A 72089-nucleotide genomic window follows, 5' to 3' on the forward strand; every position below is an offset into this window, starting at 1 on the left:
GATAGACATGTATTTTTATAATAAGTGCATTACAATGAAACGAATGTAGAAGGCGTAACATTTGATAAGAAAAATGACGTGACAGTGACATAATCGAAACTAGGCGTAATAAGGAATAAAAGAAACATAATTGGTTAGGATTATCAGACATAGGTGGATCTATAAGATAATACTTGGCATAGATGCGCGCGCAGCAGCATGACGTGTAATTGACGTGCAACTAGGGGGTGAAGGGGACTTGACATTTAGCTCTACATGTGGAGACGAGAAGTCTGGGGGTCAAGTCAACCTAATCCCAAATCATATCTAACATCCTATGTTTAAAGAACTATGTTATCCACAAGGAAGGACACTCGGACAGAATCTATTCTATACTGACTGTGTGTGCGTGTACAAGCGTCTAAGTGTCTACATGAGATGCGAGAGGCAGAAAACCTTCCATGGCAGCAGGGCTATGAATCACTTGCATGAAGACAGAGAAGCCGGGCCTTTTGCTTGGTAACTGGAAGAATGTTTACTTAAACTACTAGGCAGGAATGCATCGGCTGAAGAGTAAAATAGATAATTCGAAGGTGAAATACAGCTTCTTGGCAGGCATGCGAAAACTGGCCGAGGCAGGCACTGTTAGCTGCACAGGGAGTAGGACAAAGTTCATGGATACAGATGCGAGCTCAAGCTGAAGCTGTCAGAGACAGAGAGCAGGGAAAGGCTTTGAGGACAGAATCGGGCCTACTTGCCTGAACTGTAAAAATGGAGTAACTTAGCCATAAAAAGTCGGTGGCCTTTTATACTTAGGAATCGAATATCCAGCCCATTGATGGCGGATCTGACAGAGAACATGTTGACGGTAGACACACATATGTTTGCGTCTTAGAAACTGGAACTGGAGGGAACATACATGTACTTGTAACATGCATATAGAACCGTTGGGGTCCAAGATAGGGGACATAACTGATCAGGAAAATCCACATTTCCACAGGCTCCCCCACCTTAATCCGTAGATCATTAGAAAATATGCCATCTAATATATGCCCTGCCACATGGGTGGGGCTCATAACCAACTGCTGGAATCCGCCGCAGCCCAGGGTTTTCAAAAGAGTATGTGTGTCTTTACATAACGTTTTGTCTAGATGGAAGTTAAAATCACCCAACAGTGTAAAATTTGATCTTTTCAGGGCTCTAAAATATTACTAAAATCCTGGCTAGATTCGGGTTGCCGGGAGGATAAGACACCAGAGAAACTTTCAGTGGGATGGGTATTTATCGAAAAGTATAAAGCCTGGTACTAATCAGAGAGTGAAGTAAGTGGCTCAGTGCGACAAGTACAATCTTCCCTGTAAATAATGCCCAGACCCCACCCAGTCGGCCTACCCTATCCAATCTGGCCAGGCTATATCCGGAAGGGATTGCTTCTACGAGATCAGGACCAGAGCAATCCCTTGCCCAAGTCTCTGTAATGAACATCCAATCTGGCTTGTGAAGCGAGACAAAGTCTCTAAAAGCCACCTTGTTCTTGATCAAGGATCTGGCATTGATTAAATAACCCAGAAATGTGTGCTCATTGGAAGGAGAAATAGTTACACTCTTATCTGTGGAGGTGCTACCAGCTCCTGCCTGTGTCAGGCACAAACTGCAGGAGGGACAGGCAAAAGACTGTTTCCCAACTAGCACCTCAGGGTCCACAGTATGGTGGCAAGAAACTCCTACCTGCCGTAGGTCTAGAAGTTCCTCCCTAGTATAGTTAAACCAATCAGTCAAATCTGACAAAAATGTGCCAGCATCTCTGGCGCATGGAGCGGTCTTGGTGCGGACGGGCGCAGACGGGCTTGCCTTTGGCGCGGCTTCAGCGCGCCCATTGCGTGCCAAGAAAGACATGCTGTTAAAGTAGGCAGTGAGCACTAGAGTGCTGACAGCCCTGCTCCACCCCCCAACCAGCCAGAAATGGTGTTTGAAAGACCACCGGCACCCTCCACAACAATTGGAAAAACCCGTGGTGGACCGGGGTGCAGGCAGGAACACCTTCAAGCGCTACAAGAAGCTTCAAACTACCAAGGAGGTAGGTGAATCCTTTTTAGGTGCAAAGTGGCAAAGAGTTGAGTGCGAAGTGGCAGGCAATCAAAGCGTGCTTTTAAAACATTTAAAATCGCTACACATGTTTAAGAACAGTTAAAAACAGATTAGCACAGATAGAGGATCTCAGCATGTAACCAAGGTCTGCGCGCGTCCACTGCTCAACGAGAAAGACATGCTGTTTAAGTAGCCATAACAGTGATGGTGGCCTGCTGAAATAAGTGACCACCATGTCTCGGATTGCTTTTAAATAACCATTTTTGAATGCAAACTGTGTTTCTTAAAGGAAAATGAGATGCCTGGAAAAAAAAATCTAAATTGTAACCAACAATTTTCAAGACTAGTCAGTCATCCATGGGACCACTGCCTGCTCTGAAAAATATTTTTTCAGCATTCTCAAAGGAGAAGGGGTCGTTTGTGAATGGTTTACTACTACTTTGTGCAGTTGTTATTGCATTAATGTTTTGCAACCGAATTTCGGTCGCAAAACATTTATATATAAATATATATATATATATATATATATATATACACCACGCCAAATGCGTTTTTGTATATGATGCCCTAAACATGCACCACCGAAATACTGATTCGCTATTTAGTCGCAAACCCAATTTGTGGATGAGTAAAGTGTTACCGCATGACCCAATTCCCCAAATAGGACACTTTGTGAACACAAAAAAGTTTTATACATTTAGCCCAAACTCTCTTCCAGTGTTCCTATCTGATGTTGCTGTTCCAGGAACCCCAGCTGCCCATACCCAGCTACTGTTAGCTGTAAACCTGAGTTGTGTGCCAGGCGGCTATGCTTTCATCTCTCACTTTCTAATCAGCCACCCTCCCTCTCTGCAAATATGTGTGCAATTATCTTCTCATCATTTCTCTCTTCATTTAAACCACTCAATGGCGGTCCTGCCTGCCACCCTCCAGCCTCTCCATGCTATAAACTGCCCAGATCCTGTGGGTGGGGCCCTGCTCTCCTGTTGGCCACTACCCAAGGGGCAGAGTAGTATCAGGTTCCAATGAAACCCCCCATTGTCCTCCCTGGAAGTGGTTCCGAGCACCGAAGGGTGGCCTGGGTACTCATATGGCATCTTCTGATAAGCATCTGTTTACCAGGCAGACTTCAAAGCAGGCAGTCTGGATATAAGGAGCGATGGAGGAACAGAGAGAGACAGAAGCAAACCCACCCCTGGCATCTCCACAAGGACTGTGAAGATCCTCTAGCACCAGGTAAGATGGACGCCTCGTTTATCCACTCCAGTATGGCAGGATTATTGTTAGCAGTTTCAGCTGTCCTTAACCGAGCTTATCATACACCCACTGAGATTTCTAAACTCTCGTCCCTACTCGAAGGTCCAGAAAACCCTCTCCCTGTTAGAGGGATGCAGGTGATTTCCGGAGGAGCACGCCAGCATTCCAATGTCGGACTTTGCCAAAGTAGCCCCCTCACTCAGGACAGGGTGCAGTGAAATCAAAGTGATTTATTCGGAAAATGATAGTGATGTTGAGCGTGATACTTTGGCTAAGTTTGGATACATGTTATTATATATGTTAAATTGAAAATTAAATGTTTCTGATTTTTTTAATTATTGATTAGCTTATGTTTAGAAAATAATTAAACTAAACTTTTAATAAAAAATAACATTTATTTGAATTAAACCCCCCCCAAAAAAATCACAATTTCAATTAAATGGACTAAACATTAATCAAATATTAAAATGCTAGGGAGGGTTTTATTTTTAATGAGATTGATAAAATAATATGTATAAATTGCATTAATATGTTTTAAACATTTAATTTGATGGGTTAATGTGCTGCACCATTTTAGTGTATCAGTTGTAGGGTAATAATATCAATCAATCAATCAACAAAGCTTTATTTCGACACGTAATGTCATAAAAGCACAAAGCACATAAAAACAATTACAAATTCATTATTTTTAAAACATGTCGTAAAAAAAAAAAAAAAACAATTTGAAATATACAGTAAATATCTAAAAATGTATTAAATTTTGCAGCTTTGAGAATTAAAAAGCAATATTGTAAAAACTTTTAATTAGAACTGCTGGATTTTTGCCTGATTAGCCATGCCCATCCTAGGAATTTGGCCACTCCACACACTAAGGTGGTATTGGTGGTGGTTTTAAGGATTCGCATAGCAACAATGTGATCCCTTGTTCCTAATAGTAAACAGGCAGGTTTAAGCCATTTCGTCCTAGGTAATAGATAGGCTGGGCATGCAAAGAAAAAATGGGAGACGCTTTCGGTAACACCAGGACAGAATGGGCAGTCAGGGAGGGTCTTGTGGGGGGGTTTCCACTTACTAGTATAGTTGCGAACTGGGAGCGTCCCGAACCTGAACTGGATAAAAAGTGACCGGTCCCTGGGCTTGGTAATGAAGTCAAGGTATGGTTCTAGAAGAATAGTTGACTTATGTTGATAAAAAGCCTCTGTCAGCCTTCCAATGTTGGGGTCTCTTTGTTCCGAGGCATCCACCCAAGCCCAATAGGCTCGCTTAACTTCAATCTTTGATAAAGGTTCCCCCGCTGGCAAGTCAGTTATAAGGCCAGTTGCATTCAGGAGTTTTTTTGTGTTTGCAAGCCACTCAATTTTATGGGCACCTTGTAGGTTCATAACCTCCCTGAGCCCTTCAGCATAATTAGAGAGCTCAGGGGTTCGCCACAGCCGCGCCCAATATAACAGAGGGCGGAGGGTGGCTAAATCCCTAATTGAACGCCTGCCAAAATCACTAAAGAGTGGTTTAGTCGGGGTGCCCCTGGGAAGTGATACGAGTTCCCTAAAGAACTTGTTTTCATTGGTCGTCAGTGAGTCAACACAACTGTAGCCCCATAATTCGGCGCCATAGAGTGCACTACCCACAGCCTTTGCAGCATAGATGTTTAGTACTGGGGTAATAGGTTTAGAAGTGGAGGCCCGAAATTCCTTACCCAAAGCACCAGTTACTCTTTTCAGATTAAGTGCCATTTTGTCTATATGAGGCTGCCATCTGAGCCTGTCAGAGATTCTGATTCCCAGATAGTCAAACTCTCTGACACGCTCCAATGGTTTCCCTTCTAGGGTCAGAGTGGAACCAGAGTATTTTGAGGGGTTAAAATAAAGGAGTTTAGTCTTAGTGGTGTTGATGACGAGGCCTCTGCGCTCACAGAACAAAGAGAAGCGCTGTAACAACTTCTGTAAGCCAGACGGAGTTTTTGATATTAGCAAAGTGTCGTCTGCGAAAAGAAGTGCTGGGACTTTATCGCCCGCCAAAGCGGGAACATCCGCTTCAACTTCAAGCAGAAATGAGACCACGCCATTGACAAATAGCGTAAAAAGCGTTGGCGCCATGACACACCCTTGCCGAACCCCTCTGTTCACTGGGATTTTATTTGTTTTCTGGCCCTGTGATCCCCATCTGATGCAAGCATAGTTCTCTTCGTGCATTCGGATGAGGAGTTTCAGAATGTAGGGAGGGATGCCCAGCTCCTCCAGGATTGACCACAAACGGTCGCGGGGGACCAGGTCAAAGGCGGTTTTAAGGTCAATGAACGCAAGGTATAAAGCACCCTTGCCGATGGAAACCGTCTTCCAGTGAAGAAGCATTAACCTAAAAGCTTGGTCAATGGTGCTGGTGCATGCCCTGAAACCCGCCTGGAACTTGGTTAAAATCCCTTCCTCATCCACCCAGGAATGTATCCTCTCCAAAAGAACCCTGCCGACCAGCTTCTGTCCTGAATCGATTAAGCTGATAGGGCGATAATTCGCCGGGTCTCCCCTTAGGCCCTTCTTGAAAATGGGGATTACTTCTGCACCCTTCCATGACTCCGGCACCGGGGATCCACTCAATAGGCTGTTAATATAAATGGTGAAGAACGCAGCCCAGCCTGTTGGATTTGCTTTAAAAAGGTCTCCCGGAATGCCATCAGGACCTGGTGCCTTGGCAGATACAATCTTATCAATTGCGGTTTGGACCTCTTTCTCCTTGATGCTGGGGAACAGGACATGGTCATGGGATTTTTCTGAAGTCCCAGGGCTGGAGAGCTGGTCTACCACAACCTCAGGATCTGCGTACAAGTTCCTGAAGTGGTTAAACCATTCCCCATCCGTGATGTGATTAGGGATTTGCGCCTGGGCACAGCTGGATGATCTCCTCATAATGGACCAAAAAAGCTCGCCATTTTTTGCTTGGCTCGCTAATTTCAGGGAGACCCAACGCTGTTCTTCCCAGAGTTTCTTAGCAGATACGAGGGCTTGCCTATAAAGCAGCCTCGCTTGCCTAACCTCAGCAGAATTGTTAGATTTGATTGCGGAAATTAGGCAATTTTTCTTGGTTCTGCAGTCTTTATTAAACCAGTCGTTCTCTCTTTCAGCTCTAGGGTTGGGTTTTTTCCTGCGATCAATAAACAGTGCCCCAATTGCATTCATAGAATCCACATAGACTTTAGTGTGGCTAGAGTTGTCCTCAGATAATGAGGAAAGCCTGGTGGTATAGTCAGCAAGAATATTCTCCAACTCAGAAAGTTTAATATCGCTAAGAGCGATTTTAGACCATTTAAGGAATCTTCCACAGTTAGAAGGCTCAAGCTGTTTGGTCAACAGCTGCATGCCTGGTAGAGGGGAAGTAGCCTGTCTATGCCAGATTTCACACATGGTGAGGGACAGGGGGTTATGGTCGCTGGATGTAGATGGAATTACAGCCATGTCGACAACAAATTTCCATCCCCTCTTGTCAATTAAGATGTAATCTATTCTGCTTTGGCTACCTACTCTATTAAAGGTGTTAGCGCCCACTAGATCAGAAGGGGTGCGCCCGTTGGCAGCTCTTAGACCGAATTCCAACGCTAAGGCGTTCATTTGGATTACGGCGGGGGTCCATCTTTGTCCTCATCATGTGCACCCAGTAAATCTTCTGTGGCAAGTGGTTCAAAAGAACAGTTGAAATCACCGGCGACAAGAAGATAGGATTTCGGGGTGCATGCAGAGAGTATCTCTGTAAGTGCTGTGATGGTGAGCGACTTAGCGCCCCCTTGAGTGCCACGGGAATAGACGTTAAGAAGTTCCCAGGGTGGACTATTCTGGGTGTCTTTAATAGTAAGCCTCATTATATCAGGCGTGGAGCGACCGTCAATGGTGACCTTCAGGTTGAGATCCGCCTTGATCCATACCATTAGGCCGCCAGAAGGGCGCCCACGACCTGACGAAATAGCTGGGATAAAAAAGCAACAGAACCCTGGTTTGTATATTGGATCTACGCTCCAGGTTTCCTGGAAGATACATATATCGTATTCTTCTGTGAAGGTGTTCCAGTCAGGGAGATCTAATTTGTTGCGTAGACCAGCAATATTCCAAGAGACAATCTTAAGAAGACGAGGTGTGGATACCCCGGAAGTTGAGGAGTATGTGGAATAAATTTGCGGGGGTTCAGAGCTACTAATGGACCTTGTCAGGCTCGCTGACATGGTAGGTAAGTTCAGCCCCAAGTGATCAGGCACTAAGGTGGGCTCTGGGGGACCAATTGCTGAGAAGAGTGGAGGAGGGGCTAGGGTGACTTTACTGGCCTGCAGTCAATCAACAGCTTCAAGGCTGCTGAAGTGATTTGCTGTAGGCATAAAGTCTAGGGGTGGCAGGTGTATAGGCCGACTCCCCCGTGGGTGGCCTCTCCCTTTTCCTTTTACAACTGTCCAAGATTCTGTAAAATGACCAGGTGGATAAAAATAGGTTAATGGGAGAGTTAAAATACTTGAGCCTGTGGTGGTCGACCTCCAATTACAAATATGCTCAACTGTTCTAGTGTCCTTAAAATTAATTAGGATGCAGTCCCCCTTTATGTTTTTAGCTAAGTGGCCTATCCACGGAACCCGTCGCACCATAAGAATTTTGGCGCTGATGTGTGGGGGTAGTGGTCTATTTGTGTTGAGCCAGTATACAACCCTATTCCTTAAGGTTGATGGTGACTCAGGTACATTACTCTCCAATTCGGGCACTCCTGCCAAGATTACAACATATGGAGCTGTTTCAGGAGGCAAGTTGGGAGTATTAGCCATGGCTATGGACTCTGGAGTTAAAAGCCTAGCAGCCTCTGTTAATTCGGTTTGGCTGGACAAAATAGATTTCCTTGAGTTGCCTGCTCTAGGGGGGGCGTTTGGTGTGGTTAGGGGTTGGCTTTCAGTTGGGGCCGGTGGCAAAAGTTTAGAGGCCAGCGGGACTTTCGTAGCTCTAGAGGTGGCAGGTGGGTTAGGGACCTCTGGCCTAAGAGTGGAGCTTGAGGCAGTGGACAGACCCCCTAGAATGCATTCGATCCTGGCTAGATGTTCTTCAATTTTAAGAAGTCTATCCTGCACAGGACAGAGAGAGGACCTAATTAAATCCCGTATGTCGTGCAAACAAAGAGGGTCAGGGGTCCCTCCCTTGGCCGCTACGCTTTGCCCATCTCCCTCCTCCTGGCTTATTAACCTCAATGATGTAAGAATAGGTTGGGGGGCAGGATCGTCCAGTGAGGCCCCCTGTGGGGATTGCTCGGTGATATCAGGGGTTTTATTCATTTTTCCCTTTTGTCTTGGGACCTTGTGTTTGTTTTTGGGATGTTTGCCCTTTCTGCCAGTGTTAGGCGGGCGCCCTTGCATTGTTTTGGGAATAGCCCCCAAGTTACGCTCCCGAAGCTGCCTAGTGCTAGACTCCGGGGCTGTGCTCTGGGCAGACGGCAGAGAGCAGGGAGACAATAACAAAGAGTCTAGGACCAAAGACTGGTCCTCCACTAAAGTATTAGCAACGGTTCCACTAGCTGGCAGCTCCTGGGCTGATGCATCTGTGTCAGATCTAGCTACACTTGTGGAAGATAAAGATTGACATACTGGAGACCGAACATTAGCAAGGTATCCCAGGGACGACCTTCTGGCGGCTGCCAGATCCTGGGAGACGCGGCGCTCCAGAAGCATTATTTCTTGATCAATGACACAATTAACTTTAGTCACAAATTGGTCCATTGTCCCCGTAAAATGAGCGTTTGCCGCCCTGGCTTTGTTATTCTTTGGTGGCATAATGATGGACAATTGGGCAAACTGCAAGGAGAGGTAGTACAGCAAGTGCAAAAGCAATAATTAATAGATAATCAATTACACAAAACAGTGTTGTGCGCAAGGCGCCCGTGGAAAGAAGTGTGGCAACAGTACCTTAGGTGGAGTGGAGTGCAGGAAACGTTAGAGGGGTTGCCCAGCCCAGACTATTCCAGGCAGTGACGGGCTAGGACGGGCCCGTCCTTGGCCCGGGCTTCGCCCGGGCGCTGCCCGCGCGCGTCCCGCGCTGCGTAGCTGTCAGGTGTTTTAAATATCGCCCCGGCGCTGCCTGATGACACCTACGGCAGGCGCCGGGCGCGAAGAATGCTGGGAAATGTAGGCAGCCCAGCCGTTCCCCTCACGGCAATGGAATCAGCGCGGAGGTTCTAGTTCTGCCGGTTTTGGCCCCACAACAGTTGGCGTTTCCCTTAAGGTGAGTCCAGCTTTCAGCAACAATGTAGCCTGTGTCCTAGAGCGCGTCCCGCGCTGCGTAGCTGTCAGGTGTTTTAAATATCGCCCCGGCGCTGCCTGATGACACCTACGGCAGGCGCCGGGCGCGAAGAATGCTGGGAAATGTAGGCAGCCCAGCCGTTCCCCTCACGGCAATGGAATCAGCGCGGAGGTTCTAGTTCTGCCGGTTTTGGCCCCACAACAGTTGGCGTTTCCCTTAAGGTGAGTCCAGCTTTCAGCAACAATGTAGCCTGTGTCCTAGAGCGCGTCCCGCGCTGCGTAGCTGTCAGGTGTTTTAAATATCGCCCCGGCGCTGCCTGATGACACCTACGGCAGGCGCCGGGCGCGAAGAATGCTGGGAAATGTAGGCAGCCCAGCCGTTCCCCTCACGGCAATGGAATCAGCGCGGAGGTTCTAGTTCTGCCGGTTTTGGCCCCACAACAGTTGGCGTTTCCCTTAAGGTGAGTCCAGCTTTCAGCAACAATGTAGCCTGTGTCCTAGAGCGCATTAATTTACATTTTGATTTTTACATTATAATATTTGTATTATACCCAAGAATAAATAAAATTTATTTTTTCCTGCACTCTCCCTTTGGGAGATCTATGCCCAAGTGGCCGAGAACACTGCATTTGAGTGAAAACTTACTAGTAGAAATTTCACACAAGTAAAAAAAAATTGTCATGTCACCAATCCCTGAACAGTGGGTGTGGAGATATGTAAGTCTACATTCAGAGGTAAATCTACACTTGGAAATGGTGAATAGCAAAAAATGTGTAGACTTACACCTAGGTGTAGTAGAAAATATACACGAGTAAACCTAAACATTTATACTTACTATAGGGAATCAGACCCAAAGCATCTTCCATCACCCACTCTCCTAATTAATGGACAACATCAGGCGAGACAGCACTAATGACCGCACACCCACTATTAAAGTGCAAAAAAAGCAGTAAATTCCAAAACAGTAACAATTACAAACTTGCCTCTCTAATACAGGATCCTATCGTTCCCCCCACTCTTAAGTCTCCCTAAACCCCAAACCCTCGCCCCCAAAAAAACGAATATCATCAACCAGTCACCCTCATTCGTCCACCCACGTGCTCATTCACTCAAACTGCTCACACTTCCCCCAATCCTTAGCCTTTTATCCCTGCCCCCCTTCTTTCATCACAGGTCCTGATGCCTCTCACTTACGCTCCCACCTGCAGCCTCCACCCTGAGCTGGACAGACCGCACCATGCCTACCCAACCCAGCCCAAAGAGCGACTCCTCATCTCCCTCCTACCAGGACAAACTTACTTCCAGGCCTGCTCCTACCATAGTTAACATAAATAACTAAACCCAATGCCTTAAACACAAATATAAAGAAGGTAGGAGGAAAAAGGTATCTAACAAGCCTGCCAAGAAGAGAGCAGGATAAAGCAGGAAAGTGCCAGACACTTCCCCTAATAAGCCCTATAACCTCTTTCAAGCCTGGCCACTATCTAATACCCACCCATCACCAATCCCCCTAACCGGGGCCAGCATCAATCGCCCCAAGAGTCTTGTGGAGGGCGCCATATTTGCTTTCACGTCCCCCCAGGTGCACCATTTTACTTTTACTAGTAATCGGGCACGTATGTTATATTGGCACCATAGGCCAGTTTCTGGAGCAGCTGTGCTGTCGAACTATCCCAGGTCTAACTTCAGGTCCTTCTTGTCTCCACAGAATGTACGCGCTCGTGGCCCTCGCCCTGCTCACGTCTCCAGTGCTATCTTCTGAGAGTAAGTATACAGGTTTCCTCTTTACTGTCTTGTTCTTTGGAGGGCAGGGGTTTAGTCGACAGGCAGCCCAGGATCTTTGAGACTGCCACATACATCACAGAGCCAACAGCGTGGGACAAAGAGCAGTAAAGGGTTTCAAAATGTACATTTCCACTTATTCATACTGCAGTTCATTCTGGTTTTCATCCTGTTTCTTAATGATCCCAGAATTATCAAACAAGGAGCAGAGCCACATCTCAACAACATTAATTGTCCAGGATCATGCAGATTCTTTGTAAACACATAATCACCAATAATGGAAAAGCTATTCCATGAAGTAGCCAGTAGTAAACTAGCTATTGGTTGCCTGTTTACTGTGTCGTTTTTGAGCTAGTTAGTAATAAACACTGTCACATTAGTGTCACTTCCAGACTCTGCTATTGCTCTGGCCCCTTCTTCACATCCTTTGCCCTGATTTATTATTAAGTCAGTCTTATGCTCTCTGTAGTGCACCACCCTGCAGCAGGCAAGCAATAGCAAAGCCAATAGGTCTGGATTTTTCATTGGTTAAGTGCTCAATAGTAACTGGGAAGCATTGTGCGCATTGTCCCTAGATGCCATAGAAGGAAACACACAATACCTAAGCAGCATTTTGGGATAGAACGATTGTACAAGCATGGTTAGGGCTCCTTTCATAAACAGGAGGCATTATCAGAGGTCAGCTACACCCTCAAAGAAGAGTGTCATGAAAAATCGTCAAAAGATGAAGTTGCATTGTGAGTGTGAACTTGAAAGTTGTATCTAGAGCTGGTATTCCTTAGTAGATAGTTTTGGCAAAGGTCAGCATGTGTGCCTGCATGCCTAGACTTTGTGATTAAAAAAATATTTGCGAATTCAACAACATGTTATGTCAACAAAGTTAAACAGATGAAATGAAATGATGATTAATGAGTAGCATTCTATTTTAATGACAGTCTAATTCATCCAAACAGCATTTATTCCCTAATTCTCTAAACCAAAAGTCCATAAAATAGCAATTAAAGTGGCACTGTGTCAAGAATGTAAGTACACCAAAGAACAGACTGGTTCAAATCTACCAAAAGGTCTACATGAGCCACATCACAAAAGCCCACTCAGAGCACAAATGGGAAATGAAGGCATCCATGAAAAGCCACAGACATGACAGAGTGTCCATCCATAAATCGGCAAACCATGAAAGAAACCTGGTAAAAATAAAGGCTGAAGTGGGCTGAACCAAAGCCCAGTCTCTCTCCCTATTTCTTAGAGTGCTTTTTTGAAGGATTGATGACATGAGGGCACCTAAACAGATAAAGCTATCAGACATCAAAAGCCATATGGAAACAAGTACCAAAGCCAGCTGGGAGTGATGTGAAAATAATGAGACAGTAGGGAGAGCAACTGACATTGAAATCAGATTACAAGGAGTTCTTGCTCAATCAGTAATGTATGGTACTAGATATGGAGATCGTGAGTTGACCATCTTGGAAAAGTGCTGTTTCAGATGAACTGAGCAGAACTCTGTCTCCATAGGGGAGGCAGGAGCAGAGAACCAATGGGGATGGTGCCTTGTCTTTTTTTAGAGCAAAATGCATCCTCACATCCAAAAGTAACACGAGAACACATTTCATTAAAATATAGCACAAAATGGCCGACTTACATTTTGGGAAATTTTGCATAATTTTGCCAACATTTTGTGAAATTGTACGAAAGCAAATTACACAAATTTCGCACACCCCTAAATTAAAGCACATTTTTTCAAATAACCTGACAACACAAGTCGTAGGTTGTATGTACAAAAAGGCATTCATGAAATATTCCAGTACTTTTATGGTGTGCTTGACCAGGGAACTCATCCTCAGAGGTTTAAATTCATATATTCTACACACAGTTCACACAGTGTGCCTATGCAGTTTTACTCTGGGCAGTTGACATTATTCAAGCTGCATCTAACATCTTCCTCGTGTCTACTTTCCATCTCTGTTCACTTTCCCATCGTGCTCCTGCCATATAGATTTTCAGGTATATATTATGACTGAGTATTTACTTGGAGGGTTCAGAGTAGGAAAATGAAAGCTTACAAGGAACTCATTCTCTTACGTCAGTAGACACAGGTCTTTCCCTCAAATAAGACTGTGCTTATAGGTTCAGAACTAGAGCTGACACTTATGCTCAGACAACAGATGCATTTTACAGTCACTTGCCTCAGACGGAAAAAATGATGATAAAGTCATAAAAAGCAGTATCAACGTAGAGGTTGAAATGCAAGCAGGTGAATCATGAAATAGCAGTCATAGTAAGAAAATATCACCATGTCACCAAGACAGGGGTCTCCTACCGGTCGAGAGCGACCCACTGGTAGCTCAGCGACATTCGAGCTCGAGGGCCTGACGTTCACTGTAGTACCCAATCGTTGTCGTTTTGTTTATTTTTTAGGGCTTTTCAGGCCTCTAGTCTGTGCTTGTCTGCCCTCATACAAACCAATAGCTCACACAGGCTATTTGATTGAGTCTATCTTGCGGCGAAGTGGCTGACATCGACCGTGCAAGTTGCTCCTGGCCACAAAACGGACCCAGGAACATAGTAGTATATGTCTTTTCATTAACTGTTAATGAAATAATAGGATAAAGGTAAAAAAGTAAGTTCCTGGCTCCGGTTTGTGTCCAGCGAGAACTTCGGAGAGGTGTTTGCTTAAAAAAAAACCAGTAAAACGATGCTTTAATTTAATGATATAATGGGAGGAATTTAAAATGAAGTGTTAATTTTATGGCACAATCGATATAAGGCTGAACACTTTGCTTTACATGTATCCCATTTACAAAAATACTCACCCCTGTAGTGGCCATCATTTTCAGTTGTATACAAGACCAATAAACTAACAGGGAGCGCTCGCTGAGCATGGTCCAAGCTTAGGTTTGTGGCCCCTACCTTGCACGATCAAAGATTTGAAAATAATGCAAATAGGGACACACAAGTCATAGAAGCATACGATGGAATCTTTAAAAAATCACCACGTTTATTTCTCCTACATGCATTTCATATGAACATCAGATTATAGCACTACATTAATAGGCAATATTAGAAGTGATAACTTTTGAACATGAAACAATCATGGACTCCCACCATAAATGTATAGTCTGTTAAGAGAATTTTTTGCACAGTGCACACCCTGAACTCAGGCATTTAAAGGGACCGTCGTGTGATAATGTAGGAAAAGGAGGCAGGTTCTAATAAAATATTTGTATTGCTGCATTTATATAGAGTTTACTACCTTTATGTGGGGAACTGAAGCACTTACCTACATGGGCCGCAAGCTAACCCATGTAGGGTCTGTGGTTGGACAGGTGGTGTCTTTATTTTGTGATCCTATGTGGGAAGGGTTTCCATATTGTGCGCGATGACAACCGAGGTGCGATTTCCGAGTTATGAAACATGGTAGTGTGGTGGATGAGATAGTGTGATAAGACAGATGTGCATTTATGGTTTTTAGTAGGCTGGAAGCTTTGAACAGCTCTGCAGGTCTGTATGATTTCTCATGATTGAAGTCTTCTTACCTGGTTACTGCCGAGGTCAGGGGCACACAATTTGTTGAAGAGGGAAGCCAGGACTTATACCAGGCTCTCTGGTTTAATATTGTGCATTGCAGAAAATGTATGGGTATCTCTTCATCCCTACTTAATAAACCTGGGCGTTGCTCTGCCTTTAGTAGTTCACAATGGATTCCACAGATTAGAATTAACTGTCATTACAGGTTGGAAACGTTTGCACCAAGAAATACCTTTTAAAATATCTGCTTGAAATAAGCCTGTCATCTTCTGAAAATTAAACAGATTTTGTGTTCAATGCCAACGTTTCCTTCTGGTTGAATAAACTCAAGTCCCCCCAAAAAGTATTTAGATTTGCAATATGTCTTTTGTCACCTAAACCAGCTTTTCAATTTTAGGAAATCCCTTAATTTTGACCCAAATACTATTTTGTCATTGTCAGACGCACTCACATGCACTACTGCCCCAATTGGATAAAATGTGATTCTCACTCCCAGTGGTGATGGAATGTTTTTAAGAGTGGAGGTGCTGGCCAGAAACATCAATGTGCTAAAGATATAGGGCTGTGAAACACTCAAATGCGATTTAAACAGCAAGTGAACCTAATTAGGGATTCCCATTAAGTGTGGGGTGTTGTGTGAGGTCTAGCAATGTCTTTAGGAGCCTTTATTAACATATATAAGAATAAATGTGTAAAGTAGGTTACAGTCCTGAAATTTGTGCTTACATCGGGACTCCAACTTGGTGAAAATATCACACTTTTCCCCAGCACAACCTTTGTCACATTAAGCCCGATAGAATTGGTATATGAAAATACCGCACAGTGGGATGTATGACGTAACAACGCGAGTCATTACAATGCGGGCAGTTACATTGCGGTCGTTACAACGACTGCGATGTTACTACGCTATGCCATTACAACGCAAGTCTTTACATCGACTTGCGGTAGATGGCGTGCTAACATTAGAAAAGCGTAATTTACTATTCCAACTCCAGTCCACTTAACAGTTGGGAAGGTGTTGGGATAGTAAACTGCACTATTTGTAATGTTAGCACGCCATCTAGCGCAAGTCGATGTAAAGACTTGCGTTGTAAGGGCATCGCGTGGTTACATCGCGTTCGTTGTAACAACTGCGATGTAACAGCATCGCGGTGTACTGACTGCGATGTTAACGATGTTTCCCGCACAGTGTGACTTTTGCAGCTCGAATCAGGGGGAAATGTGTCAATTCCGTGTTATCACTCGTTGCAAGGTGTAGACCTCAGGATGGGTAGGTAGCAGCGCACCTGCAGAAACACAGCTTTATTTACTGTGATGCATGTTACCTCCTCCTTATGGGTGGTCTCATAATGAGCCACACAGTGTTGCAATGTTGCTGTTACTTTTTTTAACCCCTTCAGTGCCCACCCCTTTCCCCGCCCTGTGCCGGCCGTTGTATTAGCGGGCGGGGTCTATGACGAGCTGGACTCGTCATGGGCACAGCGCCACCGCGGCCCATGACGAGTCCAGCTCGTCATGGGCACTGAAGGGGTTAAATACTTTTTTCAGCCTGCACCTTTAACACGCTCTTCTACTCCCAGTGCCGAAAGGGTCAAGTTACAAAATGCCTTCACCTTTGAGCCAGAAAAAGTGGTAAAATAATTACCAGCAACTGGCCAGAAGAAGCCATCTGACGTGAATAGTCTGCCTTTGAAATGGCATAAGATGCTGCAACACAAACATGCAAAGGTCATTTTATTGTCAATTTTAAGGGTTATTTGGGGGTGTTGCTGCCCCCCTCCATCCCGCAACCCTAGTTCTAGCGACACTGCACATTCCCATGCAACAAGGTCACATGTTAGGGGTACCCGTAAGATGTTAGTGATGGGCAACAAGTGCCAGGGGATACCCACTTGATGCTAGGCTGTGCATAAGAAGCAATGACATACCAGTGATAGCTGCTGCCTTTCTGTCTGTGTCCCCATTCAATGTTCTCTTTTTTCGGTTTCACTATTCTTTCAATTTTATTATCTTACTCTTAGCATCTTGTGTTTTTTTCTTCCTTCCTTCTTATCTCTTACTCTGTGTGCCTGCTCCATGCAAGATCCTGTCGTACCTCCTTCCTGTTAGGTTGTGCAGGGCCTCAGGTTTCTGTCTGTCTAGGATCTTACCGGGGTTTCCTTATTCTAGAATTTTACAGAGTTTCCCTCTCTCTCGGTTTTTGCAAAGATTTTATGGCAAGGTTTCCGTCTCTCTCTAGGCTCTTGCAGGGTTTCTTTCCAGAGGTTCTGTCAGGCATTTCCTGTCTCTACATTTTGCATGTTTTCCCTCTCTTGGGGTTGTTGCAGGGCTATCCTCACAGAGTTTCCTTCACTCTAGGTTCTTGCAGGGTTTTCTTCACTCTCTGTTCATGCAGGGTTTCCTTCACTCTAGTTCTGCAGGGTTTCCTTCACTCTAGTTCTTGCAGGTTTTTGTTCACTCTCTCTTCATGCAGGGTTTCCTTCACTCTAGTTCTGCAGGGTTTCCTTCACTCTAGGTTCTTGCAGGGTTTTCTTCACTCTAGGTTCCTGCAGGGTTTCCTTCACTCTCTGTTCATGCAGGGTTTCCTTCACTCTAGTTCTGCAGGGTTTCCTTCACTCTAGGTTCTTGGAGGGTTTTCTTCTCTCTCTTCATGCAGGGTTTCCTTCACTCTAGGTTCTATCAGGTCTTCCCTTCCTCTGGTCTCCTATAACACCTCCATTCCTTCAGTCCCCTGCAATGCTAAGCTCCTGCAGAACCCTGTAGCGCGTGCCTCCATCTACGTCACTGAACTGCACGCCTCCAGGTTCCTACAGTCCTCTACAGACCTTCCCTCTCTCCAGGTCCTTGCAGTGTGACTGCCCACACAACTTCATCTGGGTGACCTGTGCTAGAAAAGATGACAACTATCACCCACAGATAGCCTCATGTGGCCTCTTGAAGGTGCAGGAACTCAGTGAAGAAAAGCACCGGGCAGGCTGCTTTCAAAGGGGAAAAGGTGGTTAGGACAAAAGAGAAATATTGAGGGAAATAGCAGCAGAGCTTCTTTTACCATGGCCTTGAGTAAATGAAGCGCAGTGCTCCTCAACTTAACATTACTACAGACCTACTCCCAAGGGAGGGAATACTAGGAAAGGTCAACTCTAATGGATTTGTTAAGGCTATTCGTATGACTCTGCAGTTGTAAAATACTGCATCAATCCCCTGATGCAATTTTACCTTCGCTTATGCGGTACTAAAACTTTAGGAGGTAAAGCAGCTAACACTGGTTGACTCCTTTATTCCTGTTTGTCTTTCAGTCAAGACTCGCCTGTCTTCATTCAGCGGGGAGTTTGGAGGAGGATCTGGTGTTGCGTTCACTACCTCTGGGGAGCACAGGAATGGGCCAATTACAGGTCTGCGCATCCGCGAGAGCACCAGTTACATCTTAGGGTAAGAGCCATTTATTTTTTATTTATTTTGAAAGGTTTTGTATAGCGCGAACAAGACCCTTTGAGGGTATCAGAGTGCTTTACAGGGCAGATGTAAGTAACAGACACAACCATAGAAAAATATAGGTGAGTCTAATACAAAATAATAACTAATACAGACTAGCAAATCTCTTACAAGGATATATAAATAGTTCAAGTGAATTTAGCCACGAGAATAGATTTCACTTCTTTTTTGAAAACTGCAGTGGAAGGATTCTGTCTCGTTTCAGGGGGGAAAGCATTCCAAATCCTGGGAGCCATTCCTGAGAAGGTCCGGCTGTATGTTTTCTTCTTGGCAAATCGTTGTGGTTTCAGTAGAAGATTACTGGAACTCCTGGTGGATATGTTACCACAGGAGAGCACCAGTTTCTGAGCTAGGTAACTCAGAGTTTTGTGATGTAATGCCTTGTGCGTCATACAAGCGATTTCCAGATGAATTCTATCCTCGAAAGGTAGCCAGTTGAGGGCTCGAAGGTCAGGGGAGATGTGACAGTTTCTTTTGGAGCCTGTGATGAGTCGAGCAGCTGCGTTGATTGAGGCTGTTGGAGGGGCTGTCTTCGATCTCGGAAGGCCGCAGAGAGCGACACTCCAATATTCCACTCTTGGGATTACTAGAGCTTGAACTGCCTGTTTGAAGTCATTTGCAGGCAGGAAGGGTTTCAGTCTTCTCAAGGTGTTCATCTGAAAATTGGCACCTTTTGTAGAGACACTGATGTGTTTCTGCATGTTTAGATAATTGTCCAGAGTCACTCCCAATGATTTCACTGAGTCGATAATGAGAAGTTGACCCTTAAGGGCTGTTAGGTGGTTCATTCAGTCGAGGATGATGGTTGATTTGTTGGGGGGAGCGATTAAGAGGAATTCAGTTTTGAGGGTGTTTAGTTTCAAATGATTTTAGGCCAACCAGGTCTGAGTTTTTTGAGGCGATGAATTGAGAGATTTGATGTCCTCAAGTGAGTGGATCTTTATATAGAGTTCTGTATCATCTGCGTACAAGTGATAATGAACATTAGAGGAGCTGAGTAGTTTGTGAGTGGTTCCATGATAAGGTTGAAAAGTGTAGGTGAGAGGGATGATCCCTGCGGTACTCCTAAAGTGACTGGGGTGGGCTTGGATAAGGATTGATTGACCTTGAATCTTTGTGTTCTATTTTGAAGGAAAGAGGTGAACCAATTTAGAACAGATCCAGATAATCCCATTCTATATTTCAGGAGATCTAGCAAGTTGTCGTGTTTGACGGTGTCAAAGGCCGAAGATAGGTCAAGCAAGATTAGTAAAAGGCTTCGTTTTGGTCAAGCCATGTTTTTAAACCACTATCCCACTACCAAAAATACACACTGGAACCATCTCCACCCCAACTTTCAACCTCAAAATTTTTGATTGATCTTTGTTGTATGATTAAGTGCCATTTATAGTTTGCTTACTTGGGAATCATCAATCAATTACCAAAAACATATGGTCGGAACTTTTTTCCTCTTAGAAACATAAGGCTACAGTTCCCTTTGTTAAGGCAGATATTAGTGGAGGTGGAGCATGTTATTTCCATGACTGCCCTTGTGCATGGTGTCAAGCTGTGGTTTGTGTTGTAGGATCCTGATTTATTAATTTTCTTGGTCCAGGCTAAAATGGGTTGCTGTCATTTCTCCTTACTGAAAATCAATTGATCACCAAGGGACATTATTTCTGCTGTGGTCTTGAGCAGAGGTTGGTAATCCCATGGAGTATTATTGCATCCTTATTGTCTAATTGACAGAGAACAGATTTTCAAAGCAGATCAGAAGTCTCCTCTCTAAACGGCCAATCAGCAGCTATTAGATTTCTAAGTATTTCATAGTTTTTAGCCTGTCCAACCACAGGCCTATAGGAAATCCATGTGTAAACCTTGGCTCCATCGCTTCTCCTCAGATCTAACAAATGCCAACATTGGAGTGATTAACCAAAATCCTTTTGCTGCTTTACTTTTCCAAAGACATCCATTTTCTAGTGTTTTACCAAATACCTCCGTTAGATACTTTAGGGATGGAGGAAGGGCAATTAAGTTTATTTTAGCTTTGACTTGAAGGATTGTGTCTGCATTCTCACCTCCACATCACAAAGGAAGTTCTTCTTCTGTTGTTCTTTCTGTCTCCATCAATTCTAGAACAAAGGTGAGCAAATATATAATTTTAATCTGCACAGAGGATTGAGAATGTGCCCCTCAATCGACTTTGAGCAGAGCTCCCTGCCCTCAGATCACACAGGCAACCCTGCTGACATTTACCATCCGCTCAGAGCAGACGGTAAATGATAGCAAATTTGTCTCTGGAATTGGGAAACTGTGTCCCTGGAATTGGGGCATAGACTGTATGATTACTCCCCAGTCTGAGGGCAAAAACTAATAAAGGCTAGATTCAGGTTTGAAGATAATGGCAAAAAGGCCATAGTATTCCCACACATAAATAAGGACAGCTCATAATGAGGGTGCGAAGTGCAATGCCCAGCTAAGAGCAGCATTTTCATCAACTCATTTTACTAAATCTTACCAAAGTAAACTTGAATTAGATAGCTGTGTACAGCAAAGAACAAAATCTGAATATTAGAAGCATGAATGCTAAATAACTGAGGCCACACCTAAACTACTGGAGGAGAAGACATTCCTGATCACACCTGACTGCAGGAAACCATTCAAGATAACAGAAGTGAACAGCCCTGAAGTAGAGCCTTGACAGAAAAGGCCATAATCCACTTTTGCTACCCAGACCAGCTCCAGTCTGACAATAAGAATGACAATAAAAGTCCCTTCCAGTAGTGGCGCAGTGCAAATTTGAGGCTTAAGAACTTTACTTTACACGTTCTCCACTTGATCTTATTTACAATCTTTTCAGTGTCTCCCCTCCTCTCCACGGTGTGAGCAAGGCACCCCTGTGTTCTCACAGCTACTGAAGCCCTATTAAATTACAAGAACATTGGAGATCTTGGGCTAGGAGTTCACCTGAAAGTTGTTTTGGAAGATCTGGAATGAAGTAGCATTGCAAGGAAATTATCAGCAGTTCAGGGACATGGGTGTAAGGCAGGAGGAGGTACCGGAGAGTGGGAGCAAGCATAATGTCTCTGAGAGCAATGGTATGGACAGCTCTGAATCGGGGGTGAACAGTGCAAGGCTACCCTCACATTTTTGGATAACAGGGCTGGAAATCAAGTTTTGTGAGAATCACTGCTATTTCCCAGAATAATCCTGTAATGTTTTTGAAGGAGGAGATGCATGGTTACATGGGTAAGTTACTGAAAGCTTTTTGAGAAATGCAGGCCAATTCCATCCGTAGAGAGTAGGCAGTCTACATGAATGACAAGCTGGCCATTTCTGAGTAGTGCAGGTGTAGATGGAAAAAGGTGAAAAAGTGCAAAAGCACCAGATTCCCTTCACTCAAAATACCAACAGAAAATGGAGGACCTTGAGAATCGCAGCAGGAAGAATAACTAAAAGGTAATTGAAATTTCAGAGGGAGAGAGGCTGAAAAGGACTTGCAACAATAGATGTTAGAATTTTTTGGAACCATCCTCCACCCAATTGGAGAGAGGTTTCCAGGCATCTCAGGAGTTTTCGACTCATGCTAGGGAGCATTGATAGATAAACGTCTGGTAGGCTTGAGCTTGGTGAGAGAAAGATGGTGTAACACTATGGGAGTGCAAATCAGCAAAGATATTTGGAAAGATGTCCCTGAGCTGGTTGAACTATGTGTTAGTACCTGTTATTCAGAGGATGAGCACCTATGTCCATTCTTCAACACATGCTGTAAAAAAATTCTAGATTCACAAGAATGGAAGAGTTTGGTCTAAGATGTCAACCAAGGGCAGGTTTGCTATTACATATTGCACAGGACTGCCCTTCACTAAGAACATTGTTTGCAGTGTCAAGAAGTTTTTTGTAGACCTGTTAGGCTTTGGATTCAAGGTAAGTCCTCTTTCTAATTACTGCCCTGCCTTACTTTATTATCGCGTTCGTTTTTGTATTATTGTGACTTGGATCATGGATTTGATATGGGAAAATTCCCTTCCTCGGGTTGACCTATGGATGTACCAGAGGTAACAGATCATGATAAAAAAAGCTGCTTTAAGTCATTGCACAAGGGTGCCCAGTATAGAAGCACAATCATAGATTTGTTATAAAAAAATACCTAAGGCCAGTGTGGTGCTGTTCAGCAAGTACTGCACAGGAGTACATGCAAAGCAGGATTTATGCACAAAATCCTGAAAAGGTGTAGGTTGATGGGTAATATTGCTCTTTGGAAACACCAAAGTGGAACCCTCTTACAAGGGACTTGAACACAGCCCTATTCATTATGGAGGCAGCCAGCCCTGTAACATTTAATGTTTGCTGTCCGTGCACTGACCTTGTCCACTAATATTCATGCTTCCACTTTACGTTCATTGCGTGCCTGTAGTTAGATACGTTCGTTAAGTATCTAACTACAGGCTATATGCTGAGACAGTGTCTCAAAATGAGTATGAAGCTGGGACTTTGTTAGCTGTTTCAAAATTAAATTTTGTTTTGTTTTGTTCTCATTACAATTTAAGGGTCTGTAGTACTAGTACATTACTCTCAAACCTAAAACAACTTTATCTGCTCGCCAGTCCCTGATATAGTAAAGACTGTGATGAGAAAGGTGGACGAGGGGCTAGAGCTTCGATTCAGTGCCTGTAATTTTCATTGCTCTTGGTCGTACTCTTCCTGGCCTGTAAGTGAGCTTTGACCTTATGGTTAGTTCAATGCTTTTAATAATAAGTGACTCTAAAAAAGCTGACCTTCTATGTGGTGATATTTTGTAAAATTTCAGAAAGTGCTCATAGGCCACTTGTTTAGCTATGAGCTCTGTACATTTTTTATGCTGTAGAGACAATAATGCTTTCTGTTCTTTCTCTTGCTCCTTCTCCAGAATCCAAATACGGTTTGGCAGCAGTTGGAGCCAGGTGTACGGCAGCACCTCAAGTTCTTACCTGGAGGTCACTCTTAGCTATGGTGAACACATCACACAAGTTTCCGGGAAGTACAGCACCTACCTTAACGAGCTGATTTTCCTGACCAACAAGGGCCGTATGTTCCGTTTCGGCCAGCCCTCTGGCTCTTCCTTTAACCTCTTCCCACTCCACAGCAACACCGTTCTGCGCTACATAAGCGGGCGCTATTCAGGCTCCTACATCACCAGCATAGGGTTCCACTGGGATAAGCCTCAAGGCTATGTCTCCAATGGCGTTGGACTGGGCCAGATTCAGGCATCATAAGGTTGGAAAATATCCCAGTATCCTCTCGATTATATGATTACCTATGAAGAAAATGCAATAAAGTTCAACATGAGCAACCGGTCTCTCTTTGATCTCTTTCTTTCTGTTATGTGTGGTGGGGCTAGCATGTATGATTACCAACCGGCCTTTTTTTTTTACCAGCCTGGTCTATATTTTTATATCTATGCCAGTAAAAACATGAAATAAGCAGTGAAATCTGGTATTTTTTACATTTTGAAATCCAAACCTTCAAACATATGAAGAAATAACTTCAGAACTTGAGAACTTTTTTAATGATATCTCTATGTTTATTGAAACAAGCAGAAGAATAATTGCCACAACACAAAATATTACTGAGAATTTACCACATTGTTTCACCTACCAGCACTTGAACCTTCCAGTATAGTAACACATAAACAAATGGTCTTGAATTTGTTTCTGAGAAAGGTGGCAACCGTATCAGGTGTGAAGTGGGAAGGTATTTCAGTTTATTTACCTATTAAATCATTAGCCTTTTTTCTTGGACATTTAGTAATTTGGGAATTGTGAGAGCTGAAGGCTGGTAAGTGATGTTCTAAAGTCATCTGACACATTCAGCTAGCCCTTTAGGGTAAGTGTTTGGTAATCAAGTTGCTGGCATTTTAACCCCTCCAAAGTATTACAAACAGAAAACCTGCTGAGTGGGTGACTAGTAATATGCAATCCCTCATATGGATTTCTAAAAATAACTTTGAAGTCCCTGGCAGCCTTTTGCTTTTGGGGGAGTTTTGCGATAAGGGTTGACTGAAGGAATTTTTTTATCTGCTGCTTATTCACCAACATTTCCTTGATGTTTAAAATATAGAAGTGACAAATAGTACATAATTTTTGCTATTTACCCAGCAAATAGCAAGATAGTATATAATCCCTGCTGTGTAGCCGGCCACAGGCTAAATAGAAGGAAACATGTTTTTCTGCTGCTTATTCACCAACATTTTCTTGACATATGTAAAATATAGCAGTGGCTATTTACTCGGCTGCCTGACAAATAGTACATAATCTCTGCTATTAACCCAGCAACTGCCAAGAAAGTATATGATCTCTGCTCTTTAGCTGGATAAAGGCTAATTGGAAGAGATGATGTGCAATTTGTCTGGCAACCGGATGAACAGATAGGAGGTCTTTATCTTGCAGGCCTAGAAGAAAAAGGGGACAACAGTCAATGGTAGAGTGGTGGCTGTCTTTTAATGGGGATGCAATGTAGGAGGCATTGCAAAGTAAGAGCATATACAAATGTACAATAATTTGTACAAAGGTATGTGCATGAATTAAGCTAAACTGTTTACAGATGGAAATAAAACTGTACAATCAATTTTGAAAAAAGCATTTATGTTACTTTAATATTCAAAGTGGAAATGTAGGAATCAAACTTCTAGTTCAGGAGTTTCATGATATGCCACAAAGATATTTTGTACTGCAGTCTAGGAGAATTTGACTCTGCAACAAATAAAGAGTATGGTTTTGAAGCATGCTACATAAATGCTAGTGCTTGGCTTTTTTTTTAAGGTGGTTGCGCTTGCTTTGTATTTCTAACCTTGCAACACAGGAGCAGTCAGCAAGCAGCTGCAAGCAGAGAATGCAGACAGGTGGTATCTAGGCCTCAGAGGGTGGGACACAGATCGTAGGTAATTGATGCATGAGAGCACATTGCTTTGGGAAATTTGATGGGGGTAAATTGAGTGAGATTCAGTAAAGGGGCTTCTGGGGAATGGGCAAATGAAAGCAGGAGACAGGTAAGTAATGCATCTGGTTAATTCGCAGGAGAAATTCACACTGTTGCCTGTGAATAAACACACTTTTTTAACTATTCACCCAGCAGAGTGGGTTTCAGGCATAGATGTTTATTGGTCCCATGTCATAAGTGGCCCCTTCAGTCACAATGATATTTTAGTCACCTCCACAATGTATCTTGGAAATGGTAGCAGTGCTGTCTCAGCAAACGAAACCTGGAAGCCAACAAAAAACTGAGCATAAGACTTGGAGGCTGTCTATTGTGAAGAGGTGCTGGGGAAGAAAACAGTAGAGCCCGTAGGAAAAGAATGATGACAAGGAGGAAAATAAGGCCCTGGATGTGAACGCCAGGAGGGCTAGGATCACCAGAGCCACGAGGACCAGGACAAAAAGAACCAGGCTAAGGGAGACCTAATCTACATGGACCAGGGTTACCAATACCAGAGTTGACCAGGAACAAATAGATGATGGGAGCAGGACAAGGAAAAACAAAGTTAACGGTACCGGGACCAGGTTGAGATGGATCAAGAGGGCAGGCAGTATGTGGAACAGGGGGATCTGGACCCAGTGTACATGGCCCGAAGGAACAGAAGGAGGAGAAGTAGAAGGAACAGAAGGCCCTGGACCAAAAGGACAAGGAGAGTCTGAGTGCATCGGCCAAAGGTACATGGACAACCAGAGACAGGAGTAGCCGACCCAGGTAGACAGACCAAAGAGGACTCGTACAGGAGACCAATATAAAGAAAGATAAGATACAGGAGGGCCAAGATCACAGACATCAGATAAAGGAGGACCAAGGGGCCAGAAGCAAATCAACCAGGACTGGGAAAAACACAACCAGAAAGGAACAGGGCTAGCAGGACCTGGAGACCCTAGATTAGAATGGCCAGGGGGTATATAAAGGGCCAGAAAGTCTAGGCCCAGTGGGACCAGTATCAGAAGGTGCATGAGGACCAGACTCAGGGGGATTCTAAAACAGGGTGACAAGGACTCCATTGGCCAGGGTGATCCGCAACCTGGGAACTAGGAGGACCAGTGCCAGAAGGATGGGGAAGATGAGACCCAGGAGGACCATTACTAGGAAGATCGTGCTAAAGGGAAGCTAGGTCACAGTGACAAGAACAAGGTGGCACGTGCAAACCAGGAAGCTCAGTAGGACTAGGATAAGGCAGGAGGAGCGGGGGACTATGAGGGCTAGGATAACCAAGGCCAGTGCAACAAGCACCGGAAGACCTGATGCATGAGAACTAGACAAAGGAGTACTAAACTAAGACTAGGACTAGATGGATCAGGAGAACAAGGAGCATGATTAGGAATAGAAAAACCAGGGGAGTGAATAAGCCAGGGGAGCAGGACCAGTAGGACTTATGGATGAGGATTAGGGTGTGGGAAATTAAAAGGTCCAAAACCGGGAGACTGAGAAACAAGAGACCCACGACACAGAGGATTCGGTGCAGGAGTATATGGGAATGAAGAGAAGACAGACCAGGAACTATAGGGCGAGAACGTGTTAAGGCTAGCATGAACTGGATCTCTAGGAATATCAGAACTAGGAGAGGCTAGAATGATCTGTGGTGAGCCAGGACAAGGTATTGCAGACCTGGGAGAGCAAGAAAAAGGATTAGGGCATGGAGGATCGAGATCAGATTAAAGAAATTACAAAGATGATGACCTGGAGGGCAAGGGCCAGTAGTACAAAGAAACCAAGATAAGCATGACAGGGACTAGGAAGACAAAGAAGACCAGTACCAAGGGCACCCAGAAGACCAGAGCAAGGGGAGAGGAGTTGGCCTAATGGCTAGGGCGGTCGAAATCGAATCTGGGGAACTGGGTTCGAGTCTCGGCAATGACGCTGAACATCCTGGGATTCCAGGCAAATCACTTAATCTCCCTGTGCCTAACAAAAATGAATGTGTGTCCTCATGTAACGTAACTGGTGCTATGTAAAGCGCTCTGATACCCAATTCGGGTCATGATCGCGCTATATAAAACTCTGCAAAAAAAAAAAAAAAAACTAAAGGGATCATGACCAGGAGGACTGGAAACAGGGCTAAGAGCGCCATGAAGAAGAAGAACTATGAGAACAGGTCTCGGATTACATAGTGGGGCAGAGTATGGGGACTGGACAGTGGGGGCCAGGAACACCAGGACCAAAATGACGAGGCTCAGGAGGACCCGAACAAGGAGAACCTGGATCAAGAGGGCCAGGATCAATGGATGCAGTTCGAGTAAAACTAAGAGGACAACATACAAATCCAGGAGGACCAGGACAATCCAAACCAGGAGGATACAAACTAAGAGGGGCAGGGTGCGAGAGGCCAAGTGGACCAGGACCTGCATTATCAGGGCTAGTAGGATTATGGTGAGAAGAACCAGGACAAGGTGATCAAGGCACAGAGGACCAGGACCAAGAGGACCAGGGCCAATAGGATTCACACCAAGATACCCGTGAGGTAGACATTGAGCTTTACATATGCAATTAACATTACATTACAAATTAACAGAACCAGATGGGCCAAGACTGGGGGAACCAAGATGTACCAGGATGGCCAAAAGGCAAGGTTTATAATAACAAACACAATAGTGCAAGAAGGACCAGGATGACCAAGGAGATCGCTAGGATGGTTAGTGAACCAGTTCAATGGGAACAAGGCTCAGGGGACCATGATCAAGAGAATCAGGGCCAATGGGCACATACTCTTGAAAAGAATCTTGAGTACAGGACAAGGAGGGCCAGGGTGAGGAGGAAAAGGAGGATCAGGACGAGGATGACCACTCTCTGGAGGTCCAGGCTACAGGGCTAGGAACAAGATGGCCAGGAAGATGAGGAATAGCATAGCCAGGTCTAGGACAACTGGAGCAAGGAGGACCATCAACAGTTGGTGTAGAAGCATGATGAGAATGAGCCGGAGGATCAGGACCAGATCCTGGAGGTCCTGGAAGACTAGGAAGATTAAGAGTAAGAGGATTATGGTCACTAGGACTAGGGACCAGAATAGGCAAGTATGATGAGGGGGCGAGTACCATGGATACCAATAGGACCAGAGCAAGGAGGAACAGGACCAAAGCAAGGAAGATTAGAAAGATCAGCACTAAGAGGAACATGAACAGATTTAGGATTGCCAGGAGGACCATGACCATATGACCAGGGCCCAGAGTACCACATGGAGCAGAAAGGCCTGGACCTAAGGGTTGCAGGATCAGGGTGGGGAAAATCAGGAGGACCAGAAAAGTCAGAGCCAGAAAGACCAAGCTGACTTGACCTGGATGTCCATGAGGACCAGGACCAAATGATGAGGCTCGGAAGGACCAAGCCAAAGAGAACCAAGACCAAGAGGGCCCAGGCCATTGGGTGCAGTGCCAAAAGGACAATGAGGACAAGACACAGGGCTGGGGGGACCAGGATGATCCAAACCAGGAAGATTAGGACTAAGAGGGCAAGGACCAGGACACAAAAGGGCAGGTGGACCGAGGGGACAAGCAGGACCAGGAACTAATGTACTAGGAGATGGCGGAGCATGGTGAGAAAGATGAGAATGACCAGGTCAATGGGCTGAGGATCATGAGGATCAGGAAGGAAGAGGAAGTGCTAGGAGAAGGGGACCTGGAAGGACCATAATGGCCAACCAGGACCAAGAGGAGTAGGCATACAAAGAGCCAAACAAGGAGGACCAGAAACAAAAGGACTAAGTCTAGTGGACACAAAACCAGGAAGAGAACACAAACTGAGTGGGCCAAGAATAGGAAGATCAGTGCTATGTAAATAGGACTAAGAGGGAGGTACCCTAGTAGAACAGGACCTGGGGAATCAAGGAGATGAATAAACATCAACAATATCCACAGGTCTAATAGACAATGAAAACCTCAAAGGAAATATCAACTGAACTTATCTGAATTTATCAGAACAATGAAGGAAAAATCCTTTAATAGGATGGATTGCCATCATTCACCAGTGGTGACATGCTTCATCATCTGGGTCTCCTCCTAATGTCACACTGGTGGCACTAAGGGCTACAACCCTTGCTTAAGGAAAGGGAAGCTCACGGATGTTTTAAACTGTTACGATAAAATACACTGTGTAGGACCTACAGATCTGAGTACTCTATTTATGTGGGAATGATAAGTGCAGTGCAGTGGTGTTTATGAAACGTGATTTAAATTTGACCGATGAGAGAAAAAAATATTTATTGATACCTCTCAGAGATCAAGAATAAAAACAGTGCAAACGACAGGTTTAAACAAATAACTGTCTAGATGTAAAGGGTCAGCATGTTACAGCAATTAATGGATATATTATCCTTGCCTTCTTCAGGACCTAAAATATTGCTACTGCAAGTGAGTGTTATATATACAAAGTGTAACGTGTATAGAGAGTTGGAACTAATACAACCTCTTCACCTGTAAGCAGGGATGACAATTTCTCTGTAAATGACCGTTGATAATTTCCAGCAACAAAATATATATATATATATATATTGTAAGATAATGATCTGTGAAGTGAGACAAGTACAGTCACAACAAAGAACCTGAGGTTAAACAGCTGAAATTCTTGTCATAATGGTCAATCAATTCAATTGTGCCCATTGTTATTACATCTACTGTATGTATGGCGTGCAAGCTTACCCGTCTTTCATGTGGACAAGACCTCACCTCACCTGGCCACGGCTCAGGACAAAGGAGGCACCGCTCTGTAAGGAAAAGTAGGAATAGCCTACTTAGCATTATGTCTCTCTACCATCTCAGAAGTATAAGTGCACCATATGCAAAAACAAACAGACAAACAAAAAGATGCCTGTGAACATTAGAGTAGTCTCTTTATTGGAAAAAGACTTAATGTTATCTTAGCATCTCGCCTCGGTATTACAATAGTTTTCAGAAAGCGTGCAAGAAGCTTAGAAAACTTGCTAATTAAAAAAATTGTTTATGGAACATTCTGTTGTGTCCTACACAATTCAACATACACCCAAAATGCTTGAGTGTTATGGTTCTATTCTCCAAATGACCAAAATGATGAAAAACATGCCTTCGCTTATATTGCATAGTACCCATACAGTCATGTCAGAAAACATCATCTCTGTGATCAAATTGTGATGCATAGAGTTCATGTAACATGTAAAGCCGTACTTTATTTGAAAACTGAATATCAGTTAAATACGGAATATCAGTTAAATACGCTCACGCTTAAGCGCTTCTTCGGTGTCTAAATTTTTTTACTCGTGCTAGACCACATTCAAAAACATCCGATGTCAAAATGCGTGCCTATCCGTCAGTACCTCTGGCGGTTCCAAGAGCCGTCTGGGGAGGTAACCGTGGTGGTAAAACGCCATTTTTTAAAGAAAAGAGGTCAAACGCTTACACCATTTGCAAAAAACACATTCATGCAGAGAAATGAAAAACATTTACATTGTACACAAAAAGTCTCTTACCAAACACAAGCAACTACAAATACAGCAAAACCAAAAGTAATGAAACCACAACCTGGAGCAGTCTAAAGAGCAAAAGCTTTCAACTAGAATAAAAAGGGAGAAATAAAGCATTGCAATTGCAATTCACAAGAAATAAAAGAATTAACATTATAACACACTACGTCACTACCCAATTGGTCAATCTGCCAGATGGGCCTTCAAATAGGGCTGTGCAAAAATGGGGGGTGAACTTGCCCAAGGGATTGGGTGAGCTTGTCTGAGGGCGGGGCAGAAAACAGGAGACAGAAATGTGCCCCCCTTGCAAAAGAAATAAATCCCTGGTGCCTAGTAGGGTTTTCTGCCTCCCCCCTCCCGCCTAGGGCAAAAAGGCCAAAAAAGGGGCAGATCTGTCCCCAGGAGGGGCAGAAAAAACATTAACCAAATTTATTTTAAAAAATCTGCCCCCTGGAAGCGACCCTTGCCCAAGGGGTCGCTTCCGTTTTAATTTCAAATAAGTCCCAGGTGTCTAGTGGGCTATTCTGCCGCCAAATACACAGGCCGATCTGCCCCCAGGGGGGGCAGAATACACATGTTTTTTAAATGAGGCCCCTGGAAGCGACCCTTCCATTTTTTTAAAAAAAAGATCCCTGGCTCTAGTGGGTTTTTCTGTCCACCCCTGGGCCCAGAAACGCCAAAACACCAAGGCAAACAGTCCCCAGGGGGGCAGAAAAGTCTTTTAAAAAATGTGCCCCCTAAGGAAGCGACCCTTGGCCAAGGGTTCGCTTCCTTTACATGATTAAAGAACTCCCTGGTGTCTAGTGGGGGCAGAAAGGCCAAATACATTGGCCGATCTGCCCCCAGGGAGGGCAGAATACACATTTTTAAAAAAATTAGGCCCCTGGAAGCGACCCTTCCCCAAGGGGTCGCTTCCATTTTTCTTTAAAAAAGATCCCTGGCTCTAGTGGGCTTTTCTGCCCCCGCTCCCCCGGGGCCAGGAACACCAAAAAACCAAGGCAAACAGTCCCCGGGGGGGCAGAAAAGTCTTTTAAAATAATGTGCCCCCTAAGGTAGCGACCCTTGCCCAAGGTGTCGCTTCCTTTACATAATAAAAGGGCTCCCTGGTGTCTAGTGGGTTATTTTGCCTCCCCTGGGGGCAGAAAGGCCAAATACACGGGCTGATCTGCCCCCGCGGGGGGCAGAATACACATTAAAAAAAATAAGGGGCCTGGAAGCACCCCTTCCCCAAGGGGTCGCTTCTGTTTAAAAAAAAAAAAATCCCTGGCTCTAGTGGCCTTTTCTGCCACCCTGGGGCCAGAAACTCCAACAAACCGAGGCGATCTGGCCCCAGGGGGGGCAGGAAAGTCTTTAATTTATTTGCCCCCTTAAGGAAGCGACCCTTGCCCAAGGGGTCGCTTCCTTTTACTTTAAAAACATTCCATGTGCCTAGCGGGGGCATTCCTGCAGCACGATCGTGACGCTGTGCGCGATCGTGCTGCAGGAATGCCCTGTATTGAGACATCAGGGGAGAGGAAATACTCTCTCCCCCGATGCCTCAATACATTAAAAAATCCCCCCCTCGCCCCACCGGAGCACACCAACTTACCTGCTCCTCCTGGACGCGCTGGAAACAAATGGTTTCCAGCGTGTCCTGATGACGTCGGCGCGTGCTGAGCGGTGCGTGGGGGGGTCGGGGGTGGATGCGGAAACTCTTCCGCTGCCATCCCCCTTTGTGGGGGCTAGATGGGCTGCCCAGCGCTTCCCCCATAGGTGGGTGCCATGACGGAGCGGTTCCGTCATTAGCACAGCCCAACCGATACTCATGACAGAACCGCTCTGTCATGAGCATCGAAGGGGTTAATGGGCTGTGCTTCGACATGCCGAATGGTGTTGAGTGGTGCCACAGTACTGTCTGTCAGGTCACTGAGCAGTCTAATTATACAGACAGGTTTTTCCCTGAGGGATTGTTGCTTCCATTTCAACTAATCCATTTACAGTCCCCAAGATGATAGTTCGGTGTTCTTGTGTCTTTGCTAGAGCACAAGTTTCTCTAGACTGTTCCCTCAACCCTTGAAACATCTTTAAGACCTCACCACGTTCTATCTTCTCGGCTCGTCCCACAAAGGTTATCCTAAGATTGTGTTACCTTCCATCCTGCAATCTAATTGAAAATCCATTGACTAAAGCAGCATGTTGTCCAAATATCATGCATGAAACCAAAAAAACCTATCAGTAATAGTTTGTCTCATAGATGCACTCTTCAAATGCATACTTAGCTACTAAAAGAGTTGGTGTACCAGCAACAAGCAAATTACAGACTTAATGTTGCACCTCACCATCTTTAATGCATACCCACACTCCTTTTCAGTTTCCCCTACATCATCAACAATAGCAAATGTACTACCCTCTTCTCTTGCACAATTGAATTTTTCACCGACTGCCCTTCCCATCAAGACAAATGAGGAATTATCCTGAAATCTCCTACTGCCTTCTTTGGGACCATTCTAAGGGTGACACTTTGAGATTCTCCTTTGGCCAATCCTTAAATAGATCTACCACCTAGCTTCATCTATCTCTTTCTGTAACTTTTTCCTGACCATGTCCAATATAGCTTTTGCCTCCCTCAATTTATCTTCCCACCGAAGTACCCTCGAGCCCTTGTATGATAAAACTGCAATACATTTCATAGCCCTCCAGTAGCACTTCTGCTGCTTTCTGGCCCTGGAATAACTTAGCAAACACTCCAAATCCCAACTTAAGTTGTTTTATGAGTCTTTGCCTACAAACCTTTTCCCCATTCCTCTACCTTGCTGTCATGGCACCCCCCTCTCCTAAGTGTTTGGCACATCCTGTAATTGGGTGTTGCAGTCCTCATTTTGTGTATTCAAGTCTAAATCTACAAAAGGTCCTATTGCACTCTCCCCTGTTGTCAGTCTCACACACAACTCCTGGCTGTTCCTTTCCTTGCCACACCCACCAACCCTTGCTTGAATAGGACACACATTTTAATCAAATCTGGCCCAGGTTGATTTGTGTGGTGCACCACTCTGGACAGCCTTCATAAAAGCGGCTCAAAAAAGTCGGACATTTTCGATGTGACTTGTGGCCATCGGGCCAATTTCTGCATATTGTTTAGCCCTCTTTCACTTGCATTTGCCTGTGTCATTTAAACATGTCGACAACTCTCATTTTCATATTTCGTTTTCAGTGGGCAACATTAAAGGAGACCCCAGGGCACGCTCCCCACGTAAGCATTTTTTTCACTTTTGCCACTACTTTTAAAGTCCCATCAGTTGCTTTGACCACTTTGATATACCCCGCATCAGCTGGCAACATTTTTGTCTTCTGGCCTTCTCTTCCATTGTGGAACCATCAACCACTTCTGCTGTTTCACCTTTCCCCTAATCTTCTCTTTATCCTAATCTACTTTCACACTCTGTGTATCTCTCATTCCTTTATATCATGCTTCATTCGCCTTCCCACATACTCTACTGTTCCCCTTTACCTGTAGGATGTCTTTTTTCCTACTCTTCTGCCCTTCTTACCGTCACGACCCTCCTATGGCTCTGGACTTTGTCTACAGGAGAGGGCAGCAGTGGTTGTCTGTTGTCAGTATCTTGGTGTTCTCCTGTCTGGTTGTCAGTGACTTGGTCTTCTCATAAAGGTGATGGCTGCAGGCTTTGTCTCTAGGAATGTGTGAAATCTGTTTTTGCACAATTACAGAAATTCTGCAATTACAGCATGTGTCATAATTAGGGCGAAAATTTCTTTCCATTCGCGGAAATTGCGATAATTTGACATTTTCGCGTTCCGCGGAGAGCGCGAAAATGTCAAAAATTCCGGTTTCCGCAGCTTGGCGATAATTTGTTTCTTGCTCGCGCTCTAAAATAATACATTCTCGCGCGCGTGCGATCGCCTTACCTGAATCCCTGCGTTCACCGACAAGTTTTCTTGATCCGGTCGCGTTCTCCATGAGATGTTGTATTGTTTTTAGCCATTTACGTTGTCTCGCGACAGTTCGCGCCCGCAGTGACGTCATGCGTCGCGCTATCACGTCTTTCTTCTCGCGATCATGCACCGCAAGACAACTCAAAACAAGATGGCCGCGCCCGCAAGAAACCACATGGGGAAATTGGCGACCCGCAAACATGCAGAAAATCTCGCGAACATGCCGGAAAAAAACTTCCGCATCTTCGCGATATTTCCGCTTGTTTGCGATCATTTTAAACATTTTTGCGATAATTTGCGAAAGTTAATTTTGCAAATTCTGCCCACCCCTAGTCATAATGGCATTACTTTAGGTCTAATTGCCGTTCATTCACCTGAGGGTTGACCGACAGATGTAGTGCTCTATAGGTGAGAGCTGCAGTACTTGTCTCCACTGATCAAAGTGATTACACATGCAAACAAACCTGATTCAGGCAGGAGACGCCTGATTATTTAAGCCAAAAATTACTTTTTGCAGCTGTCTCTCACCTACAATTGCAGTCAATGGGGAAAATGCATTGCCCTGATTTTGTATTCAGAACCTCACACTTGACAGATTCAATATGTCGGCATGTATGGGTGATCTTCCGTCGGAGTTTGCAGAGATCATCTGACATTTGGGTTTGTGTTTTTCTTGTATTTTACATACTACTGCCATATGGTCATTTGGCCACATCAGGGTATTGTTTTTATACATTTTTAACAGCGGCTAGTATGTGCTAATATATTCATGGTCATTAAGCTGTGGACAGACAGGAGGGCCAGGATGAAGCGTGTTAATTGAAGGAAGGCTAGAGAATGGCTTCTCACTGGCATGCATGTCGGAGGATATGCCCTAAAATGGTGTGGTACCGAAATATTGCTTTCAGAATATTGTCTGCCATAAATATTGTGTAATAGATATCATTAGAACGCACCGATCATTTATAAAACCTACACACAACTGGATACATTTTTGTAAACAATATTTCGGACCATATTTCTATACACAGTAAACTACAAAAAGGGGAGATGGGCTCTGTGCACCAACCGACATAACTTAATGGGAATAGCAAAAAATAGTTCTAAATTACAGACTTTGATATAATATATTTATTCGTTTGGGAACAATAAAACATATCAAAAAGAGCAAGTCAATTAAATGGTGGTGGAGTGTCACATGACCAAAAGGGTGACAATCAGGGTAACATCATACAGTTCTTACAAATGAAAATCAATATAGGTATGTATGTTTCAATTCTGGTGCACATGCCACATGAAACGAAAGAGACGAATAAGAATCCAAGCACCATATAAAAAAGGCACACATGTGAAGAATGTAACAGGGAAAAGCACTGTACAAATTATGATAATGTAATATCAATGATGAAGCATGCTGAATCCATTATCAGCCCCAATTCTGCCCTTGCCCAAGGAAACCACGTGAGTGCTTCCTTCACTGTGACCTGGGGCCAGATGTGCAAACAATAGGAATACCAATTTCCTAATTGAGATTCTCTCCGAATCTCAATTAGGAAATCTGTGTTCCTAATGTATGAAATTCATTGAGTTTCATTTAGGGATTCCCTGCGGAACACAAACCGACATACCTCATGAATATTAATGAGGTAAATCGAAGTTTGCATCCCATTTAGAATCACAGCCATCACAGGGATGGCGGCCAGCTGAGGTCAGCAGACCACCATGTCTGTGATTGCTTTTTAATAAAGTAATCTTCATTCTGTCTGCTCTTGAAAAATATTATTATTTACATTCTCAAATGGGAAGGGGTCCCTTGGGGACCCCTTCCCCTCTGCAAATGGGTTGCCACTAATTTTCAACTGGCAGTAAAGTATTACTGTTTTGCGACTGGAATTCGGTTGCCAAACAGTAATGTGGTAAATATTTCTCCTTTACCGGGACTGAATTTGATACAGAAACATTATAAAATAGCTCAGTAAAATGAGAGGCAGAATCCGTGGTATTAGAGGTTCGGAATGGGCTTTATTCCAATAATCGATTATAATCGGTTGCTCCCAATGTTCCGTCACCACGAAGGTTCAGGAAGTGAAGCACACACTTTATTGACAAGAAGTAACTTTTATAGTACATACATTATAATGAAGTGAATACAGTAGGCGTAACAATTGATAAGGACATTGACGTTTGGTCTGCATAACTAGAAAATGGGTGTAATAATGAGTGAAAAGGAACATGATTGGTTATGATGTCATACATAGGTGGATCTATAAGATAATACTTGGCCTAAATGCGCGCGCAGCAGTATGACGTGTAATTGACGTGTAACTAGGGGGTGACGGGGATTTGACATTTAGCTCTATATGTGGAGACGAGAAGTCTGGGGGGTCAAGTCAACCTAATCCCAAATCATATCTAACATCCTATGTTTAAAGAACTATGTTATCCACAAAAGAAGGACTCTCGGACAGAATCTATTCTATACTGACTGTGCGTGCGTGTACAAGCGTCTGAGTGTCTACACTGAATGCGAGGGGGTAGGAATATTTCCTAGTAACAGGGCTATGAATTACTTGCATGAGGACAGAGAAGATGGGCCTTTTTGCTTGATAACTGGAAGAATGTTTACTTAAACTACTAGGCAGGAATGCATCGGCTGAGGGAGAGGCAGATAATTCGAAGGTGAAATACAGTTCTTGGCAGAGAATAGGCTGATGTCAGGCTTCGTGAGCCGCGCAGAGAATGAGACAAAGTTCATGGTCACAGATGCAGGCTCGGACTGGAGCTTTCAGAGGCAGAAGGCAAGAGGAGTTTTGGTGACAGAATCAGGGCCTACTTGCCTGGACTGTAAAATGGCATAAGTGAACCATATTAAGCCGATGGCTTTTCATACTTAGGAATGGAATATCCGGCCTATTCATGGCGGATCTGACAGAGGACATGTTGACGGTGGACGCACATGTATTTGCGTCTTCATAACTGGAACTGGAGGGAACCTACATGTACTTGTGACATGCACATAGAACCGTTGGGGTCCAAGATAGGGGACATAACTGACCAGGAAAATCCATATTTCCACATTCCCTCCTTGTCCCCTACTTGCCCTTCAAGAGATATCAATCTTCATCAATCCATTGATCTGTTCATATAGCATCATTTGTTCTTCTTTCTTCTTCCGGGATCTTGAATGAAAATCTTGATGTGGAATGCACGATGTGGCACACAGACCACAGATCGCTGGTCCACATTGTAGACATAGACAGCAACTGAATAGTATGAGAAGGCCAATACCTAGGAAGGATAAAACTCTCCATCCCCAGGCTGATACCGCATTCCAAAACCAACTGGACCAAGTCCAAGTGCCTGGGTTCTGGTGTATCTGGCTTACAATCTTATGAAGGCGAGTGATGGCTTTATATACAGATGGCGAATTTTCTGGTATGAATACGCAGCAGCTTGATCCGATGACCCTACAAGCTCCGCCCTTATCAGCCAGGATGACGTCAAGGACAAGACGATTTTGAAGCACAACAATCTGCATAGCAGACTGCTCTTCCGTTAAATTGCCTAAGGCGGAAATAGTCTCATTCACTACTGCTTCAAGGGTTCTAGTTAATCTACGTATCAGCTTACTATTAGTAACAGTACCTATATAGGGAAAGATGCCTTTATTAAAATCTACATACTTGTCCCATGTCGTTTCAGTGTAATCGACAATGGGGAGATCTCTCCGTTCTCTGTTGTGTACTAAATGAATATTTCTGTAATAATCAGGAGGAGCTAGGAAAACAGGTGGCAAAAGGAATGCTATGTAGCAGGTACCATCCCAATCTAGGGGTAGACGCATATATGCAGTCTGACCACATATGAAGTAGGAGTGGCGAGAAGCTCTAAATGAAGATTTTCCTTGATCACTGAATTCTACTATAGTAGTGCATTTACTATGGCCCATATGTATGGAACCAACCTTTCTTACACACAATTCACCTTTTGCTGGGAATACTGACATGGTGGGTAAGACTAGTTCAATTTCAGATACGACATTTAGAATCATGAGATTAGGTGTAAAATTACCTAATCCATATACTTCATTTTCTAGATTAGTTCCTGTTCTCTTGGGGCGACCCTCCTTGTCAGGGTAGCAGACTTTGAGTAAAACTAGGTTCAGGTTTCCCCATATCCAATGATCTTGGTAAACTGCTGTGTCTGAGTCTATGGAATTGATTAAACTGAACCATGCTCCACAGGAGCCATTGTGTGTAAATGGGTGTGGAAAGAATGGCAGGACTCCTTCATAATTCTGATAGGGAGGGAGTCGGCCACACACCCAACAATTGGTGGCATTACTAGTCTGATGGGAATGATGTAACATACTGATGAAAGTGTTATTGCGCAGCGCAAGTCTATAAGACAATTCATGCGGAGGTAAGTCACTAAAAGAATGTTCAGCAGCAACATTATAAACATGTCTAGAAATAGGGTAATATATGTGCAATAACATACTTGTAATGATTATTAAAAGACTTAAGGAAAACAAAATTAATAATGTCCCTATACAATGGCTACGCAGTGATTTACAATACGCCTGTCGTTTCATCATTTTTCGCGACTGTTCATGATTCAGGTCTAGAGGATACATGTCAGAGACAGATTCAACCGCTTCACCTAGGAGAGGACTTAAACAATCAAACCGTCTGACGTCCCAGGCCTTAACTTAACTTTGTAAAGTTCGCTTTCAGTTTTTTCCACCAAAGGAAGTTTTGAATCAGTCTGTGAGGGAGTGCAGGGCACAATGTCTATATCCGAGGATTGTCCATGAAATTTCTTGATGTGGCTTGAATGAATCCAGCCCTTGCGGCCCTCGATCTTCACGGCTGTTCTTGTGGTCAGCAGAACCAACTTGGGTGCTTTCCACCTGGGCTCCAGCTGAGTCTTTCGGTCGAAATTCCTCACAAAGACAAGATTACCCGGAACAACGTCATGGGGTTTCACCTCAGTGTTGTCGGGAAAGGCTGCAGCTACCTGTGAACGAGAAGATTGTAGTGCAGACATCAAGGAAGCCAAGTAATCTGTCAGCATGTTACAGTCAATATCAGTTATTTTGCGTGGTATAGGCGTCCCCCACATATTCGGTGGTCTACCGAAGATCACCTCATACGGGGATAGCCCTGTTCGAGAGTGTGCTACCATTCTCATGTAAAAGAGTGCAACTGGTAACGCTACTACCCAGTCGACACCTTTCTCTCTGCATATTTTGGACATTCTAATTTTCAGTATCTGGTTATGTCTTTCTACGAGACCTGCTGCCTCGGGATGTCGGACACAGTGAAATTTCCACTGATATCCTAGCAGAAGTGAAACGTTTTTCATTAATTCTGATGAGAACGGCTGGCCGTTATCTGAGTAAACAGCACGTGGTAAACCGTAGCGTGGGAAGAATTCTCGAACCAACTGTTTGGCAGTAGTCGGGGCAGTGTAATCTGAAACCGGGTACGCTTCTGTCCAACGGGACAGAGCACAAACAACTACGAGAACATATTTGAATCCTCTGCATCGTTCCATCTGGATATAATCCATCTGGAGGACTTCAAAAGGATGATTAGGAGTATGAAATCCACCCTGTTCTACGGGAACGCTTTTTCCTGGGTTGAACTGACAACAGATCATATAGGTACGGACCTTTTGTTTTGCTGCTGCTCGTAAATGTTTATTGAACCAAATGTGTTGAATGCTGTCTAGCATAGCTTTTTCTCCTAAATGTGCTGGACTATGTATAGTGTTAATTATGACTTGGACCATTGAATCAGGAAGGAACCATACAGACTTTTCCTTCATCATCCATCCTTGGTCCGTTTGGATCCCTCCTAATTCAGTCCATTTCTTTATTTCGTCTGGTGTAGCATGTGTCTGTATGTCAATTACGTCAAGAGTAGGATCTTTAACTGTCATACAATGTGTCGGTGTCGGGACTATTGTCTTTGTCATATCGGGGGTTTGAGTTTGAGCAGTCAGTTTAGCTGTTCTGTCGGCTAGATCATTGCCTTGGGAAATGATATCAGTAACCTTTGTATGGGCCTTACATTTCATAATTGATATTTCAGTGGGTAGATGTATTGCATCTAATAATGCATGAATGAGGGGTCCGTGCTGAATGTGGGCACCGTGGGAAGTTAAATAACCTCTCTCTCGCCACAGCACGCCGAAGTCATGTACAACTCCGAATGCATAACGTGAATCAGTGTATATGTTGACTTTTTTGTTCATGGCTTGAATACAGGCTTGTGTCAGAGCGATAAGTTCTGCGGCTTGAGCTGACAAAGTATTTATACGATTAGTTTCAATGACCTCAGTATCTGTTGTGACTGCGTAGGCGGCTACTAACTCTCCTGTACTTGTTCTCATGCATGAACCATCTACATACAATGTCAGGTCTGGATCTAACAATGGAACATCTGTTAAGTCTTGTCTGGGTTTTGTCGTTACAGTAATAACTTCAATACAGTCATGGGCTAGTGGGTCTGTTCCGGTTACTGGCAAAAGTGTGGCAGGATTCAATGTGTTACAGCGTCTTATTTCTATGTGTGGCTGAAACAATGTAAGCTCGTATCCTGTAAGTCGCGCTATAGTCAAGTGTTGTGTTTGCGTTCTATTTACAAGAACCTCTACTGCGTGTGGTACTTGAACTGTCAATGGATGTCCTAACACTATGGCGTCGCTTTGTCTGATTGCTAAAGCTGTTGCTGCTACTGATTTTAGGCATGCAGGCAAAGCCTGAGCTACGGGATCTAATGTACTAGAAAAATAAGCACATGGTTTGTGTGCTCCTGCTTGTTCCTGTGTGAGTACTGACAAGGCAGTACCTTCGCGTTCTGTAACAAAGAGTGTAAACTGTTTTCTGTAACATGGCGTTGCTAAAACGGGTGCTTGACATAAAGCTTTCTTTAAGCTTTCAAAAGCTTGTGTGTGTTCCTGAGTCCAAGGGAGAACAGTCGGTGTGGCTGCCTCCTGTGTTGTCAATTGAATGAGTGGTTTTGCTAGAAATGCATATTGCGGGATCCACTGTCTACAGTATGAAGTGAGGCCTATGAAAGCCCGCACCTCCTTTTGTGTCTTGGGTATTGACATGTGAGCTATCAACTGAATGCGGTCGGGTGTAAGCTGCCTTCCCTCCTTGTCCAGCGAGTGTCCAAGATAAACAACTCGCTGGACACAGAATTGCAGCTTAGAAGGGGACACCTTGTGCCCTTTTTCAGCTAGAAATTGTAAAACTGTCAGTGATGCTTTTTCACATTCGGGTTCGCTTCGGGCGGTGATCAGCAGATCATCGACGTATTGAAGCAAGGCGGTGTTAACTGGCATGTGGATACTGTCAAGTTCTCGTTTCAGTGCTTGGCTATAGAGGCTGGGGCTTTCTGTAAATCCTTGAGGTGCGCGTGAGAATTTGAAGCTACGTCCATTTAAACTAAATCCGAACAAATATTGGCTTTCCGGATCTATTGGGACGCTGAAAAAGGCATTTTTGAGATCAATTACAGTAAAGAATGTTGCTTCGGAATCAATAGCTGTCAATAATGACGAGATATCTGGGACCACAGGAAATTGTGGCACAATGCATTTGTTTAACTCGCGCAGATCAATAACCAATCGATATACTGGCGGGGCCTTCGTATCTGTTCGTTTAAGAATCGGAATTATCGGGGAATTACATACATTGGAGTCAGTTTCTACAACCACTCCTTGGGCAATGAGTTCGTCAATGATTTGCATTAAAGCCATTACAGCATCTGGGGGTAACTTGTATTGTCGCATTCGTGGTAGCACCACTCCTGCCTTTAATGTGACTCGATATGGTGTAATATTCATGCAACCAACATCAGTAGGGCCTTGTGCCCATAGATGTGTAGGTAAAGTCTGCAGTCGGGGATCCATGTCTCTAGACACGTAGTGACCTTTAAAATCACGTAAAAACAACCTTACTCCTTCCGGAGAACAACATATTATGGCTCCTAGGGCTTTCAACGTTTTTATTCCTAACAAGTTTTCTGGACATGATTTGGTAAGCAATAAATCTGTAGTTCGGGTCAGAGGTCCTATCGTAAGTGGAAGAGGCTGTGACACTTCATTAACAATAGGTTTTCCTGAAAAACCAAGGGAAATATTCTGTGAGCCTGAGAGGGGTGCCCCTGGGACTTCACTTCGTTTTATAGTTGTTCGACTTGCCCCTGTATCGAGTAAAAATTTTCTATCTTGACCTAATAATTCACTATGTACATAAGGTCCTTCTTGATCTACAGGAATCTCGATAAGGGGTAAGTCAACTTCCCTCTCTAGGCTAGTTCATGCGTAACGTTGATACTCCGGATATTCATACTGTGCAGTCTGATACATTTGTCGTGTTGTTGTCTGTGTGGCAGCAGCAGGCAACGGTGGTGCAGCTGGCACAAACTGTATTGGCTGTTGTGCGGCTGGCATGGCCTGGGCATGCTGCATAGCTCCTTGTTCATTCTGATCTTGTCTTAGTGGCCGTGATCTTTCTTGTGTTTTACCTATGGCGATATTATGTTTTAAAACTGGACAATCGTGTACGTAATGGCCTGGCTTTTTACAATAATTGCATGTCCCTTTTACAGGTCCTGCTGAATCGGAATGTGTCATACCCCTTTTATGCCCTTCAGCTGGAACTGTCTGGGAAACTAACATTTTCATTTTCGTGTCTTTCAGGCGTCTGTGTTCATGTTCTTGTTCTTCTCTAATTCTATTGTGATGGTACTGTAACATTTGTAACATTTGTGTTGGAGTATTACCTTGCCAGGTACTCTCGAATTTTAATACTCTATTCTTTACTGGGGGCAGGGCATTTTCCACTAATTTTGTTACAAACAGATGCGGGTATGATTCGCTACTTGCTCTTATGCCACTATTTATACCAAAACATTTCTCGAATCGGGCATAGTAATCACTAGTGTCTTCATCTTGCTTCTGTTTACAGGCTGAAATTGTACCCCAATCTTCCTTTTTAGTAGATAATAAACGTGGCAGTACCTGTACTAGTAGACCTGGTAGTGCTTTAGTTTTATCCCCGAGCCCCGAACCTGGACCTCGGGCCCTTTCTTCTGCTTCTAATGCTGACCATTCTATCTTTTGATCACCTACCTCCCACTCTTTTTCCTTGAGTTTCTCATAAATGCCGGCAGGCATCAACACCTTTAATATTGTCATGATGTCGGGGTAGGTATACTCTCCCATGAGTAACATGTCTTTAATTTCTCGGTGAAAACCCGCTGGGTCCTTGTCATGACTGGGTACTACTTTCTTCATTTCTAACAATTCTATTTTAGATAAAGGCGTATATACAAATACACGTTTAAACTGATTGTCCTCGCCTTTTATTGGGTGTACTTCTCGTAAGGGATTCTGTCTATCCAGGTGATACGTTGTTCTTTCCTTGACAGGCAATGAGACATGCTCTGAGCATACAAAAAGAGTATACTGTTTTCTAGATACTAGAATTTCTTTAATTAATTTGGTACCTGGACCTCTCCATTTATTCATAAGCAATTCAGTCAATATGTCAGGTAAGGGACCAGGGTCCGAATGCTGACTCCGATATAGTACAATGAGTTGTTGAATCATATAAATCCCAGCTAACCTCTGTTCATCTGGGGTAAGATTCAAAAATGTGCGTACTACTGTCTCATCACTATATTTTCCGGGACTGTCCACCCAATGGACAGCTGCCCTCGCTAAATCTTGTTCATCCATAGAATCGAGAAAATGATAACCCCTTCGTTCTCGGAGTAGTTTGTCGGCGGTTTGGAACGAATGCTCGTTAGACCTTATGTTAATTATAGGTATTTGGAAATTCCTGTCATTATCTGGACATATTGGACGTATTGGGTCAGTATGATATCTAGTCTGATTCCTATTACAAGATCTTCCTCTACCTACATAGGCTATGGTGTCTGACTGTCCGGCGGGCAGTCCTGACCCTTCTTCCTCGCTTTGCTCGAACTCGTCTACCTCTAATCGCTCTTCGTGTAGGCGTTCTATTTCTTTACGGATCTTTCGGCACATGGCTATTATACAATTTTGCTTATCGTGTCTCCCTTCTGATATATTCTGGCTCCATTTTGTAAGAATTTTCATTGCTTCCGGATCTACCCCCGGTCGGTCTTGATTTCTGATCACACAGTTTATGAGGAAGCGCAACAGTTCCCCCTGTATCTCTACTTTCTGGTATTCCATAGCTCTGTTAATACATTCTGGATCTCGCCCTGTTTGAACAAAATGATATATTTTATCTAGATGCGCAGTCATTCCTGGTAGCTTCGCTAAATACCCTGCGGCTCGTCTGATACGTAATGATGCCAGGATCATTTCGTCCTCTTTACCGAGCACCGGGTCATATCTACAATCTATAAGAAGTTCCTTAAGCGTACGATCACTTACGAATTTGGGTGTACGTGAATGCGCTGATTCTTGAAAAATAAGTTTATTTATTCTAGGTGGCGTAGAAAAAATATTGGTAGCACCTCCCGTGGCCCCGTCTGGGGCGTCGGGTGTGAAAGGATTCGTCGAACGTGACACAGCAACTATAGGCGTGGACTCAGCTATAGAAGTACCTGTAGGAACAGATGCAGAAACAGATGTGCTTGCCGGAACTTGTGACTCGATTTGTTGCTGTAGGGATACGGGTGCTGGATCTTGGCGTTGGACCTCCCTGGTATGCGGCCTACGTGGGACGGAATTAGCATACTCGGGAGCTGCGTCATCTAAATATGAGGAAAGAAAAACATCTTCTGCGGTTCTAGGATGCCCCTTAGGATGTACCTTTATTGGGAACAATGGGGTTGGCAAGTCTTTTGGTGTTTCTGGAGTAGCCTTAGGTAATCCTTCGGCCAGAAGGGGATACATACCATTCATAAGGGCATTTCTTTGTCTGTCTACTTGTTCTGATTTCACTCGGATACCTTCCTCAATTAATAGATTCTCTCGAACTTTATTGGAATTCTCTTTACTCTTCTCTTCCTGTCTACGTGCTTTTTCTGTTCGTCTATGTGATTCTTTACGCCACAATTCAACGGCGTCTTTCTGTGACTGTCTGACTTTCCTTTTCCATAACTCTTCCTCGACTTTCATGATGCACTCTGCATCCCAGGTCCCCGCTGTGGGCCACCTCTGACTTTCTGGTAATCCCTTGGTATAGTCTACCCATAAAAATGAGGATATGGATAAGCGCACAACTGAAATTGTAGCAGTTTGTAAAGCTGTGGCGTGCTACTGGGGTATCACTCTCTGATCCGGAGTGTTGAAACGTATGAACCAAATGAAGCGTATCCTAGAATTAGGAGACGTCCCCCTGTGCACAGCTCAAGACCCCATTTTGAATAACACCAATTGGCAGAATCACGTCACCATTTTTCTAAGATATATTGATGACATATTCTTTATTTGGCAAGGAGCACATTCTGAACTCATGACAGCACTTAATTCTTTGAATACCATTGATGAAAGAATTCAATTCACCTTTGAAATACAAGAAGATTCTGCTACATTTCTGGACGTCAAAATCAATCGGATTCACAACAAACTTGAGACTACCATACATCGAAAAAAAACGGACCGTAACAACCTGTTACATTTCACCAGCTTTCATCAACCAGCACTCAAAAATCACCTACCATATTCTCAACTACTACGTGTAAAACGGATTGTTTCTCAAACGGATACTTGCACTCAAGAAATGGAAATGATGCTCAACAAATTTTCCCAGAGAGGATACCCACAACAAATCCTCACGCAAGCAGTACAACGTTGCTCCACTATCTCCCGAAACCAATTGTTGAGAAAATCTGATAAACCCACCAATCGACGAGCAGTTGTAGTTTCTAAATTTTCAACTATGAGCAACCACTACAAAAAGCTAATATTGAGACATTGGCCAATATTGTCCATTGAACCAGATTTCAGAGGGCTATTTAAAGACAAACCTATTTTCGCATTCAACAGAGGCAAAAATCTCAAAGAAATACTCACCAAACCAACCGATATTTCTTGCACGACTTACAAAGGAACGAGACCTTGTTACAATTGCAGTAATTGTAACAATGTGATCACTGGTCCCGTCATCAATCATCCAATGAAAGGTCACAAAATCAACCTGAAAGTGAACGCCACGTGCAACACCATGAACGTTATCTACCTCCTAAAATGCCCTTGTGGATTTGTATACGTTGGCAAAACCGAAAGAAAAATAAAGACCAGGATTCTTGAACACAAGAGCAATATTCGAACCAAGAATATCAAATCTACTATAGCAGTACACTTTTCTGAATTTCATCACAACATCAGCCAGCTCAAATTCATGGTACTTGAAACTATAGAAGCCAAAGAAGGAAGAGACATTCACAATCTACTTCTCCGCAGGGAAAATCACTCGATCAAATTGTTGAACTCAATGAAGCCAAACGGACTCAATGACCGCATGGAATTTTTGTGTTACTTGTAAATGCTACTGTTTCTTATGTCATCACCCACATTTGTGTATTTTGTTTACATTTCATTATTATCACTTGCCTTTTGATAACTATGTTTATAACCACACACACAACAGTCACTGTTTGTCAATTCCTATACAACTTATCACTGCAATATGGCGCTCGCACTTGCTTGATTTTATAGTCCTCTTTTTATACCCATTAAGCGCGTTATTTAAAAACATCTTAGAAGCGCACTTCTGCGTTCACGTCCATGTCAACCATGAGACATTCAGAGCACTAAGAAAGCACTTCGCGTTTCGTAAGTTTGTTTCACTTTTTTTGTTTCTACTTGTTACATTTAATGTCACCCTGCTTGCTACACTGGCACAGTTTGTCAATTCCCTTCGTTTTTACACTCAAACCGGCACCTTTTATTTGCACTGAATGTCTATTCTTCGCTGTTTTACGTTTTCATCAACCTCGTACTTTGTTCACGATCGCTATCACATTTCAGAGCATTTTTCTACAAGAGCACCCTTTATATTTCGTTTCTAAATCTGCACAGCTTCCGAGTGACAGTTTTACATCTTTGTGATTCACCGACGTACTGTCATTTTTTACGATGCATGTTCCTACCAACTTTATTAAGCTTCACGCATGTGAACACCTTTATCGTTTTTGTACAATGTGAGCTATTTTCGCTTTCAATGACTTCCTGACTCTAGTGTTTTGTTATTATTCATAGATATGTCCCCTGACGAAGGTCCGTCCGGGACCGAAATGCATTGGGCTAATTTCCAAAATGTTTAACGTTTGGATGTAAAACGGATGAATATTCATTTGATATGATTTACTAAACATCAATTGAAAGACCTGACTAAAGCTTCGCTGCATCTTATTTTCCTACAATTTATGAACATTTAATGACTTAACTTAACATAGTCTACCCATAAATCAAGAAATAATATAGCGTCTAAGCCATGTTTGTGATACATAAAGTGCCCTGGGGTGTCCCTAGGAGGAATAGGGACGGCTTCTTCGAGAACCCCTTTTCTGGTAGTGATCTGTCTTAATTTCGAAAAGAGCGGCATATTGAGAACTGACCTTATACTTGATTTTCACCTGATACTTGAATTTGAACAGACTTAATACAATAAACACGATAATGAACAGTCATTCATACCACGATATACTTAAACACTTTAAACATTAAACATTAAACCTTTAACTGAAACAACAATGATGATCGTCTGCATAACTAATCACCAAGCTTAATTCTCGACAATAACTAGACAATAACTAGACACTTCGGAATACTTCGGAATACTTGATATACTGCTAAACAGTACAGATACACTGCTAAAACAGTGCAGACCGGATTTGTGTACCCAAACCCGTCTTGACCGGCACAACCTATGTGCACGTCAGAAATGCCTCCCCAGCAATGGTACTCACCGGGTAGCTTCAGAAACGGAAGGCCTCAGTAACTTGAACTTGAACCGGACTGGACTCGACTCGACTCGACTCGTCGGACACTGGGCTTGACTTTGGACTGGTGGGTCTCTGTATACCTCGGATCTTGCTCTCTCAGCTAGGCTCTGGTCGGGATACTTCGCACTTCTCACCGCCTCGTCTGGGTGTTGATCGCAGTCTCAGTCGCCCCCGCTTGACCGGAGGGAGATACAGGAAATCCTGTTGGTACGCGTTATTGTCCGTCCAGCTGTGGCAGGAGACCGGGCCTGCAACGCACCGCCGGCGCGTGAGATGAGAAAGTGTCCCTGTTCGGGCGCCATCATGTGGTAAATATTTCTCCTTTACCGGGACTGAATTTGATACAGAAACATTATAAAATAGCTCAGTAAAATGAGAGGCAGAATCCGTGGTATTAGAGGTTCGGAATGGGCTTTATTCCAATAATCGATTATAATCGGTTGCTCCCAATGTTCCGTCACCACGAAGGTTCAGGAAGTGAAGCACACACTTTATTGACAAGAAGTAACTTTTATAGTACATACATTATAATGAAGTGAATACAGTAGGTGTAACAATTGATAAGGACATTGACGTTTGGTCTGCATAACTAGAAAATGGGTGTAATAATGAGTGAAAAGGAACATGATTGGTTATGATGTCATACATAGGTGGATCTATAAGATAATACTTGGCCTAAATGCGCGCGCAGCAGTATGACGTGTAATTGACGTGTAACTAGGGGGTGACGGGGATTTGACATTTAGCTCTATATGTGGAGACGAGAAGTCTGGGGGGTCAAGTCAACCTAATCCCAAATCATATCTAACATCCTATGTTTAAAGAACTATGTTATCCACAAAAGAAGGACTCTCGGACAGAATCTATTCTATACTGACTGTGCGTGCGTGTACAAGCGTCTGAGTGTCTACACTGAATGCGAGGGGGTAGGAATATTTCCTAGTAACAGGGCTATGAATTACTTGCATGAGGACAGAGAAGATGGGCCTTTTTGCTTGATAACTGGAAGAATGTTTACTTAAACTACTAGGCAGGAATGCATCGGCTGAGGGAGAGGCAGATAATTCGAAGGTGAAATACAGTTCTTGGCAGAGAATAGGCTGATGTCAGGCTTCGTGAGCCGCGCAGAGAATGAGACAAAGTTCATGGTCACAGATGCAGGCTCGGACTGGAGCTTTCAGAGGCAGAAGGCAAGAGGAGTTTTGGTGACAGAATCAGGGCCTACTTGCCTGGACTGTAAAATGGCATAAGTGAACCATATTAAGCCGATGGCTTTTCATACTTAGGAATGGAATATCCGGCCTATTCATGGCGGATCTGACAGAGGACATGTTGACGGTGGACGCACATGTATTTGCGTCTTCATAACTGGAACTGGAGGGAACCTACATGTACTTGTGACATGCACATAGAACCGTTGGGGTCCAAGATAGGGGACATAACTGACCAGGAAAATCCATATTTCCACATTAAGACATACCATACCGATTCGCTATTTGAAAGGGATGCCCTATACATGCCCCTTCCAAATACCGGATCACAAATGCGAAATATGATTCAGTAACAAGTTACCGAATCGCTTTGTGTACATATGGAAAAGCAGTTTTCCAATCGCAAACGTCCTGATTTTGCATATTGGGCTGTTTGTGACCAGAAAAATGCTTCATAAGTCTGGCCCCTGGGTCTTTATTCCACTCAATGAACACACTTGTTGTATTTTTAGGTCTGGCTTGACAGCGCAGTTGTCTGCAATAAACATTGTTACCAATTCTTTAATAAATAAATACAGTGGACTATGATCCCACCTAGATGAATATTTCTCTTTTATCCTATTCTATCTTCCCATAAGAATAGGAATGCATAAGGTCCTATTTAACATCTGAATAGTAAACTCATGTCATTGTCAATTCAATACTTTATTTCCTATGTGTTTTGTATTGAGAAGCAATCCTTTTGATATTGCCTTTTCAGTACTAGAAATCCAATAGGGCATACTTTAATGCGTTAAAGAGAATGTTTCTTTGCAATCCTTGTAAGCAGCATTTGAGAATGTCTGTGTTGACAAGCGTTGGCACACAAAAGACCGAGTTACTGTCTGTGCCAAGGCCTGTCTTCAGTAACAACAGGGCAGAGGCAGTGAACCTTTGGCTCTGTTTGTCAGGCTTCTTGGTGGAATTAGCTCAAGCAGGTACTCCCTGGTATCACATGGGTTCTGTCCCCCTCATAAACCAAAAATGGGCCTACTGCAATTATGAGGCAAAGATGCACTAAATGACGTAGCAGGGTTGAGTACACTGTGTGGCAAAATAAAGGAAAACTACACGGCAAAGAAAACAAGTTCTGCAGCATTTTATGAATCTAAAAGCAATTTATATAGTCCATTCTCTGGCATTGCTATCTATTTCAGAATTTTAACACACATTGATAGAAAGGACATCCCAACGCTTAATGAAAGATGTGTTGAGAAATGAGACCACAGCCATTCGGAAGATCCTATTTAAACTGATTTTCACCAACATTTACTAATGTATATTTCACAGTAACACAGAACACGATTGCATTACCACCCTGCTTTCTGCCTCCTACACCAAACTAGTTTGTAAAAATGCACTCAGCAGAAAACTAAGCCACGTGCACACACTCACTGTAATAAAACAATGTTTCTTTTAATCTGCACGTCACAGTAGTGTTTTATAATTCTCTTCCACTTCAAATATACCCCGTGTGCCCCTACAGCGTACGCGGAAAATGTTTGCATTAAACAACAGCCGAGGAAAACACTACAGTACATCACACATTTAATACGTTTTTGCCTCATTAGAAAACAAGCATTTGCAATGCAATAGGTCTCGCATTACTGAATGTTTGAGCTATTGGCTTTGCATATAATAATGCAACAACAATAGCTCAAACTTTCAGTAATGCGAGACGTATTGCATTGCAAATGCTTCTTTTTTTAGTGTGTGCTGTGCTGCTGACAAAAGAAACCCTCCGATGCCAATCAGGCTTTTAAATAATGAGTTCAGTGCGAGGGTGATGTACGAAGTTTAAAAAATGAGAGCTTGGCATAACTCCGGAGGCTGAAGTGTCGGTGGTGGGGTTGGTTGGACGAGGGGGGGGGTCTGTGGCCATCCAGAGTCTCCTACCTCCAGTTCGCACAGTCTAGGGCACTTCCCTGTCGTTATTTGCATATAAAGTGATATATATATTTTGCATCGCTATTCAGTGGTGGGTTAGGGGCAGGTGTATCTCCGTCCGAAACGAGTTGAATGTTTTAGTGAGAGCAGGGGGTGGGGGAGATTGACGGGCGCAATTTACGGCGCTCTCGCGGTGGTAGGTACAGTGTCGTCGATATGGCACATGTATGATCGAGCCTTTTATGGTTTCGACATTTATTGATCACACCACACGGGGTTTCTTCGCAAAACTGTAATACGCCCCACTCTTTATGTTTTCAGACGCAGTGTTTTTTAGTGTGTGATGTGCTGCTGACAAAGGAAACACTCCGATGTCAATCAGGCTTTTAAATAATTGAGTTTGGTGCGAGGTTGATGTACGAAGTTTAACAAGCAGTGTTCTTTACACTGTTACATGGGAAGCAAACGAAAATGAAATGAATCACATTCTATGGCACAGAATGAATAATCACACTTGCAAACATTGTAATCAGCTGGCAGAAAGGTGTGACTGTTTACTGATATGTCGTTACGATTTAAGAACACTGCTATTGGTGGGGAGCTGCACTTTGAAGAAGTTGGCTGTGCAGTACATGCTAAGTGTATCCAGTTGTTGGAACAGAACAACTGGCGCTGAATAGAGGCACAGCCGATAACAGCACAGCGGCAGAAAATAACCGCAGAGAGGCAAACTGCCACTCGGAGGTTTCATTGACACATTGTTCACAGCCAGATGAATTGCCTGTGATTAAAAATAAAGCTGTAAGATAGTGTTACATGCTCAAAAACACCACCTCCCCGTCCAAAACCAACTTGTAGTGCACTACACTGTGGAGATGTGGGGTCTAGTGGTTGTATGGGCGGAGCAGGATGGGCGGAGATAGGGGAGGACGAGGAGCGACACGAAGGGGCGGGGTAGGAGGTCAGGTCGGCAGTTGAGGGAATGACATGCTGGTGTAAGGAATGGAATAAAGAACGAGAATATAGAACCCTCTGTGTCTGTCGTCATTGAGAGTGAAGACACGACAGCTGGCGACAAGGGTGGGATGGAGCTGGATGCTCTCCCGAAACACCAGCACGCCGAATAAGCTGATGAGAGGCTGGTAGCAAGGAACCAGCAAAAGCGCCGTCTCCCGCGACAGCGTGTGAAGAGCCTGAGCGAGTGCGAGAGGACCGCCGCCGTGGCAAGCCGCTGAGGGAGTGAGCGCCCTGTGGTGAGGAGGACCGCCGCCGTGACAGGCAAGAAGAAAAGTGAAAGCGCCGGCGCGCGTGTTCCCCAGATTGATCGGAGCAGCGAACGTGAGGGCTGCCCGCCTGCCTATGAAGCCGTGAGTGAAAGAAATAACAGTAAATGAAACTGACCGTGAGAGGAGCCGTTCAAGCAGCGCGCTGCCTCTGGAATGAATGACTCGAGAGCCCGGCAACACGTGGGACGTCTGCACACGCTCCCCAACCGGCGGCCATCTTAAAGTCAGGCGGACTCTCAGACGCTCCATGTAAAAAGGCCCGGGCGGCCATTTTGAAGTCAGGCAACAGTGAAATATCATCAAGCACAGGCAAATACAATAGAAAAAAAAAAAAAAGAAACGTGGGGATCTCCCTAAATACTGAGCAAGACTCCACGAGGGATCCCCTGGACCTGCTCTGCGCTGCCGCTGCACGCATCACGCGCACACCGCGATGTCGAATCGTGGGTCCCCAGCCCAGTCTCCAGCGCGCCAAGATGTGAAACCAATCATCATGGGGATGACGCACCTGCGCCCCCCAGAACCCCTAGCGCTCGTGGTCGGGAGCAGCATGGGCCCTCGCTGGGAAGAGTGGATTGAAGACTTCGAGGACTACATTAAGGGCTCGAAGGTGACAGGGGACGAAGATCAACTGATCGCACTTCGGAACCTCGTGGGCAAGGATGTCAGCAAGATGATAAAGGAACTCCCCGCCGCGGACGCGGGAACGTACGCGAATGTGCGCGCCGCCCTGGATCGGAAGTTTGTGCACAAGAAGAATGTAGATTATGAACGCTACGTATTCCAAAGAGCGCGACAAGAAAAGGATGAAGTCATGGGCTCATACATAACAAGGTTGCGGCGCCTGGCGCGCCACTGTGAATTCGATGAGTTCTCAACGGATGACGCCATTCGCCTACGGGTGATCGACGGCTGCCAGTCGGAGACGCTACGCAGGAAGTTGTTAAAAAAGAGCCACACGCTGGATGAAATTGAAGAGATCACGAGACTCCATGATCAGACCGAAGAGCAAGCCAAGACAATGGAGGCAGGACGCGTGGACCGCAAGGAGGTAGTCTGTCAAGTACGCACCGACCGCCCTCGCCGGTGGTCGAGAGAGCGGGAACGACAAGCTCGGCCGCCATCAAGACACCACCGTCACCCCGGTCATCGACGACCTGACTCGGGGAAGAGAAGCAGGCGCCAGGTTCAAGGAAAAAAGGCGCCATTGAGAAGATGCTACCGATGCGGGTACGACTTCCCTCATATCGGAGCGTGCCCGGCCCTGGGACAGAAGTGCCACAAGTGTGGTCGCAACAACCATTTTGAGACCATGTGCGGCGACTATCGCCGGGAGAAGGACAAAGCCTCCACGAGGTCACCAAGAGGTGAGACACGCCGCCACCACGCGCGGGCGGTACGCGACCGCCGGAAGTCCTCCTCCAAATCCTCCCAGTCGAGCAGGGAGTCACGGTCGTCAAGATGGTCTAGAAGATCACCGTCAAGAGACTCCGAATCACCTTCGAGTGAACACGAATACTCTGTAGAGTATGCAAACATGATTGCCGATCCCGATCAGCTCAAAAAATACCCTCGGCTGGACATTTGCGTTGGCACGCATCCCACAAAGTTCGTGATGGACAGCGGGGCATCCCTCAACTACATCCCAGTGACTGAGTATCAGAAAATGAACCCTCGGCCTCGGCTCGATCCCGCACATGTGCGTGTCTACACCTGGATGTCCAGGAAGCCGCTCCCATGCCTGGGGAAGTTTTCGACGACGCTAAGGCACCGGACAACATCCATTCCGGCCGTGATTCACGTCATCGAGGGACCGGAAGCCGACTGTCTCCTCAGTCTGCCAACCGCTGAACGGCTGAAACTGGTGGAAATCCTGTACCGCGTTACTGGTGAAAATGACACCGTGCACAAGTTCCCAAAACTGTTTTCTGGACTCGGGAAAATGAACAGAGGTCAGATCCGCCTCCACATAAATGACAAGGTCCGCCCGGTCGCCCAACACCCGCGGAAGGTCCCGTTCCACCTTCAGCAAGCGGTGGAGGATGAGCTACAAGACCTGCTGGACGCTGGCATCATCGAACGGACGGAGGGCGCCACACCATGGGTATCTCCCGTCGTGATCGTCCCAAAGAAAGGCACACCCGGGAAAGTGCGACTCTGTGTGGACATGAGAATGCCCAACACCGCCATTGAGAGAGAACGCCATCCCGGACCTCACCTAAGTGACATGATTGCCGCCCTCAATGGGGCGAGGGTGTTTTCCAAACTGGACTTAAACAAAGGCTATCATCAACTGGAACTGCACGAGAGCTCCCGCTATATCACAACGTTTGCAACGCACCTCGGGTTGTTCAGGTACAAGAGACTGAATTTCGGCATTTCATCAGCCGCTGAAATATTCCAAGAAGCTATCCGGCAAACGATACATCACATCCCAAATACGCTGAACTACAGCGATGACATTCTAGTCTATGGGGCGACGCTCCAGGCCCACGACACGGCTCTAGACAGGGTTTGCCATGCTCTCCTGGAGGCTAACCTCACGCTCAACAAGGAGAAATGCGAGTTCCATCAGTCGCAACTGAAATTCTTTGGCCACATCTTTTCAGGAGCCGGAATGCAACCAGACCCTGCCAAAGTGAGTACTCTGAACAGCACCAAGAGTCCACTTGACGTCAGTGACGTGCGATCCTTCCTCGGCATGGCGAGTTACTGCTCGAGGTATATCAAGGACTATGCCACAATAAGTCACCCACTTCGCACGCTCACCAAGCAAGGACAGGCTTTTGAGTGGACTCCCGAATGCGAGCATGCCTTTCAGGCCATCAAGAGTGCGGTAGGCTCGGTGGAAAGCCTGGCCTATTTCAGCCCAGATCGCAAGACTGAAATCACAGTGGACGCAAGCCCCGTCGGGCTAGGAGCCATCCTGGCTCAATATGACCAGGACACAGACCACCGCCACATTGTGGCACACGCCAGCCGGAGCCTTTCCGACACGGAGAAAGCCTATTCCCAGCCGGAAAAGGAGAGCCTTGCGGTGGTGTGGGCGTGTGAGCACTTCCATGTGTTCATCTACGGGAAGCATTTCACCATGGTAACAGACCACCAAGCCCTCGTCACCATCTATGGCAACCCCCGGTCCAAGATGCCACCCCGCATCGAGAGGTGGGGACTCCGTCTGCAAGAATACACATTCACGATCGTGCACAAGCCAGGGAAAGCTGCTAACCCGGCTGACTATATGTCGCGCCACCCAGAAGACTCTCAGCGAGACACGCCGTCCATGGCAGACGAGTATGTCCATTTTGTGGTGGACCAAGCGCGGCCACCGGCGGTCCCCCTGGAGGCCATCCTGGAAGCCACCCAGCAGGACACCATGCTGCAGCAGGTAATCCAAAGGGTCCGAACGAACAGATGGCGGCACGAAGAGGGGGAGGACGAAAAAGGTGACACCACAAGGCGTCAGGAGTGGCAAGCATTCCGGAATGTGTGCGAAGAACTATCCGTCACACCTGATGGCCTACTGCTGCGAGACGTTCGAATTGTGATACCCCAACAACTGAGACAGGGAGTCGTCAACCTGGCACACGAAAGTCATCGAGGAGTAGTCACGACGAAAAGAGCGCTTCGTGAACGTGTCTGGTTCCCCTTCCTAGACAAGATGGTAGAGCACACCCTAAAAGACTGCCTGCAGTGCCAAGTGGTAAGGCAAGGAGACCCACCCGCTCCACTCCAGATGACACCCCTGCCACCAGGAGTATGGCAAGAGCTGGCCATGGACTTCTACGGCCCCATGTCATCGGGCAAGTACGTGCTAGTTATAATAGATGAGTACTCCAGGTTTCCCATCGCCCGGTTCGTCCCATCCACCAACGCAGCTGCCACGCTCACCATCCTGGATGAAGTATTTGCAGCCTGGGGTCTACCTGCGGAGGTGAAAACAGACAATGGGCCTCCGTTCAATGGCCGGGAGTTCAGTGATTTCCTGACGCTCATGAATGTGCGACACCGACGGATCACACCCCTATGGCCGCAGGCCAACGGCACAGCGGAGAGGTTCATGGCCACCTTAAAAAGGACATTCCAACAGGCTGCTCTGGACAAAAGAGACCCGCAGGCGGCCCTCAATGATGTGCTCCGAGCCTACCGGACGACGCCGCATGCCACCACGGGCAAATGCCCTGCTACACTCATGCTGGGGCGCCCGGTCAGGACCCGGATACCCACCTGGGAGGGAGCGCTGCGACCCATTTCTCCCAACCGTACTCATCGAGAGGTCGAAGCCACTGACAAAGCTCACAAGGACACCATGAAAGCATACGCCGATGGGAGACGGCGGGCTCGCTCTCTCTCGTTCCACGAAGGGGACTGCGTGATCGTCAAACAAGAACAGTCCAAGAAGACAGACAGCAAGTTCAGAGCGGAACCTCTGACGGTCATTCGTCAGAAAGGCACCATGCTGACAGCAGAGTCAGACACCAGGCGGGTAACCCGGAATGTGTCTCACTTTCAGAAGTGCAGCCCGGCTCTGCAAGAGCCTCTAGAGTCGCAACACACAACTTCACAAACTCTGCAGCCTGCGACACAGAGCAAGGGTGACAGTCCAGTGGGGCAGCCACCCAGAACAGAATCTAACACAGTGCCTGAAGGCCGAACACTCCGTCCACGACACACGATCTGCCAGCCCAAGCGGCTGATTGAGGAGATGTAACTTTAGTGACCCCGGTCATTGCTAACAAAGGGGGAGATGTGGAGATGTGGGGTCTAGTGGTTGTATGGGCGGAGCAGGATGGGCGGAGATAGGGGAGGACGAGGAGCGACACGAAGGGGCGGGGTAGGAGGTCAGGTCGGCAGTTGAGGGAATGACATGCTGGTGTAAGGAATGGAATAAAGAACGAGAATATAGAACCCTCTGTGTCTGTCGTCATTGAGAGTGAAGACACGACATACACTTTTAAAAAGACGTACATTAGTTTGATTCAGTTACCCCAAAACACACGAGTATTGGCTTCGTAATAAATGTAATGCCTGCACAAAAATACGTTAAAAAAAAAGTAATCGTTTGTTGTAAAAATAATTTAAATGTTTGAGTTCTTAGGGTCAAATTTGTATCATAAGACCAAAGATGCCAACTTTAAATTTGGAAGGGAGCAGGCTCAAGTCACAGCAGTACCTCACCATGCTATAATTGTAGACATCATTCGAACCCCCGCTAAAGGCTAAAGCCTAAAGTGTTCCGTCTGAAGACGTGGTTTTCGGGGGCTAAAAGCAGACAGAAAGTCTGCTAGAGTGTGATGTTTTCAGAGTGAAAATCTACACTTGAGAAAGGAAACAATGTCAGGTTAATGAAGCGCTAAGAAGCAGAGCGAGACAGATCGCAATCTATTCGTAGGCAGCATCTGTGGGATGTCGAACCAGCACAGCAGGACGGTAAATTTGTGTTCACACCATCGGCAGGCCGGCAACTATCTAAAATAAAAGCATTTGATGTACATCTCGCAAAAGTTAACCAAACCTCTTTAGCAAGAATTAGTTTTCTACAAATGTACCGGGTAAAGCTTTGAACTTTCAAAAACCCAGTATCTCTTCGGCACAAATTAAGCAGTACAATATCATTCAATGCTTAAAATCCACAACGCCCCCAGCTTGTGATGTAGGAGGCTGTTAAATATATATCTTGCTAGCAGAAGCCCCTGTGTGCACCTAAATAAAGCACTAAGGTTTAAACGTGTGAGGCATATGTAGTAAATAAACGATAATAAATAAAACGTTTAAGCTAAAATTCAATGTTCACCATAGTATACCGCCTAACTCAATTTTTGCTATTCCGATTAGTGCACCGAAGCAGGTTTGAGTCATAGCCTGTCTTTAAAAAAAAAAAACGCTAACGTTTTGTTTGTGTAATGTAACTAGTGGCTAGGTAAAACGGTGCAATACTTTAGGGCAGAAATGCTGCAAAGGTAACATATATTCCTTCCCCTCGTATGACGGTGAAAAAGGAGAGTCCGATTGACATCACTAAGGCAATTTGTAGATGTTAGCATACTGTTGCGCGAAACTGGTATGTTTCTACGCCATTCACCGCAGCCATATATATAACCAAAATGAAAACATAGCTGCATGCAGCCATGACTGTTCCTATGCAAATAGGGGTCAAATAATGAAACGTTTCCTTGACATATAGTAAACAAGCTACAGTTCAGTCTGTGTGGCTGAAGTCATGTTTGTGAACCAAACACTATTTTATTGCACGGACGGCTCGCTAAGCAATGTTCAAAGCACCTGCCCTGGAACATCAAATAAATCCAGCGCTGCGCTGAGTATGTTAAAAAAAAATACAAGTAATATCGCACGAAGCGCTTGAAAGTTTAATTAAATAAAAATAACATCCCGCAAAGCGTGCGCTCTGAGCATCCCCCCTACATGTTTTAAAAATAAAAGTAACTACGTGATGTATGTGAAGCGGGCGCCATAGTATTTAAATGTTTTAAAAACATCAAAGCGGGCACCATACTGAAACACATAGCGGCGTCCGTGTATTTAAAACGTATGCGCGTGACAGACTGTAAAGCGCATGGCGCGCTGAATGTTGGAGGAAAGCATGCCTTGCCTGCAGTAGGAGAAACGCATTGAAGAAATTAGTGCTTACAAATTAAAAAAGACGTACCGTGTAACAAACGAAGTACAAGCGGACGCGAAAGTGAAAGTGATCGCAATCGCGATCAAACATCAAAGCGGCCATGAAAGTGAAAGAAAACAAATGCTTTCAGGCTGCCAAATGGTGCACGCGCCCGGAGCACATGCACTGTAGTTGGCGGCCTGAAATGCACTTGTTTCCACTTCCAAAAGTCGCTTACTATAAGTCTCGCCAGAGCAGCGCTAAAGCGCTGTCTCAGGCGAGACCTAACCAGTGGGATTCACGATATCCGATTTTTAAAATATGCTGAATCTTTGGAGTTAATGCAAACGCTGGGCACCCTCTTGAGATCAGTGGCTCTTAATGTCTGCAGCTTTGAGAACACTGGCCGCTATCAGAAAGAGATTCTGCATGAACAGTGACATCATTTTTTCTTAGAATAGAATTAATCTCTGTCCATCGCGTTTGATTTACATTTTAATAAGTAGTGCTTTGTTTCCTGCCATAAACAAAAGCCTCTAAACTGTTCACCAGCTTTGGAGTTGGCATAATATGGACTAAATCATCACCTCTATTAATGACGTAATACATCAATCAACAATGGATAGGACGTCGGTTAACGATTGCAAATTGTCTGGTGAAGTGTTGCTCCCAGCATGCAGTCTCGCCATACTATTGATTTTCAAACAATGATTACATAATACGCATAAACCGAGGGGCTTCTGTAGAGTAGGCCTCATCCATTGGTATGTGAAAGCGCCATTCATATTTTGGTTCCACCCATCATAGCACAGAGCATGGGGGACTAGGCCAGCCCACTTTACCCACTGACTTCTTTCACTTTGAGCGACTCCACAAAACCTGTGCACATTGTTCACATCTACCAAAAAATAGTTACTTTCGCTTCAGTGATAAACAAGGTTCCTAGTGTGCTTTTTCTTTACAGTTATTTTTTATATTAATTTTAAATAGCGGTTATGTATTTTACCTGCACTTCGGATTCCAAGTTAAATGGTGATATATTTTCTGTACCCGAGCTATAGAGTGTTTAGGAAATAAGGTAGCTCTCTACAACTTGACTGTTGATTAGCTGGTGATTTTTGTTTGTCCCTTTCACAAATAATAATAATAATTAAACTCATTGCACAACTAAAGCTTTCATATTAAAAAAATCACTAGCAAAACGGCCACATCAATATTTTGAATGCAAGCCCATGACAGTCGCACTTAGGTGTGTTATGTTTTCTTTTTGTGGCCCATTCTTTCAATTGACCATTGAACCAGCCTCCCAAGGTTAGACCTATTGGCTTTGCCAATGCTTCTTACTATTTGTGCCTGTTTGTGGTGGAAAAGCTTCTTTAGTTGAAAATGATGACGGATAAACCGGTATATGTAAAGCAGGAATCAACATACCAGCCTAAGAATTCTTCTGGGCTGAAAATACAGAGTGACCATGTAAGGTGCATGATGCACCTCCAGACATGTAGCATGTGTTCACTATCACGAGGCAGAAGGAAGTGATTATGGCTCACGCGCTCTGCAGATCTCACCACATTCATTGGCCACAGATTACAGTTGTTTCATGATCTCATGGCTGTGACCTTGAAAAGGCGACAAGTGATTCAGCAAATCACAGGCTATCTCAGTTAGTGCAAGACACCCACTCATCATCCAACCCACCTCGAATGCACTAGTGAGAGATATTTTGTGAAAACTTTGGATGAAGCTCGTTCCACCCTGTGAAGCTGGAACAAGCATTCACATGGAACTCATTTGGAAGAAACTTTCCATGTTGGTTCAATCTATGGTAACAATAGAATTTCTATTTATTGACAGAAGTGTTATTGAGTTGTAGATTGACATGATAAAATTAAATATTAAAAATGAGTAAAGCTAGTCATGTCAATAAGAATTTGTAGAGCGCGCGTACACCGGGGAGGTTTCATGGCGCTGGTTTGGTTGAAATCCAAGTCCCTGAGATAGAATTTAGAAAGCCTGTCGAAAGAGCCAAGTTTTTAAGAGATTTTTAAAGCCGAGAAGATTGGTGCAGAAGTGGATTTCAGAGGGGAGGGAATTCCAGAAAGTGGGGGCCAAGGTGGAGAACCTGGCACCGCCGGTGCGCTTCAGTCTAAAAAGGGGGATAAGAAGAAGATTTTTTTTTTGCGCTGAGCGAAGGTTACGTGTGGGAGCATATTTATTAATCACGTTGTTGACAAATTTTGGGCTGTTATCGTTAAGTGACTTAAAAATAAGACGTCCAATCTTAACCCCTTCAGCGCGGCGTGGATTTCCACGCTGTGCTGAAGGTTCTGTGCGTGGGCAGGGCCATGACGGAGCGGTTCCGTCATGCGCACAGCGCAACCGACACGCTTGACGGAAACGCTTCGTCATGCGCATCAAAGGGGTTAAAGGCGCACCGCTGAGCAACTGTCAGCCAGTGAAGTTGCTTTAAGAGGTGAGTAATGTGATGATGTCGAGGCTGGTGAGCAATCAGACGCGCGGCCTGGTTTTGTACCCTCTGTAAACGTTTTAAGAGATAGAGAGGGATGCCAAAGTATAATGAATTGGCATAGTCGACATGCGACATGACCACGGCAATAATCATCTGTATCCGAGCATCGTGAGTGAAAAATCTACAGATCTTTTTTATTTTTCGGAGTTGGAAGAAGCAGGTGGAGATCACTGATCTAATCTGGGGCTTCAGAGTAAGATCTTGACTGATGACCACCCCAAGGCTTTTAGCCGAGCTAGAATGGACAGGGGACTGGCCCAGCTCTCTGGGCCAGAAATGGGGTCCCCACAGATTTTTATTGGTGCCACCCGTATTAACTTGCTCCGTTTTGTCCGGATTAAGTTTCAGATGGTTCTCATTCATCCATTGGCTAATGAACAACATGGTGGATTGAAAAGCATGGGCAGACTCAGAAGAATTACTAATGGAGAAAATGAGTTGAAAATCATCTGCATAATTGAAAGTAAAGACTTTGTGCTCCTTCAGGGCTCGGACAAGAGGGAGGAGGTAAAGATTAAACAACAGGGAAGAGAGGGAGGAGCCCTGAGGGACTCCACAAGAGATTTTGACCTTGGGGCAGTGAACTGAGCAGTGCGAACTGCCTGAGAGCGATTTTCAAAAAAAGAGTTGATCCAGCTTAAAGCAGGTCCCAAGATTCCGGAGCCCCTGACACGGTCGACCAAAAGAGAGTGGTCGACCGTGTCAAAGGCAGCAGAGAGATCAAGCAGGACGAGGGGCTGTGAGGAACCACTATCAGACTCACTACAAAGGGTATCCAATACTGTAAGGATTACCGCCTCGGTCGAGTGTGCCGGGCGGAAGCCTACTTGATGGGAATCAAGGAATTCTGATTTCTCGAAGAACACAGTGAGACAGCCTGTGACATAAGCTTCCAATATCTTGGCCAGATAGGGAAGGAGAGAGATAGGGCGGTAATTAGTCAAAATTAGCGGGTCAGATCCCATCTTTTTCAAGAGGGGAACGGCAATAGCCTCTTTAAAAGTAGCCAGGGACAGTGCCTTGGGTTTAGAGATTAATTTAAGAGATTTAAAGCAGGACTAGGAAGGGTAGTGAAAATTTCCTTCAAAATACTAGGAGGGCAGCAGTCAGTAAGTGATCCGGATTTAACTTTTGAGAGAAGATTTAAAAAAGTACGTTCACATATTGTGGGTAAATGCGAGAGTGTACTGTGGTTAGTAATGGGAAGGGGGCTAGGGGACAGCCTTTGACTGACCAGGTTACTGGACTTGATTTTTTTAATTTTATCGATAAAAAATCAATCAATCAATCAATCATAGTACTTACAGAGTGCACTACTTACCCGTGAGGGTCTCAAGGCGCTGGAGGGGAGGGGGGTGCCGCTACTGCTCGAAGAGCCAGGTCTTGAGGAGTCTTCTGAAGGTGAGCAGGTCTTGGGTCTGCCGTAGGTGGGTAGGGAGGGTGTTCCAGGTCCTGGCGGCGAGGAAGGAGAAGGATCTTCCACCGGTGGTGTTTCGTTGGATGCGGGGGACGAGGGCGAGGCTGGCGGAGCGGAGCTGTCGGGTGGGGGTGTAGAAGCTGAGTCTGCTGTTGAGGTTGGCCGGTCTGGTGTTGTGTGCGTGAGTGAGTAGCTTGAAGGTGATCCTGTTGTCGACGGGGAGCCAGTGGAGGTCTCTCAGATGGGGGGTGATGTGGCTGTGGCGGGGGACGTTGAGGATCAGTCGGGCAGAGGTGTTTTTAATGCGTTGCAGTCGTCGTAGGTGTTTGGCCGGGATACCTGCGTAGAGTGCGTTGCCGTAGTCCAGCCTACTTCTGACGAGGGCCTGTGTCTAGTTTCGATGGGGATCCACTTGTAGATTCTGCGAAGCATGCGGAGGGTGTTGTAGCAGGAGGAGGAGACTTGACCTGCTTCGACATAGAGAGGGAGGAGTCGAGGATGAATCCTAGGTTGCGTGCGTGGTCGGTGGGTGTCGGCGCTGTTCCCAGCGTGGTCGGCCACCAGGGGTCGTCCTAGGCCGGGGGGAGGGTACGAGGATGTGGACCTCCGTCTTGTCCGAGTTCAGCTTCAGTCAGCTGTTCCTCACCCATTCGGCTACAGCCGTCATTCCCTCATGGAGGTTGGTTTTGGCAGTGTGCGGGTCCTTGGTGAGGGAGAGGATGAGCTGGATGTCGTCAGCGTAGGAGATGATGTTGAGGTCGTGCTGGCGGGCGACTTGAGCGAGGGGGGCCATGTAGATATTGAACAGCGTCGGGCTGAGGGAAGATCCCTGGGGCACGCCACAGATGATGATGGTGGCTTTGGAGCGGAAGGGTGGGAGGCGGACGCTCTGGGTTCTGCTGGAGAGGAAGGATCTGGTCCAGTCCAGGGCCTTTTCTTGGATTCCGGCTTCTTGGAGGTGTGTCATTAGCGTGCGGTGGCAGACCGTGTCGAAGGCGGCTGACAGGTCCAGGAGGATGAGGGCCGATGTTTCACCGTTGTCAAGTTGGGCCCTTATGTCGTCTGTGGCAGCGATGAGGGCTGTCTCAGTTCTGTGGTTTCTTCGGTATCCGGACTGGGATGGGTCCAGGATGTTGTTGTCCTCGAGGTAGCGGGTCAATTGCGTGTTGACGATTTTCTCGATGACCTTCGCCGGGAACGGGAGCAGGGAGATGGGCCGGAAGTTCTTGCGTTCTTTGGGGTCCGCCTTGGGTTTCTTGAGCAGTGCGTTGATGTCGGCGTGTTTCCAGCTATCCGGGAAGGTGGCTGTCTCGAAGGAGGCGTTGATCACTTTCCGAAGTTGGGGTGCGATGGCTGAGTCGGCTTTGTTGAATATGTGGTGAGGGCAGGGGTCGGACGGTGATCCTGAGTGTATGGAGTTCACGATCTTGCAGGTTTCGTCGTCGTTGGTCCAGGAGGTCAAGCGGTTGATGCTGTTGGAGTTCGCGAGTGGGGTGGGGCTTGGTGTTGCCGTGGAGGTCGTTGTTCTGAAGCTGTCGTGGATGTCGACGATCTTGCGGTGGAAGAAGGTGGCCAGCGAGTCGCAGAGTTCTTGTGAGGGCGGGATGTCGTTGGCATTGGTGCTGGAGTTGGCGAGTTCTTTCACGATGCTGAAGAGCTCTTTGCTGTCGTGTGCGTTGTTGTCCAAGCGGGTTTTGAAGGAAGATCTCTTGGCAAGTCTGATGAGGTGGTGGTGTCTGCGGGTGGCATCCTTGTGGGCTGCATGGTTACCCGGTGTTCGTTCATGGAGCCATTTCTTCTCCAGTTTCCGGCAAGTACGTTTGGAGGTCTGGAGTTCTTCGGTGAACCAGGCGGCTTTCTTGCTGGTGTGGTTGTTGGAAGGTTTCTTGAGCGGGGCGATGGTGTTGGTGCAGTGGGCGATCCACTGTTTAAGGTTGTGGGCAGCGGCGTCTGGGTCGGAGGGGTCGGTGGGTGGGTTCAGGGCGAGGGTGGCGGTCAGCTGGTCCTCAGTGACTTTGATCCAGCAGCGTCGGGGCGGCCGTTGGGCGCGGTGGTGCGTGGTGGGCTTCTTGTAGGTGAAGTGGACGCAGAGGTGATCAGTCCAGTGGGGTTCGGTGGTGTGGTCGTAGGAGACGTGGGTGCTCGTGGAAAAGATGGGGTCAAGCGTGTGGCCGACGGCGTGGGTGGGATCGGTGATGAGCTGTCTGAAGCCGAGGTTGGCGAGGTTGTCGATCAGGGTGGCGGAGTTGGAGTCGTTGTTGTTCTCGAGGTGGAAGTTCAGGTCCCCTAGGAGGATATAGTCTGTGGAGGCGAGTGCGTGGGTGCTGACGAGGTCGGCGATGGCTTCGCTGAACTGAGTCCGGGGGGCCCGTAGACGAGGGTTCCTCTGACGGTGGTGTTGGGGTTGGTGTGGATCCGGAAGTGTAGGTGTTCGGTGGTGCTGAGGGTGTCGTCTGTGTGGGTTGAGACCTTGAGGGTGGACTTGTGGACGATGGCTATTCCTCCTCCAGTTCCGTTGGTGCGGTCTCTGCGGGCGATCTTGTAGCCGTCTGGGATGGCGATGACGATGTCGGGGCCGAGGTGTTGTTCCACCAGGTCTCGGTCAGGAAGGCGACATCTGGGGCCGAGGTGTCGAGTAGGTCCCATAGCTCGACGGCGTGTTTGCGTGCGGAGCGGGTGTTGAGGAGTATGCAGCGGAGGTTGTTGGGTCAGGTCCTTGATGGTTTGGTGGCTCTGTCGCAGGTGAAGCTGCAGGTGCGGCAGGAGAAAGGTCCGTGGGTGCGTTTCGGGGTGGCCTGGAAGCAGCTGTGGTCTCGGCCGGAGTTCAGTGCGTGGAGGGTGCTGGCGTCGTACTGGAGTCTGGTGTCGTGGTGATTGCGGGGGCCAGGGGTTCTGGCGCTGTGCGTGGTCCAGGCGTGGACGGGCGCAGACGGGCTTGCCTCTGGTGCGCCAGTGGCGTGTCCGCGCAACGGCCGACATTTAAGGCGGGGAGGGAGGGAGGAGCAGCTGGGAGGCGGGAGCGGGGCGGTGAAGGGGCGGGGCCGCTGGGGAGCAGCGGCGGGAAACGGGCAGAGGATACAGAAGAGAAGAGGGGGGTGGGGGTGGGGGGGACGAGCAGAGCGCAAGGGCAATAGGGCAGAACACGAAGCTCAGAACACACACAGGGCACAGCAGTGGAAATAAAAACGTACAAGTGGCAATAACAGTTAAACGCACAGGGGTACAATACTGGCAAGAACTAAGTGGCACAGAACAAACTAAGTGGCACAAAACGAGTGGCACAGAACAAACAGTAATACACTAAGTGGCACAGAACAAATACTTAGCTACGGGGCACAGCTGACAACGGCAACGCACAGGGGGCACAGCAGGCTCGAACTCCTGCTCAGAGCGGCAGCGAGGGGGTGGAGGCAGAGGCTCACAGGTGGAGCTGTGCGGCAGGAGGGGAGTGACCTGGCCTGCAAGCAGGGTCAGGGGTCGCTGAGGTTTAATGCGTTATAAAAAGTTTGAGAAGGGGGGGGGTTTACATAAGGTTCTTTCTGGGTTGGATAACTCATTTACAATGTGAAAAATCTCTTTTGAGCGGTTAGTAGCCGCCAGAATTTTAGATGAAAAATGCGCCGCTTTGGCCGTTAAAATAGATTTTTTGTAGGTTTTCAAGAAGTTTAAATATGACTGTTTGTCTTCAGGTTTGTAGTTGCCTTGCCACTTTCTTTCCAGTTGTCTTAGGGCTAGTAAGTAGCTTGTAGTTAAATCCGATTCAGCCAAATCAAATTTTATTTCAATCATACATCAGTAAACACTCTTAGCATTGACAACTATGTGAGTGATCGGACATTTTTAAGAAAAAATTGAAAAAAGAAGAGAGAGCCCCAAAGTGTGAGAACAACCAAAACCAGTAATTCAACAGTGATCAATTGTGAAAGGCAGTATTTTCCCGGAAACCATACTTCTGGCTCCGAGCGATGTTTCTAGACCCACGTTCCTCCAGGCCGTCCGCCTGAGTGTGTCTAGACGGGGTTTCTGTTGGGCTTTAGTTGCTTTCTGGGACTTGCCTTTCTAGAGGTGATTCTGCGCGTTCTTCACCTTCTCTAGAAGGAGAGGTTGGCAGGTAGGTGTCCTGTACTCCGGTTGTACCCTCAACTTTGCTTTCCATAGCGTCAGGGGTATCTGCTACCTCCTCGAACCATGAGATGTTCCTTGTGACAGTGCGGTGACTCCTCTGCGCAGTCACCATGGTGCCATCCATCCGACCACTGTCCAGACCTCTGGTTCATACAGGGTCCTGATTTTCCAGCCAGGGTATCTGTCCTTGATGATGACTGTTGACCCCACTTGCAGTGGGCCCTCCAATGGATGCTTGCTTTGTAGATTGTGATTACTCGCCTGGGTGGCCTTTATGTCAATGTCCGCTAGCCATCACTTCAGATTGGCCAGGATGCAGTCTTATGAAGGTTTGCAGATTAAGAGATGAGCCAGAGCACAGTTTGTTGTGCTATGTGGAGTCTGTCTGTAGGTGTTTAAGAATTGGTGCAGACATGTCTCCGCATCTTCACCACGATCCACCCCAATCCGGAGGACCCCGTTCAGAGTTCTCATGAGTCTCCTCATCTCCCCGTTGGCCTGCAGTCACTGTGGGGTGATCTTTCTGTGTCTGATGGCGAGGGAAGCAAAGTATGCTTGAAACTCATGCCCTTGGAACGGTGGCCCATTGTCTAATTTCACGTCATCTGGTAGTCTGAACATTGCAAATGTGTTGTTTAGCACTGATTTAACATATAAATACGCTGTGGATAGCACCACTTCGATTATCAGGAACTTGGTGTGGGAGTCCATCATGACCACGGTAATCCAGCCATATGGGAAACTCCCGAAGTTGATGCTCATTTTGAACCAGGGTTCCCGGGTCAGGTCTTCCGTTAGCACTGGTGCGGGAGGCGGGCCTCCACTTGTGATAGTACAGGAGTGACAAGTTCACACAGCATCATCAACGAGGGCATCCATTCCCGGGAACCGCACCTTGCTGCACAGACGAGCCTTCATCTTCCCTGTGCCTTGATGCCCTTGGTGCACCAGATCGATTACTCAGCTCCATAGAACCTTTGGTTCTATAATCAGCTGCCCTGTAGCAGGAGGCCATCCTGGTGTTCACTGAGCTCATTTCTGACTCTCCACAGTTGCTGTCATGCTGGGACCGGGAACCAGCTAGGAAAAGCTGCCACTGCCTCTGAGCCAAAGCTTCTTTGGCTCACATTAGGTTCTTGTCACATTCGGATTGCTCGCTGATCTCGTCAATGGCCCACGCCCAGGGGCATGCATTGTATACGACCATGCTTGCCCCGCCCTGCTCATGCAGATAAATTCTGTTTTCTCCTGCTCCACTATGTTTGACAGGCTGTCAGTAGGAACTGGGTGATACGACAGGTAATCAACCTGGTTGTTGGTGCCCGGTGGTAGATCAGTTCAAATGTATATGCTTTTAGCTGTACCCCCCATTGGGGTGGGGTCTAAATGGGTTGCGCCAGTGAACAGTGGAATAAGAGGTTTGTGATGTGTGATTATCTTGAACTCCTGGCTACGGAGGTACAGGTTGAAATGCTGGCAGGATCATCAGATGGTCAGGGCTTCCCTCTGTATCCGGGTATAGTGAATTTCCATGTCCAACAGAGCTCGGCTGGCATATGCTAAAGGCACCCACTCCTGGTTGGTGCATTCAAGTATGAGCACAGCACCCAGTCCCACTAGTCTGGCATTCACAATCAGCTCTGTTTTTCTTTGGGGATCGAAGTATGCCATTGTGATTATGTCTAGGAGGGCATTCTTAATTGTCTTAATCCCTTCGTATGCTGGAAACCTGCTACCTCACCTTGTGACTTGGGCATAACTTCTCGCGTCTGGTGACTGTCTCCCTCCCGCTGCCGCCATTCTATCGCGGCCGCTGTGAGGACGAGGAGACTACATCCCCCACCATCCCCTGCGGCGGAAGAGGAAGCCGCCCCCGGTACTCTCGCGCCTGGAGGCGCTATAAAGTGCACCTGGGCTTCTGGCAGAGCGGGCGCCTTAATCCCTTCGTATGCTGGAAACCTGCTACCTCACCTTGTGAATTGGGCATAACTTCTCGCGTCTGGTGATTGTCTCCCTCCCGCTGCCCCCATTCTATCGCGGCCGCTGTGAGGACGAGGAGACTACATCCCCCACCATCCCCTGCGGTGGAAGAGGAAGCCGCCCCCTGTACTCTCGCGCCTGGAGGCGCTATAAAGTGCACCTGGGCTTCTGGCAGAGCGGGCGCCTTAATCCCTTCGTATGCTGGAAACCTGCTACCTCACCTTGTGACTTGGGCATAACTTCTCGCGTCTGGTGACTGTCTCCCTCCCGCTGCCGCCATTCTATCGCGGCCGCTGTGAGGACGAGGAGACTACATCCCCCACCATCCCCTGCGGCGGAAGAGGAAGCCGCCCCCTGTACTCTCGCGCCTGTAGGCGCTATAAAGTGCACCTGGGCTTCTGGCAGAGCGGGCGCCTTAATCCCTTCGTATGCTGGAAACCTGCTACCTCATCTTGTGACTTGGGCATAACTTCTCGCGTCTGGTGACTGTCTCCCTCCCGCTGCCGCCATTCTATCGCGGCCGCTGTGAGGACGAGGAGACTACATCCCCCACCATCCCCTGCGGCGGAAGAGGAAGCCGCCCCCTGTACTCTCGCGCCTGGAGGCGCTATAAAGTGCACCTGGGCTTCCGCCTCGCGGGTCCGCGCGCGGGCAGCGCCGGGCTAAGCCCGGGACAAGGGCGGGACCGTCTGTGGCCGTCCGGGGCCAAAGGAGGCCGGGCTGGGCCACATCCCTTATCTCCTAATTTGAAAACTACTCAGGGTGATGCCCTCACCAGGACCATGCAAAACTCCTGTAAGGGAGGGGGGCAGCAACACAGGGACATTGGACAAGTATTTCAAATCTGCCAAAGGAGACGCAGGCAAGGAAAATTCCCTGGAGAGACGTAGGGCGGAGCGGCGGCGCTCCATTGAAACCATGAAGAGCAGACCCTTGACAGAGATTATCCCGTATCCTCTTACCCAAGAGGAAGGCATGTCCCCCAACAGCTTAAATCCTTTGACTTTTGAGGACTTCCCCCTCTTATTGCGGGATATCCCCCGTTCCCCTGGGTCGGCCCCTGGGAAGTCTGTGGATATAACCCCTCCCACGACGTCTATTACCCCCGTTAACTTGGCTACCCAAACTCCCCCCTTGCATGCAACTAAGAAAAGTAAGCCAAAACAAAGTGTCGTGGTAGAGTTGCATAGGCCTCCACCGAGCAAACGTAGTAGAAAGTTAATGGGGGGGAGGGGGAAAGCCAAACTGTCCCATCTAGATTTTGGTAAAAAACACACAAATGTACCACAATCTGGGAGGGACAATGAGACTGTGTCTATTGCTCTTCCCTCTGAGGCCCTCAGCTCCAATTCAGTTGCTGATATCAACGACCCACTGGCCAACACATTTAACAGAAATCCCCCTCTCGTATCTATAGGGAGCATAGAACTCCTACTACGTTCCCTTTTGAAGCCCATTAGTGATAGCTTGAAAAAAGTGGAGACTAGGCTCACCCTATTAGAAACATCTCTTACTACCTTGAACACCTTAGTTAGTAAGAAATCTAATAATAAGGGACCTTATCCCCCCACAGGAAACCCTCCTAAAATGGGAATCCCACAGGGCGACAACAAAGGCCCCCCTCAGAGTGTGACCACTGCCTCTCCTCTGCAGCCATTAATGGCTATCTCAGTCCAGGCACCGTGTTGTACCTTAACCAATAGGCCTTTACAACCAGTAGACACTGCCCTTCATAGTTCCCAGATAGGGATTAATAGTGGCCATCAAGAAGCCGGCGGCACTCCTCCACTTTCTCCGGGCCGGCAGGGCCCAAGTTCACGAAGACCAGATTTGCCGCCAGAGGCCAATAGTCTAACGGTGGTCTTAGCAGGTGCTCCCCGTCTAAGATTTGGGGAAAATGAAGACTACCAATCCCTAAAGAAAAGGTCATCAAATGGTTAAACTTGAACCGACCTCTACCGTCTCATTTTAATAATGAGATTATTATGGTTAGAAGGGTTCCCTGGTTAGGCAAGACTAGAAAAACAATAATAGGGGACTGTATCCTGGTAATTTTCAAGGATCCGGGCACTGTTCTGCACATCTGCAATGGAACAAATAGATCACTGGATTCTACTATTCAGACCCTTTCAGTATCCTTCTTTTTCCCCCCTATCCGTATGCACCATGTCCCACCGCAGGATGAGTGGACAAGGGTGGAACATAGACGCAGACAGAAGGATTATGTACAACGCCCAAATCTCCAATTCCAGAATACCCCCTATTTTTATTCTAATCGCTATAACTGTCTGAATGGTTTGG

General features: G+C 45.9%; 1 protein-coding gene across 1 annotated transcript; it reads left to right on the forward strand.

Annotated features, from left to right (window-relative positions):
- Nucleotides 1–3224: 3224 nt before the first annotated feature.
- On the forward strand, nucleotides 3225–23684 carry LOC146811788 (zymogen granule membrane protein 16-like). Its single transcript, XM_085618775.1, has 4 exons — nucleotides 3225–3303; nucleotides 11283–11338; nucleotides 18178–18310; nucleotides 23262–23684. Exons 2-4 carry the CDS (start codon nucleotides 11284–11286, stop codon nucleotides 23605–23607), a joined length of 534 nt encoding a protein of 177 aa, XP_085474901.1. The 5' UTR covers nucleotides 3225–3303; nucleotide 11283; the 3' UTR covers nucleotides 23608–23684.
- The last annotated feature ends 48405 nt before the right edge of the window (nucleotides 23685–72089 follow it).

Source organism: Triturus cristatus, chromosome 7, assembly GCF_964204655.1.
Source record: "Triturus cristatus chromosome 7, aTriCri1.1, whole genome shotgun sequence".
In the NCBI taxonomy this organism is placed as follows: domain Eukaryota; kingdom Metazoa; phylum Chordata; class Amphibia; order Caudata; family Salamandridae; genus Triturus; species Triturus cristatus.

What these genes read in the sequence shown, in the direction of transcription:
- LOC146811788 (XM_085618775.1), top strand. Translation starts at nt 11,284, where the DNA reads ATGTACGCGCTCGTGGCCCTCGCCCTGCTCACGTCTCCAGTGCTATCT. An exon ending in TCCAGTGCTATCTTCTGAGA is followed by an intron (nt 11,339 to 18,177) that starts GTAAGTATACAG and finishes TTTGTCTTTCAG; the next exon opens with TCAAGACTCGCCTGTCTTCA. An exon ending in AGCACCAGTTACATCTTAGG is followed by an intron (nt 18,311 to 23,261) that starts GTAAGAGCCATT and finishes CTCCTTCTCCAG; the next exon opens with AATCCAAATACGGTTTGGCA.